Source organism: Oncorhynchus mykiss, chromosome 5, assembly GCF_057628025.1.
Source record: "Oncorhynchus mykiss isolate SJ-2025 chromosome 5, ASM5762802v1, whole genome shotgun sequence".
Lineage (NCBI taxonomy): Eukaryota > Metazoa > Chordata > Actinopteri > Salmoniformes > Salmonidae > Oncorhynchus > Oncorhynchus mykiss.
The window spans coordinates 32,920,888-32,981,244 of record NC_143026.1 but is presented as its reverse complement, the minus strand read 5'-3'; the positions used below and the strand labels follow the sequence as shown (position 1 = coordinate 32,981,244).

Sequence of the window (60,357 nt, the reverse complement as noted above, 5' to 3'; positions counted from 1 at the left end):
GCACCTTCTTCCACATGTTTGGTGTGTCTCCCAGGTGGCTTGTGGCAAACTTTAAACAACACTTTTTATGGATATCTTTAAGAAATGGCTTTCTTCTTGCCACTCTTCCATAAAGGCCAGATTTGTGCAATATACGACTGATTGTTGTCCTATGGACAGAGTCTCCCACCTCAGCTGTAGATCTCTGCAGTTCATCCAGAGTGATCATGGGCCTCTTGGCTGCATCTCTGATCAGTCTTCTCCTTGTATGAGCTGAAAGTTTAGAGGGACGGCCAGGTCTTGGTAGATTTGCAGTGGTCTGATACTCCTTCCATTTCAATATTATCGCTTGCACAGTGCTCCTTGGGATGTTTAAAGCTTGGGAAATCTTTTTGTATCCAAATCCGGCTTTAAACTTCTTCACAACAGTATCTCGGACCTGCCTGGTGTGTTCCTTGTTCTTCATGATGCTCTCTGCGCTTTTAACGGACCTCTGAGACTATCACAGTGCAGGTGCATTTATATGGAGACTTGATTACACACAGGTGGATTGTATTTATCATCATTAGTAATTTAGGTCAACATTGGATCATTCAGAGATCCTCACTGAACTTCTGGAGAGAGTTTGCTGCACTGAAAGTAAAGGGGCTGAATAATTTTGCACGCCCAATTTTTCAGTTTTTGAATTGTTAAAAAAGTTTGAAATATCCAATAAATGTCGTTCCACTTCATGATTGTGTCCCACTTGTTGTTGATTCTTCACAAAAAAATACAGTTTTATATCTTTATGTTTGAAGCCGGAAATGTGGCAAAAGGTCGCAAAGTTCAAGGGGGCCGAATACTTTCGCAAGGCACTGTATTTATATATTCATTCATTCCCCACACAAGCCAATACTTTGCTCATCCAATTGACAGACTTGAATACAAATTTAACAAGGACAAGGGTTTTGAAAAAGCACAACTGCTTTATTTTTTCTCTCAATAAGGAAAGGGCGATTATGATCACATATCTGAAAGGATAAACAACAGGTAGGATAAATAGATAGTATGATCAGTTCCAGAGTGAACAGGTCCTCTGACAAATTAAATATGTCTCCTAAAAGTACCAACAAAAAGCATCAGGACGATATCTTGGTGTAGGTACAGTAATGAGTGAAGACGAGAGCAGGCAGAAACCAAATTAAGTTTCTCATGTGTGTATAAGACGTTTCAGTGTACACCTTCCAGTCGGTCCAAAAAGCACAGTAGAGATGGGCAATAAGCCAATCTGCAAGTGAAAGCAGTCCACCCTGTGAGAACATCATAGTGACCTTTGAAACACTTACCCTTTTATTAGTGATACAATATATGACTCAAACATATGATTTTAGACTCCCACCCTCCCCGACTGACCGTAACTCTGAATATAGTTGAACAGGTATGCATCATGTACAGACGTCAGTGAAACACTGCCATAAAATACGAGTCTGAACATTTTGTAGTGTCATGGAGCATTAATACGCAGAAACATTTATAACCAGTTATGACATTGGAATAGTAAGTTTCAAAATGAGTGCCCCCCCCCTTTCTTTTATCACAGATGCCAACATATTATTTTTCTAACAAAAATGCTTTAATATTTCCTTCTTCAGAGAGCCCAAAACAACTGCAGCGTTCACCAAAAAACCTACGCGAAGAAAGTACATCAATTCATCAAGCAATTCTAAACACCCTCTTTTGTCGTGAAATTGTAACATAAAAATAGATATTTGGACCCTGATTGAGAGTTAGGCTGCGTTTATTGCTAGCGCCACCCCAGAGGCCTTACATGGTGCTGAATGTTCACTAGAGGTGTGCCTACTCATTCCTTCACTAACCCCTCCACCTTTCCATCGAGTTGTGTTCAAAAAGAAAAATAGAGAAGTGTTTAATAGCTCTAGGAGCAAAAGCAAAAACACTATAGGAGAGGGAATATAAAAGCACTTGACATGTATCAGATGTGAATTCAGATTTCAGCAACTCATTACAACCAAAAGGATAGCAATAAAAAGCAACATTTCAATCAGCTGTTGAGATCGTACAGTAAGTCAATGAAGCCCGTCGTCACTCCCAAACACTATAGATACTCCCTAACACTATAGAATAAACCACATGTTTTGCCAGCTCGGTTGATCAAAACCTCACACTACGGCAGCAGTGTCTGCTGTCTTTTGAAATGTTGCGATAGGGTCCTGAATTAGGCTCTACGATTAACACACATTCAGCACATCACATGCACACACTGCATCAACGCTAGGATAGCTTCAAATGAGGCAAGATGATGATTTCTCTAAAAAGTCCTAGTTTTTGCTTCTGTTTACAAAACACATAGGAGAGAGAGAGAGACAAAACAAAAGCAGAAAAAAACAGCCTTCAAAAAAAAATAACAGAAACATTTTCTAAAAATCGAAGCAGTTTTGTCACAGTTCACGAGCTGTGTGAAGTACCCCAGGGGTCTCTGAGGGCGACACGCCCCAATTCACACCTTTCCATGTTTACACACAATGATGTCCTTAAAATCTGTCTTTGAAGTCCTTTAATAATAGAGCAAACAGGCGATGATTACTTTAAAAAACAATATTAAAACTACCAGCAAAAATCTTCAAAAAGTGAAGGAAAAGGACACGTTTGTTTTTTACGCTTACAGATTTGCTTTCTTGTGGTGACATGTCAAGTGTCTGCCTCCTCTACTGGGCTATAGTCCAAAAAAGTAGTGTGGCAAAAACGGGGTGAACTAGGAGTGAACTATCTGCAGGAGCTGTTCGTTTCCTTTTTTGGATGCAGAGCAACACAGAAAACGTGCATTTATTTCAGATTTTTTTGTTACCGTTCTTCTCTCGAAAAAGGACAATGTTAATAAATAAGGAGAACCTTGAGTCTGCTTATACACACACACACACACACGCGCGCACACGCACACACACGGTGTTTAATAATAATAATAAGTGTCCGGTTCTGATAGTTCGGGGAGTTGGTACAGTATGCCTGCTTGCTCCTTAGTTTGGCGCCCGATCTGGGGGTTGGCAATAGAGGCTGGTAGGTGGGTCGAAAGAGGGTGCACAGGGTTGTGTCTTCCAGGGGCAGGTTGGGTGGAGGTTGAAGGTCTGTTGCCATGCCTTGCCCTCCACTTTGACAGCCTGGGGTTTGATGGCTCAGGTGCATGGTGCTGGTTTGCCCTGCCAGCCGGGAAGGGACTCCTGGAGTGTGCTGGTCATCAGGCCCCACGACAGTGCCTTCCCCTCACCCACCAGCTGGCGCTCATTTCGCAGGGCTTTACTCTAACACACACATGAGAAATGCAAGGATAACATTTCATATCTTTTTCAAGTGGACAACAAAACAATAACACTAATGTCACCAAGGAGGGAAATAGTTAAAACAATCTAATTTCAAAACGGTCTAATAGCGAGAATTAGACACCATTAGAAAAAAAGCTATTATCAAGCATCATTTTTGTTTTGCTACAAGTATTATGCACGGGAGAAGATGAATACAGTATTTGTGTAACATTTCAACACATTCAAAAGAAACACCAGAGCATTCATGTAAGAACTGCTTGCTGTGTGTAAAGAACATGACCCTGTTACATCCAAGTTGTAAATATTAGAGGTAAATATGTATGATATTTGATTTACAGCATTTATTTATCGCCCATGACATTTTCTTTGTGCATTTAATTGTGTTCATGTAATGATATGGGATTGTATGTGTAATTTGTTTTGTGCATATAATTGTGATAATGTACTGATATGTGATTTTGTATTTCTTTCCTTTTGTTTCCATAAATGCCCATCTAGAGACGGGTGTTAAATTAGCATAAACTAGAAACACCCCTGCAATGCATCGGACGATTGTTTGTTCAATGTCTTTGTACTTGTCCCTATCCAAATATACCAGTAAATGATACTACGTGCCTACAAGATTAGGCTACCTATGTCTATGAGCACCATTTGATTAAATGCAGTTCCCTAGGTAAATTTAAAGACAAGTTAATCTTGTGATGAGAATTTTATACCTCAAGTACCATATTACTGGTTATGACGCAATATGTTCATTATTAATTACAATAGTTCATTAGCAGTGCATCCAGTTGAGTTCATTCAGAGCCATATATAGTCTGTTCAGGGCAACTTTGACAACTAGACACTAGTTGCTTCTTAACAGACATGGAGAGTTGAGGTGCTGACAGTGGTAATTGACGTCAGGACACATTTTAACCAATCAAAATGAATTGAGGTCAAAATCGATGGAAACGGCAACTACCAAACTTTCTTCATATATGGCTTTGATTTCATACATTGGCACATTGGATTGAAGAAAAACAAAAAACGAAATGGATAAAAATCTAATTACCTATATTTACAGTGGGTGGCTCACCTTCATGCCATCCTCCGGCCCCTTTACAGTGGGCTCAGGGGCCGAGGGGGGGCTGGAGTGGGGTGGCTCGCGCCCGGGATTGGGGTAAGGGGGGGAGCGGATGATGACTGTCTTGTTGACCTGCATGACAGGTCTCTGGATGGGGGTGGGAAAGGGGCCGGTGGTAGGGGGACGCATGTGCATAACCATGCTGCCCTGGGGAGGGGGGACCTGGTGGAACACACACACACACTGTTAGCATGGCAACACGTCTCAGTATATATGCATGGGTATTTTTCTTTATGCAAATATTAAGGGGGTTGCGGAGATGTGTGCAAAGCTACAAATATTTTCCAGACTGAATTCTAAAATGACATTTCATCAAATTGCTTTATGCTCGTGACATAAACGTACACTAAGGTCTTGAGAGGCCATTGTGCCAGAGCAGTTCAGGGAAGCTGCATGTCAAAACTGATTAGTCATTCAAGTGGTGCAACATCACAGTGATTTGAACAAGCAGAATGATTGAGTTGAGGTTTCTATAACCTTGCCGTGTAGGGGGCACAGCAGGGCCTCATACCAGCCGGTGGCCGGGTCTCTGTAGCAGCAACTACAGGTCAGGCCAGGGCCACTGCAAGCCCAGCCTCGCCGCTGAACGGCCTGCATGGATGAGGTCTTCTGTTTCCAATGAAATGGGAGGGGGAGGCTATATGAGTGTGTATGGGCATCTGGGATTATGTGTCAGGACCGTTTGTGTGTGGTGGGATGGGGTGGGGGGTACCTACTACTGTAAGAGCCTGTAAAAGTGCCTGTAAAATTGTGTTTGTGTGTCTGAGAGTGTGTGAAGTGCACTGGAGGACCTTGATTGTCAGTTGACCTAGTTGTTGATTGTAGAATGTGAACAGTAACTAGTACTACCAAGGTGCGTGTGTGTACCTAATGTGTGTATGACTGTGTTGGGTCATACCTGCTGGTTGTAATGCCCAGGCAGAGGGCCCACGGGGCCAGACTGCTTCCCACTGGGGCTGGCAGACCCTGGTCTGATGGGAGAGAGAGGGAAAAATATAGGTTTACCATTGGCTTGCAATTACATCTATATCATCACTTTAATGCCATTATATGATCACTAAATGTTTTATTAAATATTGGACAAACTAGAAGTAAACGGAGCTGTGCTGTCAGTTTCTTGACAAGTCTAAACATTTTACTGGCAGCGAACCATGTAGAATCCTTTGGCATGTTACAATAAAATTAACACGTTTATAAGGATATGAACTAAGAGAAGTCGTTTTGTGATTTGACATAAGTTTCAAGGTGACACTCAGCTGTTCCAGCTCACCTGTTGTATCCTCCAGGCATGCCCTGGGAGTGATTGGGCTTGTCAGAGAACTGGAAGCCTATCTTTTCCATCTGGGAGGTCTGGAGAAGGACAACAAACAAACACCCCATTAAATATACAAGTAAGAACATCTCAATGCCATCTATGAAATGTTGTGGCATTAAAGTGATAGTTCACCCAAATGACAAATTCACTACAGTTGTTCCTTACCTTGTAAGTAGTATACGGACCAGTAGACATTGGGAAATTCTGCAAAAAAAATCAAGTAATTTTGTAATTTAGGTGAACTATCCCTTCTATTTCAAAGGGATGGGTTTCACTACATTCAATGTGCATTTTTGTTTGTTTATACATGAAATGTTTCCAAATCCAACCTAAAGCTAACATTTATCAATCATTAGGGTAGTTAAGCTGTAACATTGTTGGAAGGGACACTTGGTGGGTCTGTAGAGCTCACCTCTCTACTGCCGGTCATGACAGGGGGCTGGGAGCCAGGGGGGAGCATCCTGCGGGCAGCTCCGACGGAGAGGTTCTGGCCCTGCTGGAGCTGGATGGATTGGGGCAGGATGAGGTGCTGCTGGGCAGAGCCATAACGCAGCTGGGAGCCCGGCAAGGGCATGGTCACCTGGAGCGAGAGAGAGAGAGGAAGGATCATTGTTCGGGCCTTTTAAACATTGAATGAAGAGAGTATAATGTTTCCATTAGAAGCCAAGCAAACTGTTCCTTCAAACTAAGTGTGCCACTGACAGAGTTGTTCCCCTTACCTGGATGAGCTGGGAGTCCATGAGCTGGGAGGAGCTCATGCCAGGGCCCTGGTTCATCTGGCCGTCGTAGACCATGGCCTGGCTACCGTTCATGGGCTGGTAGTGGGAGCCCGACTGGGGCTTGACCATGTCCGATGGCTGCATGCCCGGGAAGGCCGAATAGGGCCCCTTCAGGGGGCCACCGCCTGACAGCACCATGGGGTTAGGCTGAGACAGATTGGGATGCATGTACACCTGGGACCTGAAGGAGGGAATGGAGTTGAACATCTCCTGGGACTGGGAGACGGGAAGGCCTCCCCGGAGACCGAGCTGGGCCTGCAGAGAGGTGTGTAGGGAGATGGGGATCTGCTGGGCAGCCGCGGCCGCCTGCGTACACACACAAGAAGGAGTGAATTATAATATTACATTTTACCCTCCCCCCACCAGTGCATTTATGACAAATTAGACATATCACAAATTGCCATGCAAAATGTCATTTTTGACCCAGCAAAAATCAAGCACTTTTGGCATGTATCACAAAAAAAATTGAAATCCAGGAAGCACCGATTATTGCCCAAAATAAATATAATACAATATGAAGGCTATTCCATGTGAGAAATTGCCAAGAAACTGAAGATCTCATACACTGCTGTGTACTACTCCCTTCACAGAACAGCACAAACTGTCTCTAACCAGAATAGACAGGAGTGGGAGCACAACTGAGCAAGAGGACAAGTACATTAGTGTCTAGTTTGAGAAACAGACACCTCACAAGTCCTCAACTGGTAGATTCATTAAATAGTACCCGGAAACCACCGGTCTCAACGTCAACAGTGAAGAGGCGACTCCAGGATGCTGGCCTTCTAGGCAGAGTTGCAAAGAAAAAGCCATATCTCAGACTGGCCAAATTTTTTTTTAAAGATTAAGATGGGCAAAAGAACACAGACACTGGACAGAGGAACTCTGCCTAGAAGGCCAGCATCCAGGAGTCGCCTCTTCGCTGTTGACGTTGAGACCGGTGGTTTCCGGGTACTATTTAATGAATCTACCAGTTGAGGACTTGTGAGGTGTCTGTTTCTCAAACTAGACACGAATGTACTTGTCCTCTTGCTCAGTTGTGCACCGGGGCCTCCCACTCCTCTTTAGAGACAGTTTGTGCTGTTCTGTGAAGGGAGTAGTACACAGCAGTGTACGAGATCTTCAGTTTCTTGGCAATTTCTTGCATGGAATAACCTTCATTTCTCAGAAGAAGAATAGAAGTTATTTGTTTCTGGTCATTTTAAGCCTGTAATCAAACCCACAAATGCTGATGCTCCAGATACTCAACTAGTCTAAAGGAGGACCGTTTTATTGCTTCTTTAAAATCAGGACAACAGTTTTCAGCTGTGCTAACATAATTGCAAAAGGGTTTTCTCTAATGATCAATTAGCCTTTTAAAATTCTAAACTTGGATTAGCTAAAACAACATGCCATTGGAACACAGGAGTGATGGTTGCTTATAATGAGTCTGTACGCACATGTAGATATTCCATTAAAAATCAGCCGTTTCCAGCAACAATTGTCATTTAACAATGTCTACACTGTATTTCTGATCAATTTGATGTTATTTTAAATGGACAAAAAAAAGTGTATTTCTTTTAAAAACAAGGACATTTCTAAGTGACCCCAAACTTTTGAACGGTAGTGTATATAAAGAAGAAAAATAATTGGAATTGGACCTGTTGGTAGCTCTGCTGCTGGGTCATGGTTGGGGGCACCAGACGAGGCTGGCTGGGAAAGACATGGCCGTCCAGATACAGCGGGGGGACATGGTTACCTACAGAGACGGAAATACAATTGTTATTTCAAATGTATAATAATAATGCACAGATTTACATTTCATACAACGCATAGTCTTTTGGCAAATATAGCAATAATGTCAATGTTTAATGTGCGAGTGTCCTCTTACCCTGCATGGACATGGAAGGCGCCACGGAGGCAATGGGCATGGGGGGCATGGACACCCCTCCGAAAGAGCTGTAGCTCACCCCGCTGGAGGAGCCCACGCTGCAAGGGGGCTGGGCGCCAGAGGCACCCCCACCAGGAGAGCCCTGCTCGGGGAGAGACTGGGAGTTCTCCCACGCCTTACGGGCCGACTCCATCTGAGAAAAAGGGGGCGAAGGGATAGAAATGGTCGGTGAAATTACACAAAATCTTTTGTGTTTACTAACGTTTATTTGATCTAACCTTTACTTAGCCAGGTAGGTAACTGAGAATTACATTTATTTAAGACTAGTGTTTAGAGATGTCTGGAGTGTGGAGAGTGTGAGGCAGTGGGGTGTGTACCTTGAGTGTGAGGTCAGCACTGGGGAAAGAGATGGGGTTGAGGTTGATGCCAGGCTGCAGGTGGTCTCTACGCAGCATGGGAATGGCCTGGGTCAGGGCCGGCTACACACACACAAAGGTTATACACATCAACAACTAGCCAATGACATCCTTTGTCCATTTTACATCTCATTTATGATATTTATTTTATCAAGCCACTTCAAGTGTAGCACTTGAAGGATTCCTTTTAATAGCCCACCTTATAATCATGAGGTGACAATGGGAATCCAGTTGAACTCAGTATATTTGTACTCACATTGCTGACGAGGGCGTCCTGCAGCTTGGTGACAGGGTTGGAAACGGGCACTGGGGTGGAACCGGGTGGCAGACTAAAGTCAGAGTCCTTGGCACTGACACCAAACTCGATGGGTGGCACAGGCAGCACTGTGTCCACATGGAGGTCCACGCCGTTGACGGGAGTGATGGGCCTCCCCTCCAGACGCTCCACACCCTCCGAGCCCTTGCGGTGCTTGAGTGAACGTTCGTTGCCGATGGGACCGGGCTTGTGCTGCTCCTTGCTCTGCTCAGGGCCCGCGTCAGAATCCTCAGAGTTGGGCTCACTGCCTGTGAAGGAGACCTGCTTGGTCCACGAATCTCCTCCAGATGACTGGATTGAGAGAGCTGAGGGAAGGAATAGAACCATAGAACCAATGTATTATGTTATACAGTTGACAGCACAAGAATGTTCCTATGTAGTTTGGAGGGAAAAGCTGAGTATGGGAAACAGTTATCAGATGGGGTGGAAGATGAGGTGTGTGAAGGCTGGAGTGTTGCCCCTACTCCTACCTGAGCTGTTAGTCTCCCAGATTTCTGTGCCCAGGTTGTTGGCAGAAAGTCCCTCTTCTGGCTGATCAATGGTCATGCCACCCTGCTTCTTGGCAAACCGCGGGGGCATCTTGGAGGTGATCGGTCTGTTTTTTACTGGAACCTGCAGTGTGGCAAAGAAATGCTTTTTTTTCCATAGATTAAGTACAACACAGCACCTCAAGTCATGTACAACTATACTTAACATAACATATGATTGAGATATTTAGGAAAAAACAGTATGTTGTTAAAGAAGTATCGTTGCTTGCATGAATCCATTAGCAATTATGTCCCCGATTGAGTCTGTAATACCAACATGTTTCAAACAGACCACCATAGTCCCTGTGCCCAAGAACACAAAGGCAACCTGCCTAAATGACTATAAACCCGTAGCACTCACGTCCATACCCATGAAGTGCTTTGAAAGGTTGGTAACGACTCACATCAACACCATTATCCCAGAAACCCTAGACCCACTCCAATTTGCATACCGCCCAAACAGATCCACAGATGATGCCCTCTCTATTGCACTCCACACTGCCCTTTCCCACCTGGACAAAAGGAACACTTATGTGAGAATGCTATTCAATGACTACAGCTCAGCGTTCAACACCATAGTACCCGCAAAGCTCATCGCTAAGCTAAGGATCCTGGACTTCCTGGCTAAGGATCCTAAACACCTCCCTCTGCAACTGGATCCTGGACTTCCTGACGAGCCACCCCCAGGTGGTGAGGGTAGGTAGCAACACATCTGCCACGCTGATCCTCAACACTGGAGCTCCCCAGGGGTGCGTGCTCAGTCCCCTCCTGTACTCCTTGTTCACCCATGACTGCAGGGCCAGGCACGACTCTAACACCATCTCTTTCTTTCTCTCTCTCGGAGGACCTGAGCCCTAGGACCATGCCCCAGGAATACCTGACATGATGACTCCTTGCTGTCCCCAGTCCACCTGACTGTGCTGCTGCTCCAGTTTCAACTATTCTGCCTTATTATTATTCGACCATGCTGGTCATTTATGAACATTTGAACATCTTGACCATGTTTTGTTATAATCTCCACCCGGCACAGCCAGAAGAGGACTGGCCACCCCACATAGCCTGGTTCCTCTCTAGGTTTCTTCCTAGGTTTTGGCCTTTCTAGGGAGTTTTTCCTAGCCACCGTGCTTCTTCACCTGCATTGCTTGCTGTTTGGGGTTTTAGGCTGGGTTTCTGTACAGCACTTTGAGATATCAGCTGATGTACGAAGGGCTATATAAAATCAATTTGATTGATTTGATTGATTGATTGATCATTAAGTTTGCAGACGACACAACAGTGGGCCTGATCACCGACGAGACAGCCTATAGGGAGGACCTGGCCGGGTGGTGCCAGAATAACAACCTATCCCTCAACGTAACCAAGACTAAGGAGATGATTGTGGACGACAGGAAAAGGAGGATCGAGCTCGCCCCCATTCTCATCGACGGAACTGTAGTGGAGCAGGTTGAGAGCTTCAAGTTCCTTGGTGTCCACATCAACAACAAACTAGGATGGTTCAAACACACCAAGACAGTCATGAAGAGGGCACAACAAAGCCTATTCCCCTTCAGGAAACTAAAAATATTTGGCATGGGTCCTGAGATCCTCAAAAGGTTCTACAGCTGCAACATCGAGAGCATTGGTTGCATCACTGCCTGGTACGGCAATTGTTCGGCCTCTGACCGCAAGGCACTAGAGGGTAGTGTGTACGGCCCAGTACATCACTGGGGTTAAGCTACCTGCCATCCAGGACCTCTATACCAGGCGTTGTTAGAAGACGACCCAAAAATGGTCAAAGACCCCAGCCTCCCCAGTCATAGACTGTTCTCTCTACTGCCACATGGCAAGCGGTACCGGAGTGCAAAGTCTAGGACAAAAAGGCTTCTCAACAGTTTTTACCCCCAAGCCATAAGATTTCTGAACAGGTAATTAAATGGCTACCCAGACTACTTGCATTGTGTGCCCCGCAACCCTCTTTTACACTGCTGCTACTCTCTGTTTATCATATATGCAAAGTCACTTAACTATACATTCATGTACATACTACCTCAATTGGGCCGACCAACCAGTGCTCCCGCACATTGGTTAACAGGGCTATCTGCATTGTGTCAAGCCACCCACCAACCCCTCTTTTACGCTACTGCTACTCTGTTCATCATATATGCATAGTCACTTTAACCATATGTACATACTACCTCAATCAGCCTGACTAACAGGTGCCTGTATGTAGCCTCGCTACTTTTATAGCCTCTACTGTATATAACCGGTCTTTTTACTGTCGCTTTATTTAATTAACTTACCTATTGTTCACCTAATACCTTTTTTTGCACTATTGGTTAGAGCCTGTAAGGTTGCATTTCACTGTTGTTTTCGGCGCACGTGACAAATAAACTTTGATTTGAAATTATTTAGATTTTACTCAAAACTGGGTCTATACTCTAGACACCGAAAGCTCTTTTGCCGATTGTTAGTTTTATTTAAATGTCTCAGGCTTATTTGAATGTTCTGTCAACTTACAGGAGCTCCTTGTTCCTTTCTCCTTCTATCGTCTTCCTGTGGGCGCCGCAGCTGTTTCTTGGACAGGTCTTGGAACCCATCTGGACTAGGACCCCCAGAATCCCCCTCAACTGGAAGACACACGTGTGCCACATTAAATCAGTCATCTGGCCCACCAGGTTGAGACCCCTGGTTTAGATTTAATTTGAGCCTTGCTTAATTGACTCAAGTAGGTGTTATTATGAAGTTGGTGCCTAGCATACTCACTGGGGTAGCTGTTGAGGTCGTACTGAGACAGTGGTTTGGCCAGGTCTCCCTTCACAGACCTGGGCTTCATCTCCTTGTCCAGCTTCTTCCCCGAGGGTTCGTTTGCCTGGTGGCCCTCCTCAGACTGCTCAACATTGTAGACTGGGCCTGACTCCTCTGGGCTCCTGCTGGAATCAGGGAGAGACATTCCATGAGTCAGGTGTTACCACTTAAAACATATTATTGTGCGAAAGTGTTGCTAAGGTTTGTTTTTAGAAGCTCCAGTATATTGATGTCTTGAGAATGTTTTGAAACAATTAAGTCAAGACAAAACAATATCAATAGTTTTGTTGAACGTTCTCACACCAAGTTCGCATAAGCCAAAGTTAGCACAGTACTCACCTCTTATGGTTGGAGGACCCTCCATTCTGCCAGCCGTCGTTCCTGTTACAGGAGGGCAGAGCGTTAGGTTTCTCTGAAGAGCGTGTCATCTTGTTCCCATCCACCTCACCCTTCCTGTTCTGCCGGTCCACCAGGGGGCGCTGGCTGGAGAAACTCCTCTTGGCCAGCTCCCTCTTCTCTCCAGACCCAGGATCCCCGTGGCCTGAGTCTGAGTGCACATCTCCCCCGTGTGCCTGCTGCTGCTGCCCTCCCCCACGCTTCTCCCTCCAGTCACTGAAGTCGCTGTTCTCTGAGCCAGTCTCCCAGTCCTCCGCCTGGCCGTGCTGACCACCGGACCTACCCCCCCCTCCGGAGTAGTGGCCACTGGACCAGCCGTCCTCTTTACCTCCCTCCTTGGAGCGGCTCGGCCAGGGGTTCGCGAATCCTTCTGATCCATTGATGTACTCATCGCTGGTCCACTGGCCACTGCCGGGCTCCCTCTCTTGACGTAGTCGGCGGAAACGCGGGGGCTTGTCCTGGCGCGGCGGCCTCCGTCTTCTCAACGGCTGTTGTCCAGGGTTGTCGCTGTCTATGTAGTACTCACCCTCCCCGCTGCGGTCCTCAGCGCCGTTCTCCATGAAGGAACCAGTAGAGCCAGTAAACTTGGGGGTGTATTTGAGGGGCTCACGCTCTGCAGGTGGTCTCCTGGGATAGGTCTCGGTGCCCAAGACGTAGCCGTTCTCCTGCATGGGCCCACCGCCACTGCCAAACTGAGTCCCCCGTCCTCTCCAGGTGGAGATGTCTCTGGAGCCGTTGTTGAACCCTCGGCTGGTGTTGTAACCCCTGCCAGTATCGAGTCTGGGAGGCAGGGAGCGGCCGAAGCCTCCGAACCCCCTGCTGCTGGCTTTGGCCTTGTCGCGGGCATCACTGGCCGCCTGTTCTTCCGTGTACACCTTGTTGGACCTCCAAGAGTCTCGGTCGGCCTTCCTGGTCTCTCCCTGCTCTGGGTAGCTGCCACCCTCTCCGTTTTCAGAGCCCTTCTGGCGTCGCCGCTTGGGCAGCTCCTCATACTCTGAGGTCTCGCTCAGAGTCTCGCTGACGTTGCGCCTCCTCGGCTTCCCCCTCTGCAGGTCCTCCACCTTGACAAAGTCCCTGGGCAGTCCTCTGCCTCTGCCTGGTCTCTGGGTTCCAGCAGCGTCCTTGCTGTTGATATTGTTGTTGTAGCCTCCTCTGGGGTTCTCTCGGCCTCCCCGGCCACCACGGTCTCCTCTTGAACTGAACTCCTTGAAGCCGCCACGGCTCCGACCTCTACCCGTTCCCCTGGCTCCGGCAAAGGCCTGCTCCTCATCGATGAAGATCCAGTTGTTGCGTCGTGGTGCACCAGGCTCCCTGCTCTCCTGGCTGTCTCTGGAGGACTGGCTCTTTCCGCTGTCCCAGCTGTTTTCCTTCGGCAAATCCTCACTGTTGGTACTGGCTGGCCGCTCTATTTTAGCAGGAGCTGGTGGTTGTTGCTTCTCTTCTGGCTGCTTCTCAATAGCAGGCGAGGCCGAGCGTCTGTTACTTACTAGGGGCTGGTTATCTTTCTTCAGGTCATATACGTTGGTGAGCACCTCCTTTTCCAGGCGGTAAGGGACTACCTTCTCCTCCGGCTCCACTTTGGGCTTCTCGTTCTCCTTGTCCTCCACTTTGAGGGCCTTTAGCACAGGCTTCTTGATGGGACCGGTCCTGCGGGTCAGGGTCCTACCGCCAGTCTCAGAGGGCTGGCTTACACTGCTGGCAGGGGTGCTGGAGCCAGGATCAGACCACTGGTTCTGACCACCAACACCAACTTCCTTCTTCTGGCCTCCATCTCGCCTATGGAAGTCTGAGTCAAAAACCTTTTCCTTGGAGGTGTCGAAGACTTCGTCACAGGGTTCAGTGCCGTCCTTCAGGTACCTGTCTTTGGGCTCCTGTTTGGGGTAGCCGCTGTCTGCATGCTGCTGCTGGGGCCGGCTCGGGGCTGAGGAGAGCAGGCCTTGGTCGTGCGGGTGGTGATCCCTGTCGGGACCTTTGCTCTGGTGGTAGGCCTGATGGGAGAGGTCACCAGATGGGTTGTCTAGGCACTCGTTACCACTCTCTTCGTACAAGTCCTGCTGGGAGCATGTCCTGTCACTCCGGTCGTCTGGCTGGCTCCTGTCTGAGCTCTCGTGCTGTCTCTGGTAGGGTGGGGTGAAACTGCGAGGGGGGTAGCCATCTTGGTTCCACAAGGGGTAGGGCTCGGTGGAGGGGGCCCTCCGCTCCTGATGCATGCTTGGATGGCAGCCATCGTCAGAGGGGGACCCTGGGCTGTTCAGGTGGTCTGGCTGCATCCTCGATTTCATAATTCCTACGCAAACACAGAGGAGGTAATCTACAGTTAGAGATGATACAGATGCAGGATTATTTGGAGATCCCATATCAATCTAAATCAGGAAATTCATCATTCCCTTTAGTAAAACAATACTATTTTCTCAGGTCTCACCTGAAGAGTGGACAGCATTGGGGTAGTAGTCCACGGGGGAGCGGCCCTGGGCCATGCGGGGGTCCAAGAAAGGGGGCATCATCATCCAGCGGGGGTCAAAGCCCAGCATGTGTGGGGGGTAGTACCCCCTCGGGGGGTGGCTGGAGCCCGAGGGGGCGGGGTGGCCAGACTGCTGCTGCCAGTGCTGCATTTTATACACTTGGTCCTGAGAGGGGAGGGACGACAGCGCATGAACCCATTATGTTCACACTGGTATAATTATTCACCTCACATAAAAAAGTGACTAGATGCATTTAAAGAAGTGTACTATATGCAGCGAGTGGTTATTTCCTGTTTTGTCAATTGCCTATTGCTGTGCATCCACCACATAACTCATTAAAACACTACACAACAGAACAAAACAAACACACCCGTTGGCCCCCTTCATAATACCCGACGGAAAAGACCTGCTCCTGTGAACTGACGGGCCTTTCTCAAGCTGCTAATCCCACCAGGAATTAGGGAAGGGATAAGGATTTTTGGGGCTGGAGGGAAGGGACTGCTGGGAAAGCATCAGATGACGTTGGCCCGGGCGGCTCACCTGCTGCTGCTTTTGGAAGCGGGGCGGGACGGGCTTGGAGGCCTGGTGGTTTGTGTAGTCGGGCAGGGGAGAAGTGGGCTCAGCCCCGCCATCGTCCTCATTGCGGTAGGGGACGAAGCCCAAGGTGCCCTCTTCCCTGTAGTCCTGCTGGCCGGGGGAGTGCTCCAAGGGACACTCAGTGTCTGGGACAGGAGAGGGAGCGTGTTATAATCCTACTTTTACATAGCTACCCAAGTTTCCAGTGTTGCCATGTTTGCAGTTTTCCAGCCAAATTGGACTACTTTGAAAACGGTGTCGCGGGTGAAAATGTATTTGTCACGGGTGGCAGGTTTTTGGGCTACTTCTAAATTGTACAGCGGCCACCATGGCATTTCTCTTAAAAAAAATATATACATTTCACTGTGACCTGCTGCTGCTGACTATCAGGCAGTGAGCAAGCTGTTATTGAGTGAGTGAACGGTGGAGAGGGGGAGGGCCGAAGGGGTGTGTGTGTGTTGAGAGCACAGGCTGAGAGAGTGCTGCAGCAGAAGCAGTTGAGTCACGGAGACAGCAGCACGCGTACACGTCATGACAACTTTTTACCAGTTGTAGATTGGTCATTACGGAGACGACCTCTAACGCGCTAAAACTGATATAACAGCGACAAAGCATTAGAAAACTACTTCATGAGCACTAGAGCTCTTTGGATAAATTCGCTCAGGAGGTGATTTAGTAGACTAGTAGACTGCATTCTAATGTCAACTTTTCTTATGTCCTAAGAACAGCCTTTAGCCTTGGTATATTGGTCATATACCACACCTCCTCTGGCCTTATTGCTTAATCATAGCAGTCAAAACAAGTTAAATCGACATCCATTGATAGAAAATGATCTGGAGAGATTAAGGTCAATTCATTTTTCCCTTGCAATATATTCTTAAATTCGCAATAATTATTTTGACGGAAAACCAAATTTAGCTTCTTAACCTACATCATTAAAAATGACATCGATATTCCTTCTTAATTCGCTCAATAACGTTATGGGAAAAGGGTTTATTGGATAAATTTGGCAACTCTCGGGGCAAACATTTTTGGGGGCCTAGTTTTCAAGCCTTGTGGGCAGTTTCAGAGGTCATTGGGCTAGAGATTTTAGTTAGTCCTGGCAACCCTGTATGTTTCCTACATTCAGTAATAGCCATACCGTTGAAATTGAGCATTTTACTGAAAGTGCACACTATGACTGAGAATTGCAAGTTAGTATTTTCAACTGATCAATCTGAATAAATAAATGTTTACTAAACAAACACTAATGGCGGTTTGGTGTTACCTTTCGTGCCATATTGCCAGCTCTCCTGGTGGTTTTTGCTCTCTCTCCCAGGGGACAGTGCTGCCTCCTTGCTCTCTGCATCCTTCGCTCCCTCCTCAGACCTTGACAACTGTCTCTCAGTCTTCCCAAACCTCTCGTCTAGCCTCTTGAGCTTCTCGGCGCAGGCGGCAAGTCTCTCCTCACGGGCGCGTCTCTCCTCCTCCTCCCTGCGCCGGCGAGCTCTCTCCACTGCCTCAGAGAGTTCTGGTGATACAAACTTGGCCCGGGCTGGGCCCTGGCGCTCCTCCTGGTCGTCCAGGGGTTCACCCGGGTGGGCCATGCCAGGCCCGGAGCTCTTCTGCTGGGCCTAGAGACGCCACAGAGGAGGGTTCGGGTGTTAATGTGGGGACTACATGGTTTCTGTGTACAATGGACTTAAGACACACGCATATAAATGTGACTCAAGTGTTCTCTTCCTACAGGTGTAAGTACTCTTTATGCTTTAACCTCTTTGGGGTAGGTGGGATGGTAGTGTGCCAACATTCTGTGAAATTGTAGAGCGCGAAATTCATAATAATATTAAACATTCATGAAAATACAGGTGTCTTACATCATTTCAAAGCTTAACTTCTTGTTAACCTCACTAGGGTACGTGGGAAGCTAGCGTCCCACCTTGCCAACATCCAGTGAAATTGCAGAGCGCCAAATTCAAAAATTGAAATACTCATTATACAAATTAATAAAAAACATACAACATACAAGTGTTATACATCGGTTTAAAGATGAACTTCTTGTTAATCCAACCACGGTTTTCAAAAAGGCTTTACGGCGAAAGCATACCATGCGATTATCTGAGAACAGCGCCAAGCAGACAAATCATTACAAACAGTTACCAGCTAAGTAGAGTTACACAAGTCAGAAATAGCGATAAAATTGATCACTTACCTTTGATGATCTTCATATGGTTGCACTCACAAGACTCCCATTTACTCAATAAAATGTTTGTTTTGTTCGATAAAGTCCCTGTTTATATCCAAAAACCTCAGTTTTGTTCGAGTGTTTTGTTCAGTAATCCACAGGCTCAAAAGCAGTCACAACAGGCAGACAAAAAATGTCAAACGATGTCTATAATCAATTCTCAGGTTGTTTTTAGCCTAAATAATCAATAATATTTCAACCGGATAATATCGTCGTCAATATAAAAGGTAAACAAGAAAGGCGTTCTCTCTGTCACGCTCATGAAAAACCTCTGGGACACTGTAGGGTCCACTCATTCAGAGTGGTCTTACGCTCTCATTTTTCAGAATACAAGCCTGAAATCTGTTGACATCTAGTGGAAGCCATAGGAAGTCCAATTTGAGTCCTAAATCAATGGATACTGTAATGGCATTCAATAGAAAACTACAAACATAAAACAATCTCACTCCCTGGATGGATTTTTCTCAGGTTTTCGCCTGCCAAATCAGTTCTGTTATACTCACAGACATTATTTAAAGTTTTGGAAACTGTAGAGTGTTTTCTATCCAAATCTTATATTATATGCATCTCCTAGCTTCTGTGCCTGAGTAGCAGGCAGTTTAGTTTGGGCGCACTTTTAATCCGGAAGTGAAAATAGTGCCCCCTACCCTAGTGAAGTTAATCCAGCCGCTTTGTCAGATTTCAAAAAGGCATTACCGCGAAAGCACACCATGCGATTATCTGAGGACAGCACCCAACGTACAAAAGCATTACAAACATTTTCCAACCAATCAGAGGCGTCACGAAAGTCAGAAATAGCAATAAAATAAATCACTTACCTTTGAAGATCTTCCTCTGTTTGCAATCCAAATGTTCCCAGCTACATCACAAACGGTCCTTTTGTTTTATAAAGTCCTTCTTTATATCCCAAAAAAGTCAGTTTAGTTGGTGGGCTTGACTCAGTAATCCACCGGTTTCCCTCGTTCAAATTACATACAAATAAATCCCAAAAGTTACCAATAAACTTCATCCAAACAAGTCAAACAACGTTTATAATCAATCCTCAGGTACCCTAATATGTAAATAAACAATCAAATTTAAGACCGAGAATAGTATGTTCATTACCGGAGATAAATAACAAAGTGCGGGCCCTCATCCATGTGCAACACTACAGACAAAATGGGAGCCACTTACAAAAACTACGAATTCTAGCAAATTTTTAAAAAAAACAAGCCTGAAACTCTTTCTAAAGACTGTTGACATCTGCTGGAAGCCCTAGTAACTGCAATCTGGGAGGTATTTATTTTATATTCCCATAGACAGCCATTATAATGAGTGGTAAGCTCAAAAAAAATATTTCTGGATGGATTCTCCTCAAGTTTTCGCCTGCCATATCAGTTATGTTATACTTACAGACATTATTTTAACTGTTTTAGAAACTTTATATCCAATACTACCAATTAAATTCATATCCTAGCTTCTGGGCCTGAGTAACAGGCAGTTTACTTTGGGCACCTCAAGTCATCCAAACTTCCAAATACTGCCCCCTACCCCGAAAAAGTTAATGCCTAAACATTAGTTAATCTTACAGTGACCAGTGTGTGTATCTCCATATAAGCTTTTGCATTTATACCCTGGAAGTTGTAATTAAACATTCACTTTTTAATCCCTACAAGGCAATTTGTTGAGTCTTATTTCAATCAAGGGTTATTGATAATAGTCATGTGCATTGTCTGAAGACTTCATGACCACTGATAGGTGAAATGACTGGACAGGCTTCTGCCATACTTCTTTAAACTCAAAACTTCAGAGATCAGTGGTATTGAAGGCTAGGGGACGAGGCAAGGGTAGCAGTCTGAGGCACAGTGGACTCAGGTATGACCTTACCTGTGGTTCTCCAGAGGGGAACCTGCTGTTGGTCTTCCTGTGGGCTATCTGCTCCTGGAAGGCCAGGTAAGCCTCCTCCTCAGGGCCCTCCTGGGGGTACGCCCCCTCTCCTGTGCTCAGCAACAACTGGTGCTCGCGACGCTGGTTCTCCCATTCAGCCCTGGGTCAGAGATAGAGCTCACAATCAGTCACTGCTACAAGGTCACTGCTCTTAAAGCTACAGAAATAACACCAACAATATTCTATTCAGTCACAAACACAAAGGGGGTGGGGGTAATTTCACCACATCTTGTTCTTTTCGGCGTGCTCCTCCTCATCGTCACTGAACTTGAGTTTCTCGCCATAATCCACTTCTTCATGGATACCTGGAATGGTAAGAGAACAACATTTTTATCAAGGTCAATCTAGTTCTGCTACGGCACATCCACAGAAATGTTGTTTCAGTCTTTGTATGATGCAATAACAGAAAGCCCCCCCACCTGCCCAGCCGTCTTCACAGTCGTTGTCCAGCTCATCCAGATCCTTCAGGTCCTCTGGGTTGATGATGGCCGGACGAGGGGGTCTGTCACCGGGCCGACGGATGGGTCTGGAGGAGAGGTTGCGGGAGGGCCCACGGATGAAGCGGTTTTCTTCTCTCCTAACCTCACCGCTATAAGGAGATTATGAACATGGGGAGGTGAGAGACCTGTGATTATTTTTGCAAAGAAAACAAAAGAATTCACAGAATCTTCAATTGTATTATCCTTTTTAATCTTTCATTATTTTAACTGAGCATCGCTTCCAGACAGTAGGCATATGCAGGTGACAACTTACTTGACAGGCTCTTGGTTGATGTTGGGGTAGGGCTGTCTGAAGGTGGGCCGGTTGTCAAAGCGAACTGGGGCGACCACAGTGACAGGGCCAGTGTGTTCAGCAGTGCCGGGAGCATCACGAGTCTCTTTGGGGCACATCTGAAAACCAATAGACAAAAAGTATACAGTCAGAACAGAACCTTGCATTAAGGTGTCATGAAGTGAAAATAAATTAAGAGTATTATTGTGCTACTTACGAAGGCAGGCAGCATGTCGTGGTAGGTGGTGGTGGTGGTAGGGTGGTGGAGCTGGTGATGGTTCAGGGCAGGGGGGGTGGGCCTGCGGAGGGGCTGGGCAGGGCGCAGACAGGGCTCCTTGGGCTCTAGGACTGAAGGGGCGCTGACAACGGTGGCAGGGGTGGGACTGACCATGGAGGCAGAGAGGGCGGCAGAGGGGGGAAGAGGTGGAGGGGGGCTTCCAGTCTCAGCTACGCCGCTGGCCTTGCCCTCGGAATCTGAGGGCAGGCCTGCTGGCAGGAAGGAGGGCACAAGGTTCCTCCCACCACCCTCCCTCCAACTTGTCACATCTGGAAAGACAAGAGGAAAACAAATTTGAGAAAACAAGCCTGTGTCTAAGGAGTTAGAAGGTGAAATTGCAGTGTATTCAGTTTTTTTAAGTATGTCCACAATATTTTCCCACAGCACTTATTAGCAACTATGCTGTGAGGCTGCTCCACTATTCATAATTTAAAGGCATGTGGATTCCTTTTGAACTGGAGTACATGTTTGTGCCACCACAGCTATGTCCACTGGACTCACTCTGGGGGCGGAGGCTTGGTCCGGGCCCATACGACGGATCGAAGGCGCTTCTTTCCTTGCCAGCCTTGTCCTGTTCCCCAGCAGCCTTCAGCGTTGGAAATTCCTCGTGAGAGAAGGGCTGCAGTCGGTTTGAGGCCCTTAAACCTGCTGTCGCCATGGAAACAAGAGGCACAGCTGTCAGTCACAGCAGAGTCAAAAGAAACGGAGGCTGATGGAAAATCATGAGGTGGAGGCATGCAGTAAATTGACACGTCTGATAGCACCTCCATCAATGTTGACCAAAGAGAAAGTAATTTTGAACAGTCAAGTTTTCCATTCCAACTCACCATCTAGTTCTACGGCCTTTCCATTTAGCTGGGCCCATTGCTTTGGTCCACCTGTGTTTGTGCTCTGTGGAAACAACAGAGGAAATTGTATTAAAGAGATTTCAGTCTTGGAGGTGTGTTTCCTGACCAATTTTGCATTCGGGTTGGAAGCCTATTTCACTTCCTTAAAATACCCAGAATGGATTGAAGATTACTCGAGTTACAGTGCCTTGCGAAAGTATTCGGCCCCCTTGAACTTTGCGACCTTTTGCCACGTTTCAGGCTTCAAACATAAAGATATAAAACTGTATTTTTTTGTGAAGAATCAACAACAAGTGGGACACAATCATGAAGTGGAACGACATTTATTGGATATTTCAAACTTTTTTAACAAATCAAAAACTGAAAAATTGGGCGTGCAAAATTGTTCCGCCCCCTTAAGTTAATACTTTGTAGCGCCACCTTTTGCTGCGATTACAGCTAGCTGTAAGTCGCTTGGGGTATGTCTCTATCAGTTTTGCACATCGAGAGACTGAATTTTTTCCCCATTCCTTCTTGCAAAACAGCTCGAGCTCAGTGAGGTTGGATGGAGAGCATTTGTGAACAGCAGTTTTCAGTTCTTTCCACAGATTCTCGATTGGATTCAGGTCTGGACTTTGACTTGGCCATTCTAACACCTGGATATGTTTATTTTTGAACCATTCCATTGTAGATTTTGCTTTATGTTTTCTCAGGTCTTTTGCAGACTATCAGGTTTTCTTCCAGAATGGTCCTGTATTTGGCTCCATCCATCTTCCCATCAATTTTAACCATCTTCCCTGTCCCTGCTGAAGAAAAGCAGGCCCAAACCATGATGCTGCCACCACCATGTTTGACTGTGGGGATGGTGTGTCCAGGGTGATGAGCTGTGTTGCTTTTACACCAAACATAACATTTTGCATTGTTGCCAAAAAGTTCAATTTTGGTTTCATCTGACCAGAGCACCTTCTTCCACATGTTTGGTGTGTCTCCCAGGTGGCTTGTGGCAAACTTTAAACGACACTTTTTATGGATATCTTTAAGAAATGGCTTTCTTCTTGCCACTCTTCCATAAAGGCCAGATTTGTGCAATATACGACTGATTGTTGTCCTATGGACAGAGTCTCCCACCTCAGCTCTAGATCTCTGCAGTTCATCCAGAGTGATCATGGGCCTCTTGGCTGCATCTCTGATCAGTCTTCTCCTTGTATGAGCTGAAAGTTTAGAGGAACGGACAGGTCTTGGTAGATTTGCAGTGGTCTGATACTCCTTCCATTTCAATATTATCGCTTGCACAGTGCTCCTTGGGATGTTTAAAGCTTGGGAAATATTTTTTTATCCAAATCCGGCTTTAAACTTCTTCACAACAGTATCTCGGACCTGCCTGGTGTGTTCCTTGTTCTTCATGATGCTCTCTGCGCTTTTAACGGACCTCTGAGACTATCACAGTGCAGGTGCATTTATACGGAGACTTGATTACACACAGGTGGATTGTATTTATCATCATTAGTCATTTAGGTCAACATTGGATCATTCAGAAATCCTCACTGAACTTCTGGAGAGAGTTTGCTGCACTGAAAGTAAAGGGGCTGAATAATTTTGCACACACAATTTTTCAGTTTTTGATTTGTTAAAAAAGTTTGAAATATCCAATAAATGTCGTTCCACTTCATGATTGTGTCCCACTTGTTGATTCTTCACAAAAAAATACAGTTTTATATCTTTATGTTTGAAGCCTTAAATGTGGCAAAAGGTCGCAAAGTTCAAGGGGGCCGAATACTTTCGCAAGGCACTGTATCTGTAATGAATTTTGACTGAGTAGGTTTTAGTTGCTCAATTTTACATCTAAGGTATTTCGCAAGTAAAAGAAATGCGCAACGTGTGTAAACAGTCGGAGCTGCTAGTCTAACCATCTATGCTATTGATTAGTGAGCAATCACCGCAGCTCTTCACCCCATGTTAGGGGGCAAATAGACATCAAAACCCAACCTTCATTTACCTAGTATGACGACCGGATGTTCCAAACATTTTAGAAAAGATTGACTTTATGCCTAAAATTATCCTATTTACACTTTGTAGTCAATTTTGACACGAGAATAACTTTCAGACTCATATCGATGCCAAATAGGCCATTTTCAAAGGGATTCATTGCTTCTTAAAGGCAGTCACTCTTAAGAAAAAAAAATCACAATTCAAAGTGAAACCGAAAGATGTAGATGACAAAAATTTAGAGGCCAAGCCCACCTCCTGACTGGCTACCGGTGTGGGCTTCTGGAGATTGGAGACAGATTTCTGCAAAGCCAGCTGTGGCTGCAACTCCAGCAGCTGTGCTGTTGATGCAATGGAACTGAGGGAGGGGAGAGAGAGAGAGAGGGAACAGTCACTCCAGAGATAGACTAGATAGATATACATCTTGATACAGACATGCCATACTGCGCAGTTTCACTTTTACACGTTACAGAACTTGGACACTTGTAACCCAGCTATAAACTCTTGATGAATTTACCCCAGCCAAATAGTGAAGAATTAGAAATAAATAGTACTCCCACTCTGTTCTTTCTCACTTGCCAGGCAACATAACACAAACCGACTCACTTTTCTGTTATCAAATGACTACATTTTAGTCATTGAGCCAAAGGCTCTTATCCAGAGCGACTTACAGTAGTGAGTGCACGCACACATTTTTCTTACTTTTCATACAGGTGCCTCATGGAAATCGAACCACAACCCTGGCATTGCAAGCGCCATGCTCTATCAACTGAGCCACATGGGACCAGTGTGAAAAATGTCATGCCTGCTATGCAAATAACACTAAAAAGTAGCAACATGAACGCTGGTTTTATAAATGCCATATGTTTGGTGTTCAATCAACATTGCCATATACTCACTGTATCCTCAGTCTTCCTGCGCCCACTCCTCCAGCCACCCACAGACTCACACACCAAACAGAGTGGTCACTTCCCACCAATCAACTCCCACACACAGACAGCTCTACAGCCTGCATTTGAGCTAACCTTGAGGTAGCAAACACGAACGCCTCTCAAGTCTGACACAAGGCTATCTTTCCTGCAGCTGTACATGGGGCTAATGCCTTGATCACACCTAGTGTCATTGCGTAAAATTCAACTTCTGCTCAAAATTCAACTTCTGCTACCATTTCTGTCAAGCCGTTTACACATACAGTTTGGCACCACACAGAACGCACTGCAACTGCAACGCTGCAAGTCAAACGCAGCCTTCCATTGGAAATTAATGTACTTCTGGTGTACCAAAATGCAATGACGCTGTCTGTGTGATCGAGACGTACACTACCTTTCAAAGGTTTGGGGTCACTGAGAAATATCCTTGTTTTTGAAAGAAAAGCACATTTTTTGTCCATTAAAATAACATAAAATTTATCAGAAATACAGTGTAGACATTGTTAACGTTGTAAATGACTATTATAGCTGGAATTGGCTGATTTTTAATGGAATATCTACATAGGCGTACAAAGGCCCATTATCAGCAACCATCACTCCTGTGTTCCAATGGCATGTTGTTTTAGCTAATCCAAGTTTAGCATTTTAAAAAGGCTAAATGATCATTAGAAAACCCTTTTGCAATTATGTTAGCACAGCTGAAAACTGTTGTCCAGATTAAAGAAGCAATAAAACTGGCCTTCTTTAGACTAGTTGAGTATCTGGAGCATCAGCATTTGCGGGTTTGATTGCAGGCTCAAAATGACCAGTAACAAATATTCTCGTTCTGTTCTGAGAAATGAAGGATATTCCATTCGAGAAATTGCCAAGAAACTGAAGATCTCGTACACTGCTGTGTACTACTCCCTTCACAGAACAGCGCAAACTGTCTCCCACTCCTGATACTCAACTAGTCTAAAGGAAGGCTAGTTTTATTGCTTCTTTAAAATCAGGACAACAGTTTTCAGCTGTGCTAACATAATTGCAAAAGGGTTTTCTAATGATCAATTAGCCTTTTAAAATTCTAAACTTGGATTAGCTAACACAACGTGCCATTGGAACACAGGAGTGATGGTTGCAGATAATGGGCCTCTGTACGCCTAAATAGATATTCCATAAAAATTCAAATCAGCTGTTTCCACCTACAATTGTCATTTACAACATTAATAATGTCTACACTGTATTTCTGATCAATTTTATGTTATTTTAAAACTGACATTTTTTTTTGCTTTTCTTAAAAAATAAGGACATTCCTAAGTGACCCCAACCGTTTGAACAGTAGTGTGTGTACGTGTTTGAACGCATCCCTAAAGAAGTGCACACAGACAGCACTGTCTGTACAGAAACACAAACCTCAGCAAAGTGTGTACCAGGTGAACAAATACCCTTTTCTTTGCTCACCAACGCCTCCATCACTCATTCTTGCATCATCCAATGTTACACTTTGGTTGTGTAAAAGATGACTCGTTCCCTCAGAAAACAAAACCTATTGAATTAATTTAACATATTGCATCATAGCAAAACATTAATCCAAGAGTGCATCTCAATAGTCTATAGCGGCATTCTTTCCTCATCTCCAATAATTAATCTGGAATAACCTGTAAAAAATGATTACATCACAGAATTTAATGCACATCACTTGTCAGTTTTCAGATCAGTGAGACGACACAGTCATTTTAAACTACTGAGACTATAAATCATTAGGCCGCTGTTAGCCTACTTCTATTTCTCCCTGGAACTTAATTGAATATATAGCACTGATTGACCAGTGTTCACTCAATTGGTTTCTTCAATGTACATCAGCTGCTGATTGAAATGGCAAGATTGAAAATCCGTAGACACAGCAATCTTCAAGAAACTGAGTTGGGTATAAATGCATTCATCTGCTATCCAGACCACCTTTCCCAGGGTCTGTTCCGGGCTCTCTCACCTACCTCTTTTGATCGGTTTGTTCCTGTGTGTTTGCCCATCCTGTTCCGTCTTTGGGCACGATAATCACGTTTGGATCGTTTCCTTTGTTCTCTGACTTCAGGCTCGGCAGGTGAGCAGGTGGGGGCATGCGCCGGGCTGCGGCCACTTTGCCAAGACTCTGTAAGCCATGTCGCGGAACTGCTGGGAGGAAGAGGGGGAGTGAGCGGACACAAACGGAGGGAAGGAGAGAGGTGTGAATAAAGCTCTTCGCAAACTTTATGTATTGGTCAAGCTTCATGGGCCATTCAAATCCTTAAAGCCATACACATAGGAGTTGAACACAGAAGTACTTGAGAAAGAATGGACAATGACTTACCTGCGGTTTTCTGAGTTTCTATAGACTTTCCCTTGTACTTATCAAATAGGCTGAGTGAGGAGTACTTGCTTTTCCCATCCTTGGACTTGGTTATTTGCCCCAAACGATCGGACATTGCGATGAAATGTCATCGAGTATGAAAATGTTTCTATGCGCCTCTTCTTGTGCCTTCTTTTTCTGCAGAGAGAATAGAGGACACAATGTTATCTAACAAACTACAGCAGCTTAGAATTGGAAAGGAATATCCTATCTATTCTACAGCGTGACAGAAAAGTAATTCAATTTCCCAAATGCAACGTTTAAAGGATCCCCAAACTCATTGCTAAACAAAAAAACAAGGCCTACCAGCTAACTACACATTCCACAGCAAAGACTAAATGCAGCTCTGGCAAGGGAAAAGACTGAGAACAGTCATTGATTAAAAACAACATTGGGGGGGCTAAATATTCACATAAAACATTTTTGATTAAATGGTCAGTCAGGCACATCCAAATACACATGACCAGTTCTGCGTAGTTTTAAGTACATAATATCAAGGGTGGTCTGGAAAGCATCACTCTTCACAATCACGCAGCAAGGCACACACAAATATTTAAAGGGGGTTTATAGCCATAACAACAGGGCAGTAGAGGATGCAGTCTACCACTGACGGTTCAAAGCAACAACGTTCAGAGACAGCAAAGATGAGGGCCACTAGCAGTATGGAAGACTGCCAGACAGTCTTCTAGTGGTGAGCAGTGGTAAAACTGAACAAATGCAGATGGTTCCACATAGAACAGGCATGGAAAATATGTTCAAATAACACTTCTGAAATCCTCCTTTCCTTCAAGACAACTGGTGTGAGAGAAGTGGAAAATGAAATAGGAATGCCAGTGCCATAATCCTGCTTAGAATAGGGGTGTTAAGGGAAAGGAGATAAGGATAGGAAACCAGTTGTAACCACAGACACTTCCAGGATCACAGTGGACTTCAGAGAGACTACTGCTCTAGAGAGCTGCTCCTGGGCTTTCAGGGTATAGAGTAAACAACTATTCATAGATGGCATGACACGGCCAAGTGATGGAGGAGCAATTGTTATGAACGTTCTATAACTGCCCTCCTTCGGCAGCGCCATAGTGGTGCCCTAAAGTGGTGATAAGCCCAGTCATTCTGGATGGATGCTAACTACAGTTTAGTCTAAATTGCACTATAAAATCTAAATATTTGTCACATGCTCCAAATACAACAGGAGTAGGTAGACCTTACCGTGAATTGATTTCTTACAAGCCCTTAACCAACAAAGCAGTTCAAGAAAGAGCGAAGAAAATATATTTTACAAATAAAAAAAGTATCAAAATAATAACGAGGCTATATACACTTTAGTCGAGGTAATTTGTACATGCAGGTATGGGTAACATATAGCTAGTGCGTAGCAGCATTGTAAAAACAAATGGAAGGGGGGTGTCAATGTAAATAGTCCGGGTGGCCATTTGATTAATTGTTCAGCAGTCTTATGGCTTGGGGGTAAAAGCTGTTAAGGAGCCTTTTGGTCCTGGACTTGGTGCTCCGGTACTGCTTGCCGTGCGGGAGCAGAAAGAACAGTCTATTACTTGGGTGACATGGGTCTGACAATCTGATGGGCCTTCCTCTGACACTATAATTTCTGGAAATACGATGACATTGTTAAAAGTAGTCAAATATTTAGTAGGAAACAACTTTGCCCGCATTATCATGTCGTCAAACTTACAGATGGCAATGCTGTCAACAGCAAAAATAGCAAGCAATGCTAATGCTAGCTAGCTAAAACCCAGTGGCCTCCAATCTTAGCTAGCTAGCTAACATTATATACTGCATATTAAGTAAATCTGGTGACATCAAAATGACAAAGGGTTTTCCTACAAATTATTTGCCTCCTTTCGAATGTCACTCATTTCCAAGTAAATGTAATGTCAATTTAATGATCAAATCTTCATCAGCGCTCATCAATGATGCATTGAGTAGAATGCTCAGTCGGGCAAGTCCAAAACAAACTTTCAAAATAATATTGTGACAAAACATGCAATCCATGAATAGAATTGGGCAGCCACGCAATCTAGGCCTACTCCTTAACCGACTTTGAATTACTGGAGCTACTTTAACAAAACCCTACTGTGATGAGGGCTATTGCAATTTGTGATCTAGAAATAGTGTTCTCTGATGTGAAAGAAAAAATGGATTACAAAAATGGATACCGGTTAACCTGCTGATACTGATCTGACTGAAGAACCAGACATTGATGCCACCACTTAGAAATTTGAATAGAGTACGCCTACATTCAAGCCGCATCAGGTTCCAGCCTTCAAATTGAAAGGTTGCCTGGGGTACCTCCACTGAGTATTGAGTTTATTATTAGTAACGATACTAGAATTGGTAGAATGGATGTGCCAATTCAAAGTGATAAATCAGCCAATGGATGCATATTGCATGATCTCTCAGAAAGTTAATACAGTGCTCAGAGCACTACATTTCTGCTGATACTGTCCTTGCATTCAATGACCTTGCGGGAAATATACACTGCTCAAAAAAATTAAGGGAACACTTAAACAACACAATGTAACTCCAAGTCAATCACACTTCTGTGAAATCAAACTGTCCACTTAGGAAGCAACACTGATTGACAATAAATTTCACATGCTGTTGTGCAAATGGAATAGACAATAGGTGGAAATGATAGGCAATTAGCAAGACACTCCCAATAAAGGAGTGGTTCTGCAGGTGGTGACCACAGACCACTTCTCAGTTCCTATGCTTCCTGGCTGATGTTTTCGTCAATTTTGAATGCTGGCGGTGCTTTCACTCTAGTGGTAGCATGAGACGGAGTCTACAACCCACACAAGTGGCTCAGGTAGTGCAGCTCATCCAGGATGGCACATCAATGCGAGCTGAGGCAAGAAGGTTTGCTGTGTCTGTCAGCGTAGTGTCCAGAGCATGGAGGCGCTACCAGGAGACAGGCCAAGTACATCAGGAAACGTGGAGGAGGGCAACAACCCAGCAGCAAGACCGCTACCTCCACCTTTGTGCAAGGAGGAGCACTGCCAGAGCCCTGCAAAATGACCTCCAGCAGGCCACAAATGTGCATGTGTCTGCTCAAACGGTCAGAAACAGACTCCATGAGGGTGGTATGAGGGCCCGACGTCCACAGGTGGGGGTTGTGCTTACAGCCCAACACCGTGCAGGACGTTTGGCATTTGCCAGAGAACACCAAGATTGGCAAATTCGCCACTGGCGCCCTGTGCTCTTCACAGATGAAAGCAGGTTCACACTGAGCACATGTGACAGACGTGAGAGTCTGGAGACGCCATGGAGAACGTTCTGCTGCCTGCAACATCCTCCAGCATGACCGGTTTGGCGGTGGGTCAGTCGTGGGGTGGCCTCCATGTGCTCGCCAGAGGTAGCCTGACTGCCATTAGGTACCGAGATGAGATCCTCAGACCCCTTGTGAGACAATATGCTGGCCCTGGGTTCCTCCTAATGCAAGACAATGCTAGACCTCATGTGGCTGGAGTGTGTCAGCAGTTCCAGCAAGAGGAAGGCATTGATGCTATGGACTGGCCCGTCCGTTCCCCAGACCTGAATCCAATTGAGCACATCTGGGACATCATGTCTCGCTCCATCCACCAATGCCACGTTGCACCACAGACTGTCCAGGAGTTGGCGGATGCTTTAGTCCAGGTCTGGGAGGAGATCCCTCAGGAGACCATCCGCCACCTCATCAGGAGCATGCCCAGGCGTCGTAGGGAGGTCATACAGGCACGTGGAGGCCACACATACTACTGAGCCTCATTTTGACTTGTTTTAAGGACATTACATCAAAGTTGGATCAGCCTGTAGTGTGGTTTTCCACTTTAATTTTGAGTGTGACTCCAAATCCAAACCTCCATGGGTTGATAAATTTGATTTCCATTGATCATTTTTGTGTGATTTTATTGTCAGCACATTCAACTATGTAAAGAAAAAAGTATTTAATAAGAATATATATATAGTGCCTTGCGAAAGTATTTGGCCCCCTAGAACTTTGCGACCTTTTGCCACATTTCAGGCTTCAAACATAAAGATATAAAACTGTATTTTTTTGTGAAGAATCAACAACAAGTGGGACACAATCATGAAGTGGAACGACATTTATTGGATATTTCAAACTTTTTTAACAAATCAAAAACTGAAAAATTGGGCGTGCAAAATTATTCAGCCCCCTTAAGTTAATATTTTGTAGCGCCACCTTTTGCTGCGATTACAGCTGTAAGTCGCTTGGGGTATGTCTCTATCAGTTTTGCACATCGAGAGACTGAAATTTTTTCCCATTCCTCCTTGCAAAACAGCTCGAGCTCAGTGAGGTTGGATGGAGAGCATTTGTGAACAGCAGTTTTCAGTTCTTTCCACAGATTCTCGATTGGATTCAGGTCTGGACTTTGACTTGGCCATTCTAACACCTGGATATGTTTATTTTTGAACCATTCCATTGTAGATTTTGCTTTATGTTTTGGATCATTGTCTTGTTGGAAGACAAATCTCCGTCCCAGTCTCAGGTCTTTTGCAGACTCCATCAGGTTTTCTTCCAGAACGGTCCTGTATTTGGCTCCATCCATCTTCCCATCAATTTTAACCATCTTCCCTGTCCCTGCTGAAGAAAAACAGGCCCAAACCATGATGCTGCCACCACCATGTTTGACAGTGGGGATGGTGTGTTCAGCTGTGTTGCTTTTACGCTAAACATAACGTTTTGCATTGTTGCCAAAAAGTTAAATTTTGGTTTCATCTGACCAGAGCACCTTCTTCCACATGTTTGGTGTGTCTCCCAGGTGGCTTGTGGCAAACTTTAAACAACACTTTTTATGGATATCTTTAAGAAATGGCTTTCTTCTTGCCACTCTTCCATAAAGGTCAGATTTGTGCAATATACGACTGATTGTTGTCCTATGGACAGAGTCTCCCACCTCAGCTGTAGATCTCTGCAGTTCATCCAGAGTGATCATGGGCCTCTTGGCTGCATCTCTGATCAGTCTTCTCCTTGTATGAGCTGAAAGTTTAGAGGGACGGCCAGGTCTTGGTAGATTTGCAGTGGTCTGATACTCCTTCCATTTCAATATTATCGCTTGCACAGTGCTCCTTGGGATGTTTAAAGCTTGGGAAATCTTTTTGTATCCAAATCCGGCTTTAAACTTCTTCACAATAGTATCTCGGACCTGCCTGGTGTGTTCCTTGTTCTTCATGATGCTCTCTGCGCTTTTAACGGACCTCTGAGACTATCACAGTGCAGGTGCATTTATACGGAGACTTGATTACACACAGGTGGATTGTATTTATCATCATTAGTCATTTAGGTCAACATTGGATCATTCAGAGATCCTCACTGAACTTCTGGAGAGAGTTTGCTGCACTGAAAGTAAAGGGGCTGAATAATTTTGCACGCCCAATTTTTCAGTTTTTGATTTGTTACAAAAGTTTGAAATATCCAATAAATGTCATTCCACTTCATGATTGTGTCCCACTTGTTGTTGATTCTTCACAAAAAAAATACAGTTATATATCTTTATGTTTGAAGCCTGAAATGTGGCAAAAGGTCACAAAGTTCAAGGGGGCCGAATACTTTCGCAAGGCACTACTACTACAACAACAACACACACACATATATATATACACACACATATATATACATATATACACACACATATATATATATATATACACACACTCTACCCTCTGCTTTTCTACATAAAAACCCTTGTGATGACCCCAATATCCCTTCCTAGTCCATTGATGCAGATTCCAAAATGAACATGACATCAACCAGACATATTTCAGTTTCTCCTGAGACTGCATTTGAAATAGTAGCAATCTAGATAAAGCGTTCATGTGTTAAACTGAAAACTCGTTAATGTCATTCAATTGAATGACACGAATAGTGCATCTGACTATTGCTAGAAGACTTTGAAATGCTAGACAGTTTGACAGACATCCATCAACCAAATTGAGTCAACCATGCCAGTGATCCTTTCAAATCTCAGCCAGTGTAAATTTCAAGAGTCACATCAATGTAGGATCGCTAGCCTACATCAGAGATAGTGTATATAATGACTATGTTCTTGTCGCCGGCATAACAACGGGAGTCATTGTCCCAAAGGCAGGTGGGTCTGCTTATTGGGTACAGATTGACGGGAGTGAACCCTATCTCTTCACCTCTTCCTCTCTGCCTACATGCAGCCAGACACTTCAATAGCCACTAGCTGTTGTTTGTACCATGATGTTCTAGCTAGCTACAGGGTCTTCAGAAAGTATTCACACCCCTGGTCTTTTTCAACATTTTGTTGCGTTAGTCAATTTAAAATTGATTAAATTGAGATTGTGTCACTGGACTACACACAATACCCCATAATGTCAAAATGGCATTATGTTGTTAATAAGTTGCATAGTGTTAAACACCACTATTGCACACTATTGTTGAATGACTACATCATATCTGTACCCCACATAGAAGGTCCCTCAGTCGAGCAGTGATTTTCAAAAAAAATTCAAAGATTCAACTACAAAAATCAGGGAGGTTTTCCAATGCCTCCCAAATAAGGCATTTTTGCAGGTTTTCCTACTTACAAAGCATGTAGAGGTCTGTAATTTGTATCATAGGTACACTTCAACTGTGAGAGACAGAATCTAAAACAAAAATCCCAAAAATCACATTGTATGATTTTTAAGTAATTAATTAGTATTTTATTGCATGACATAAGTATTTGATACATCAGAAAAGCAGAACTTAATATTTGGTACAGAAACCTTTGTTTACAATTACAGAGATCATACGTTTCCTGTAGTTCTTGACCAGGTTTGCACACACTGCAGCAGGGATTTTGGCCCACTCCTCCATACAGACAGTCTCCAGATCCTTCAGGTTTCGGGGCTGTCGCTGGGCAATACAGACTTTCAGCTCCCTCCAAAGATGTTCTATTGGGTTCAGGTCTGGAGACTGGCTAGGCTACTCCAGGACCTTGAGATGCTTCTTACGGAGCCACTCCTTAGTTGCCCTGGCTGTGTGTTTTGGGACATTGTCATGCTGGAAGACCTAGCCACAACCCATCTTTAATGCTCTTACTGAGGGAAGGAGGTTGTTGGCCAAGATCTCGCGATACATGGCCCCATCCATCCTCCTCTCAATACGGTGCAGTCCTGTCCCCTTTGCAGAAAAGCATCCCCAAAGAATGATGTTTCCACCTCCATGCTTCACGGTTGGGATGGTGTTCTTGGGGTTGTACTCATCCTTCTTCCTCCAAACATGGCGAGTGGAGTTCAGACCACATGACCTTCTCCCATTCCTCCTCTGGATCATCCAGATGGTCATTGGCAAACTTCAGACGGGCCTGGACATGCGCTGGCTAGAGCAGGGGGACCTTGCGTGTGCTGTAGGATTTTAATCCATGACGGCGTAGTGTGTTACTAATGGTTTTCTCTGAGACTGTGGTCCCAGCTCTCTTCAGGTCATTGACCAGATCCTGCCGTGTAGTTCTGGGCTGATCCCTCACCTTCCTCATGATCATTGATGCCCCACGAGGTGAGATCTTGCATGGAGTCCCAGACCGAGGGTGATTGACCGTCATCTTGAACTTCTTCCATTTTCTAATAATTGTGCCAACAGTTGTTGCCTTCTCACCAAGCTGCTTGCCTATTGTCCTGTAGCCCATCCCAGCCTTGTGCAGGTCTACAATTTTATCCCGGATGTCCTTATACAGCTCTCTGGTCTTGGCCATTGTGGAGAGGTTGGAGTCTGTTTGATTAAGTGTGTGGACAGGTGTCTTTTATACAGGTAACGAGTTCAAACAGGTGCAGTTAATACAGGTAATGAGTGGAGAACAGGAGGGCTTCTTAAAGAAAAACTACCAGGTCTGTGAGAGACGGAATTCTTACTGGTTGGTAGGTGATCAAATACTTATGTCATGCAATAAAATGCTAATTAATTGCTTAAAAATCATACGTGATTTTCTGGATTTTTGTTTTAGATTCCGTCTCTCAGTTGAAGTGTACTACTACCTATGATAAAAATTAAGTAGGAAAAACTGCAAAATCGGCAGTGTATCAAATACTTGTTCTCCCCACTGTGTGCGTGTGTGTGTGTGTATATATATATTTATTTATTGCTTTAATTCATTGCACAAAGTCAAAGAACAACAAATCCTATATTGCCTATTCTTAGTTATTTACATTGTTTTGTTCACAAGCTAGGTTGTTTTTCAAATGTTTGAGTTTCAACTGCTAGGGAAGAGAATACAACAGCATGACTCAAGACGCGTTACCACCGGAACCTCCAGCCGTAAACATTTTTGTCTCATCTGTGAGACAAACACAAAAAAATGAAAATGAAACAATGCCACATTACCTCTTACTAGTAATACATTATTGTTTTAGAAACATTACAAAAATGCTCATCCATTTTTTGGTGTAAGCTTGGCAGGGAAAAATATTTCTACCTGACAGTAGCTGGTGGACCAAAAAGTCAAGCTGGCGTACAAAACCTAAAGTAAAACAGGCAAAAACAAAATTTAAGAACGGTAAGCATAGAAACAACACACATAGAACAGATCTACAGCTTCTTAGACTTGCTTTAAAACAAGAATGACAGATCGATAACTCCATTTCTATGTGAATTTTGGTTGGGTCACAGAAAATGTACATATTGCAGGTTTTTAAACAGTGTAAATTCATAAATAAGCATATGCAGATTAAAACACCTGCTTTTATGATAAATCTTTTAAAATATTAGGACATGTAACAAGGATGCAAACTGCGGAGGGGGACACTTTTTTGCCACTGAAATATGCAAAAATCCCTGCAAGGGAGAAAGGCAGTTTTTAACAAAGAATATGATCTACATGATCAGTCTCTGTGTGTAAAATAAAAAGTGCTTCATGTGAACCTAACTCACAGCTAAAATATGTAAAGAAAGCAATCTAATGTTATTTGTTGCCTAGACTTTACTGCAAATGATACTCAAGTCTTGAGGGGAAAAAAACAATACACAAATATTGCAGTTAGCCATGACAGCCTTTATAATAGAATGCTTGTGACCACACACATAATTATTGCACTTGGGAAAAAAACCTCTTAAAGTAGAAATAGAATGAAACAAACTGGCATTCTATTTTTGCTCTATTATAGTGGCCACTATAGACGTCGATCAAGTGCGTACATGTGTAGGGACGTGCTGCTGTAAATGGCAAGCTGACTTTCCAGAGCGCACGTTGATGCTCTTGACAGCTCTTTGGTCTTGACCATAGTGGAGTTTGGAGTGTGACTGTTTGAGGTTGTGGACAGGTGTCTTCTTTTTTTTTTACCCCTTTTTCTCCCCAATTTCGTGGTATCCAATTGTTGTAGTAGCTACTATCTTGTCTCATCGCTACAACTCCCGTACGGGCGAGACGAAGGTTGAAAGTCATGCGTCCTCCGATACACAACCCAACCAAGCCGCACTGGTTAACACAGCACGCATCCAACCCGGAAGCCAGCCGCATCAATGTGTCGGAGGAAACACTGTGTACCTTGGTTAGCGCACACTGCGCCCGGCCCGCCACAGGAGTCGCTGGTGCGCGATGAGACAAGGACACCCCTATCGACCAAGCCCTTCCTAACCCGGACGACGCTAGGCCAATTGTGCGTCGCCCCACGGACCTCCCGTGTCGCGGCCGGTTACGACAGAGCCTGGGCGCGAACCCAGGGACTCTGATGGCACATCTGGCGCTGCAGTACAGCGCCCTTAACCACTGCGCCACCCGGGAGGCCTGGACAGGTGTCTTTTATACTGATAACAAGTTCAAACAGTTGAAACGAGTGGAGGAGAGGAGCCTCTTAAAGAAGAAGTTACAGGTCTGTGAGAGCCAGAAATCTTGCTTGTTTGTAGGTGACAAAATACTTATTTTCCACCATAATTTGCAAATAAATTCATTAAAAAATCCTACAATGTGATTTTCTGGATTTTTTTTTCTCATTTTGTCGGTCATAGTTGAAGTGTACCTATGATGAAAATTACAGGCCTCTCATCTTTTTATGTGGGAGAACTGACTAAATACTTTTTTGCCCCACTGTATAGGGCAGCAGCCTATAAGATGCAGGGTTGCATAACCGGGTGGAAGCCGGCTAGTGATGGCTATTTAACAGTCTGATGGCCTTGAGATAAACAGCTTCTATCAGTCCCTCAATCCTAGCTTTGATGCACCTGTACTTACCTCGCCTTCTGGGTGATAGCGGGGTGAACAGGCTGTGACTTGGGTGGTTGATGTACTTGATGCTTTTTGGCCTTCCTGTGACATCGGGTGCTGTAGGTGTCTTGGAGGGCAGACCGCAAAACCCTCTGGAGAGCCCTGCGGTTGCGGGCGGTGCAGTTGTCGTACCAGTGTACGCCAAGGAACTTGAAGCTTTCCACCTTCTCCACCGCAGTCCCGTCTAAGTGGATAGGGGTGTGCTCCCATCGCATTTAACTACGTCAAGGTGACTGGGAATATGGGCGAATACAAACAGTGTAGTCATTCCCTCCGTAAGTCAAACCGGCAAAATGTCAGTGGAGTCCAAAGTGGAGTCACAATTCAATGGCTCAGACAAGACCCCTGTGGCAGGGTCTACAGACAATCATGGATTACAAAGGGAAAACTACCCACGTCGCGGACACCAACGTCTTACTCCCGGACAAGCTAAACACCTTTGCCCGCATTGAGGATAACATAGTGCCACCGACGTGGCCCGCTCCCAAGGACTGCGAGCTCTTGTTCCCTGTGGTTGACGCAAGTAAGACTTTTAAGCGTGTTAACCCTTGCAAGGCTGCAGGCCAAGATGGCGTCACTAGCCGCAGCCAGAGCATGTGCCGACCAGTTGGATGGAGTGTTTACGGACATATTCAATCTCTCCCTATCCCAGTCTGCTGTCCTTACTTGCTTCAAGATGTCCACCATTATTCCTGTACCCAAGAAAGCAAAGGTAACTCAAATAAATGACTACCGCCCTGTTGCACTCACTTCTGTCATCATGAAGTGCTTTGAGAGGCAAGTTAAACCTCTTGGGGATAGTGAGACGCTAGCGTCCCAAGTGGCCAATAGCTTCGGGAAATGCAGAGCGCCAAATTCAAATAAACGTGTTAAAACTCAAACTTTCATTAAAATCACACATGCAGGGTACTCAATTAAAGTTACACTCGTTGTGAATCCGATCAGATTTTAAAAATGCTTTTCGGCGAAAGCATGAGAAGCTATTATCTGATAGCATGCACCCAGCTGAACCAGTTGTAAACAAAATAATTAGCGTAGCAGGCGCTACACAAAACGCTGAAATAAAATATACATTACCTTTGATGAGCTTCTTTGTTGGCACTCCAATATGTCCCATAAACATCACAATTGGTCCTTTTTTTAAAATTAATTCCGTCCATGTATACCCAAAATGTCCATTTATAAAGCAGGTTTGAGCCGGAAAAAAACAGCTTTCCAAAACACAACGTCACTACAAAACACTACTTTTGTAATACACCTTTAGGTATTTTTAAACAGTAATAATCGATCAAATTGTAGACGGGGCAATCTGTATTCAATACAGCAAGTAAACAAAACATGCACCATTTTCCCTCTTGCGTAACTATCAACAGTGTAATGTTGTTCCAGGATGTGCCTCTTCTTCATTTCACCAATTATTAACGTCAACCTAATTCCAAAGACTGGTGACATCCTGTGGAAGTCGTAGGAACTGTAAAATGGTCGCTATCTAATTTCCCTTGGCAAAGACAACTGAGGGAACGGTCAGAACAGTTTTTCCTTGGGGTTTTGCCTGCTACATAAGTTCTGTTATAGTCACAGACATGATTGAACCAGTTTTAGAAACTTCAGAGTGCTTTCTATCCACACCTACTAATCATATGCATATAATATATTCCTGGCATGAGTAGCAGGAAGTTGAAATTGTGCACTCTATTTATCCAAAAGTGGAAATGCTGCCCCCTATCTCTAAGAAGTTTTAAGGATCATATCACCTCTACCTTACCGGAGACCCACTTCAATTTGCTTACCGCCCCAATAGATCCAGACGATGCAATCGCCATCGCACTACACACTGTCCTATCCCATCTGGACAAGAAGAATACCTACGTAAGAATGCTGCTCATTGACTACAGCTCAGCCTTCAACACCATAGTACCCTCCAAGCTCATCATTAAGCTTGGGGCCCTGGGTCTGAACCCTACCCTGTGCAATTGGTTCCTGAACTTCCTGACAGGCCACCCCCAGGTGGTGAAGGTAGGAAACAACACCTCCACTTTGCTGATCCTCAACACAGGGGCCCAACAAGGGTGCGTGCTCAGCCCCCTCCTGTACTCCCTGTTCACTCATGCCTCCAACGCAATCATCGAGTTTACAGACGACAACAGTGGTAGACCTGATTACCAACTATGACAAGACAGCCTACAGGGAGGAGGTGAGGGCCCTGGTAGAGTGGTGCCAGGAAAATAACCTCTCCCTCAACAAAACGAAGGAGCTGATCGTGGACTTCAGGAAACAGTAGAGGGAGCACGCCCCTATCCAGATCGATGGGACCACAGTGGAGAAGGCTGAAAGCTTCAAGTTCCTCTGTGTTCACGTCACTGAAGATCTGAAATGGTCCATCCACACAGATAGTGTGGTGAAGAAGGCGCTCTTCAACCTCAGGAGGCTGAAGAAATTCAGCCTGGCCCTGATTACCCTCACAAACTTTTTACAGATGCACATTTGAGTGGATCCTGTCAGGCTGTATCACCACCGCCTGGTACAGCAATTGCACCACCCATAACCACAGGGCTCTCCAGAGGGTGGTGCTGTCTGCTCAACGCGTCACTGGGGGCACAGCACCTGCCCTCCATGACACCTACAGCACCCAATGTCACAAGAAGGCCAAAAAGATCATCAAGGACATCAACCATCCTAGCCACGGCCTGTTCACCCCACTATCATCCAGTACAGGTGCATCAAAGTAGGGACTGAGAGACTGAAAAACATATTCTATCGCAACGCCAGCAGACTGTTAAATGGCCATCACTAGCCAGCTTCTACCTAGTTCCTCAACCATGCACCTTAGAGGCTGATGCCCTATGTACATATTATCACTGGCCACTTTAATAATGGAACACTAGTTACTTTAAAAATGTTTACATAGTTCTTTACTCATCTCATATGTATATACTATATTATATACTACTGTATTTTAGTCAATGCCACTCCTACATTGCTCAGCTAATATTTATACATTTCATTATTTAACTTTTAGATTTGTGTATATTGTTGTGAATTGTTAGATACTACTGCACTGTTGGAGCTAGGAACAAAAGCATTTCGCTACACCCGCAATAATATCTGATAAATGTGTGTATGTGACCAATAAAATTTGATTTGATGAGCATCAGGCCATGCAAAACGTGCTAAAGCCTTCAAAACAACTGGGAACATGGAAAAATACGAGGCCAAGTCATGACGTCAGTGATCTTCAGGTCGGATAGTCAGAGCTCTAGAAAGACGCCAGAGTTCCCAGTTGGATGACCATTCAAAACAATTTTCCCAGTCGGAGCTCGTTTTCACCCACGAGTTCCCAGTTGTTTTGAACGCTGCATCACTCCTGTACTCTTCCCTTGACGTCACTTTTCCAACATGACTTCGGTCAAATTCATATAATATACATTTATCCCAAAATACAAATGCAAAGTGATATGTCGTATTGGGACTTTTAGTTGGATGGATGAAACAAATCAGAATGTTTAACAGCAACCTAATTCTGTAATCTTTCGTTTAAAGTTCATTTAAAGTTTTCCAGTGTGTTGTCGCCGTTATTTCTTGACGCGCATCGGTTCTAGCGGGTTAATATTTATGGTAAAAAAGACATTCAGAATAGCTAGTTCAATTATTCCGGGTTAACACTAAATTATTTTAAAGATGGATCCAAATAATCATAATCATCAGCAAACAGACGGTTCAAAGGCAACAAACCTCCAAATAAAACGTAACGCAGCTTTCTAGCTAACACCAAGGCATAATTAAAATGGCAGTTTGCAGTGATGTTAGCCAGCTATTTTAAACGGATGCTAGCTAGTTAACGTTAGCTAATATACTTGCAAAACATGGTTGATGCTGGCTACACAATACATATTGGCTTATGTCTATCAATTACAATATTAGTAACAGAGGGAATTAGGCCACGGATGAATCCATGTTGATAGTCAAATCATAACGTACTGTCGCTAATCAAACGTAGTGGCAGGCAGGGGCGAGCCAACTAGTTAGCCATCCGAACTGAATTGCTAACAAGCTACACGCTTGGTCTGCACAGCATCACAGTATGTAAACATTGCGTTGTTTATGTCTGCGAGTTCGTGAAAAAAAGAGGTGACACACTGCCATTAATCCTTAATCAAAACAATAATGTATTAGGTATTGATATAACTCAGTTTAAAATAACATTGACACTAAAGTTATTTAGCTAGATGTCAAATTAGCTAGCCTAACAACTAACGTTACTAGCTAGCGAAGATTGTGAGACGGCAAATCAGCTGAAGTTCCTGTCTTGTATTCCAAAAACAAATCCCCAGAAAACGCACAAATTTGGCATTTGAGACTAGAACACGTAGCTATAATGAAACCCTTGCCTTTTAGCTGAGAACAAAGTATATAAGCAATTTTCCAGATTTCAGGACCACGGAAGGCAGCGATAAATACATAGGACAAGATTATTAAAAATGGCTGCTGCCCAGAACAAAGCAACAATAAAACTGGGCAGTCGGAGAAGTCAATGCAAAAACATACACATAACCCCAAAACACATTAATAACTCACCGATTTTACTTGTTAGTATTTCCTGTGATCAATAACGGCGATTTAACTCCTAAATATTACGTTTCTTCAAAGGATGGCTGATGATTGTGCTGCCGACTCTTAATCTATTTGACCGTTTACTTGAGTTGTTGGTGGGCAACCTACCCGGCCTGAAAAAGAAAGTCCTTGCTCTCGTCGACTGGTGTGGCTGTATACGGATATGATGAACAAAATGGAGCAGTGACCCCTGGTGTCCTTTTTAGAACATTACATTTCAGTTACAGAGATTTATGAACTTGAATTTGCTTATATTCAATGTACACTGATATCACATTGGTGATATGTTTCCCCTTGAGTTCTTCTCCCTGTCTTATTTATTTTGTATGATTTAGTGATGAATGGGATGAGAGCTTCTTGCATCAAAACATGTCATGTTTCTTGTGGAAAACATATATTATTTTATGTCATTGCAAAAAAAACTGTGCACTAGTTAATGCCTTGGGCAAAAACAAGTAATTCTCATTAAAAGCAATGAGTCAGTACCAATGCTGTGCTTGACATCGGCCTCTTCGAAATTGCAGTGATCTTATGGTTGCTATGGCTCCAATATCAAGTTCAGTGGTTGAGGAGACAAACTGCAGCCATCAGCACTGTATCGCATGCTTTTTAATCACTGTCTTGGTCAGTAATGGCAAACTCGATGCCAACAGTCCACCTCCAGTGAGCAGAAAACATGTATTTACAATGGCGTCAGTGAGTGACGGGAGGGTAGGAAGAGCAAAGTAGACAATGATCTGGGTAATCACATTAACCTAATGGGAATCTCCACTACATCCCAAAGGCAGCTGGGATGGGTGGATGCTGCTGTCTGGGTTCACTTTCTATTTGTGTGTGTTCATGCGTGTGTGAGTTTGGTTTGTGTGTGTGTGACTGTAGCTTATGTGTCTTGTGATGTTGTAGTTGCTGATGTTCTTTCAGATTATGATTTAGAGCAGAATCACATCATTGTCTACTAATCCCATCTGACCTCTACTGAAACCTTGTGATTATGAGTATGGGACTAATGAAAGGTTAATTCAATTTTATGTCACTCAAACCAGTGTATGTGTGTTTGTGTGTGTATCTGTGTTTGCCCACATATGTATGCTTGTTTATTCCATGTGTAACTCTGTGTTGTTGTTTGTGTCGCACTGCTTTGCTTTATCTTGGCCAGGTCACAGTTGTAAATGAGAACTTGTTCTCAACTAGCTTACCTGGTTAAATAAAGGTGAAATTTAAAAAATATATAATTATAAATCTGTGTGTGCATGTTTTTGTGTTGTGTGCCTGTGTGACTGCGTGTCTGTCTTTAAGTGCGTCTGTGCGTATGTCTGTGTCATGGTGCTATGAGGACGGTGCCTGGTGTTTAGAATCCACGGACCCATCTAGTTAAGTAGACAGAAGCCTTGGCCAAACTACTATCAATGTGTGGCACGTACCGCGACAATAGTCTCACATAGCCTTTATTGAGACAGCATACAGACACTAACTATTGATTAATACTTTTAGTGAGACACATAGGTGCACAGTACCTACACATTCAATTTAAAAGACCAACACAGTGATATTTCAGAGCAATAACAGAGTCATTTGCGAGTATTGTACCCTCACAAAATATGGATTGAGAATCAGTCAAAGTAGAGTAAGAGCTTAAAATGACCTCTTGAGGGCGCACTTGTCAAGCTATTTGAATGACTAGACTGGTGCATTGGAATGACAAACCTTGTTCAAATCAAAGCACATTTTATTAGTCACATACACATATTTAGCAGATGTTATTGCGGGTGTAGCGAAATGCTTGTGTTCCTAGCTCCAACAGTTCAGTAATATCTAACAATTTACAACAGTGCACACACATCTAAAGTAAAATAATGGAGTTAAGAAGTATTAGGACGAGCAATGTCGGAGTGGCATTGACTAAAATACAGTAGAATAGAATACAGTATATACATATGAAATGAGTAAAGCGGGATGTAAACATTATTTAAGTGACTTGTGTTCCATTTTTAAAGTGACCAGTGATCCCATGTCTATGTATATAGGGCAGTTTTAACATTCATAGGCTTTGGCATTTGCACACAATGTACTCGTCAATGGTTTGTCAGTAATGTGTGAAGAAGGTGTTAATTACTTTCCCTGCTCTGAGGGGTAAATTGATGGATTGGTCTATAAGGGAGTGATAAGAGTTGCAGATAGAAACTATTGTAGCTTTAGGGAGGGGATACTATTGAAATAGAGAAATGCACATAATATAAAAAGCTATTGCATCATTAAAATCACATGAAAATAACCATAACTGTCTAATTTTACACAATGACACTTCACTTATTATTGTCCCTGTACAAATGAATACTGGACTAAATATTATGATTTGTGCAATGCACAGTATCTGTTCTACATCCTGCTTAAATATGTCAGAAATGCTCTGAAAAAAATTGTATCGTGGCAGAGGAAAACAGCTACGGTCTCTCTCAGAGTTGCTCCAGGCAAGATTGGCTATTGCCTGGCTGCATAAACATGTATGAGGATGAGTCAGAGGGAGGTTCAAGTCCTTTCACTTTTAGATGCAGTTAGTATGCCTACAGATATGAAGCTATAGGCGAGATAAATAAAGAAAGATTCTTTGGGTTGTATTTTTCAACAATGTGACTTGTGGAATTTCTGTCTATAAACAGCCTTTTATGAATTAAATTAACAATGAAATTAAATCAATGAATCGCTCATTTTTAACCATTAAAATACTGACACAATGATTGGGTTAATCAAGACTGTCATTATTACTCTAGGTTTTTATCCGTAACACTGACAGTAACACTGCTTTATGCTTCTGTGTGTGTGTGTGTGTGTGTGTGTGTGTGTGTGTGTGTGTGTGTGTGTGTGTGTGTGTGTGTGTGCGTGCGTGCGTGCGTGTGTGTGTGTATTTTGATGCAGTTAGTTTTGGGGTATAGGATCTGACAAAGTTGTATTGCATTCTATATTTGGCACTTAGTGACAAAGGGAAAATCTCAATTGCATACTCCTTGCGTCCTCCCTCCTTTCTTCTCATCTCCTTCTCAAAACCCATTGGATGAGAAAGCCAGAAGTCCCTCCCCTCTGTTCTCCTCCAATTGGTTTTGAGAAGGAGATAATGGGGGTGCCACAGGGTTCAATTCTTGGACCGACTCTCTTCTCTGTATGCATCAATGATGTCGCTCTTGCTGCTGGTGAGTCTCTGATCCACCTCTACGCAGACGACACCATTCTGTATACTTCTGACCCTTCTTTGGACACTGTGTTAACAACCCTCCAGGCAAGCTTCAATGCCATACAACTCTCCTTCCGTGGCCTCCAATTGCTCTTAAATACAAGTAAAACTAAATGCATGCTCTTCAACCGATCGCTGCCTGCACCTGCCCGCCTGTCCAATATCACTACTCTGGACGGCTCTGACTTAGAATACGTGGACAACTACAAATACCTAGGTGTCTGGTTAGACTGTAAACTCTCCTTCCAGACTCACATCAAACATTTCCAATCCAAAGTTAAATCTAGAATTGGCTTCCTATTTCGCAACAAAGCATCCTTCACTCATGCTGCCAAACACACCCTCGTAAAACTGACCATCCTACTGATCCTCGACTTCGGCGATGTCATTTACAAAATAGCCTCCAATACCCTACTCAACAAATTGGATGCAGTCTATCACAGTGCCATCCGTTTTGTCACCAAAGCCCCATATACTACCCACCATTGCGACCTGTACACTCTCGTTGGCTGGCCCTCGCTTCATACTCGTCGCCAAACCCACTGGCTCCATGTCATCTACAAGACCCTGCTAGGTAAAGTCCCCCCTTATCTCAGCTCGCTGGTCACCATAGCATCACCCACCTGTAGCACGCGCTCCAGCAGGTATACCAGGTCTCTGGTCACCCCCAAAACCAATTCTTTCTTTGGCCGCCTCTCCTTCCAGTTCTCTGCTGCCAATGACAGGAACGAACTACAAACATCTCTGAAACTGGAAACACTTATCAGAGCAGCTCACAGATAACTGCACCTGTACATAGCCCACCTATAATTTAGCCCAAACAACTACCTCTTTCCCTACTGTATTTATTTTATTTTATTTATTTATTTATTTAGCTCCTTTGCACCCCATTATTTTTATTTCTACTTTGCACATTCTTCCACTGCAAATCTACCATTCCAGTGTTTTACTTGCTATATTGTATTTACTTTGCCACCATGGCCTTTTTTTTTTGCCTTTACCTCCCTTATCTCACCTCATTTGCTCACATCGTATATAGACTTATTTTTCTACTGTATTATTGACTGTATGTTTGTTTTACTCCATGTGCAACACTGTGTTGTTGTATGTGTCGAACTGCTTCGCTTTATCTTGGCCAGGTCGCAATTGTAAATGAGAACTTGTTCTCAACTTGCCTACCTGGTTAAATAAAGGTGAAATAAATACAAAATAAAAAATAAGGAGAGAAGAGCGAGGACACAATAATTATGCAATTGAGATCTTCCTAAGGACTTGAGGACTCTGTCTAGAGGACTATGTAATGTCTTAATAAGATGTGAGCATAAACAGCCCACTGTGCCATTATGACAGCCCGATCATAGACTACTCCAGACTTCCAATAGTTGCTTTAAAATGAGACTTGGAAGCTGTCTTCTTAACAATATGGTTCAGGTGGCTATTGTATGGTTAGAGTTGAAATATTTTGTATTCGTTCAGGAGGAAGAAATAGATTGCATTTATTTGGATAAAAAACATACCACAAGATGTACAATGTATTTCTAGAGGATAGTATTAACTATTAAGTATTTATTGAACACTTATTTAATCATAGAACAAGTAAAAATGTGTGACACTAGCACCCCTGTATATTGATCCATTTTGTTAGATTTCGATTAAAAATGTAGTATTTTTTTACATATCAGACCCTTTCAAGGTCAAGTTCAAGTTTCAACTTTATTTGTCCCAGAAGGCAATTGGTTTTGCAGCAGAGGAGCATATGAGACATAAGAAACATGTAAAAATCCACATACACAATGATACTGAATAACAATGGACTAGCACATCGTCCATGGGCTGACAGCCATCGATGTAAATATGTACAATACTAATGTTTAACATTAGCAGCAGCACACAAGTATAGCAATAGTACAAAGTTACATAACAAGTAGAGTGCACTGTGCACATCTTTGAATCATCACGTCAATATCATCAAAACTATGCTGACCAAAATCATCATCATCATCAGAGTCATCAACCTCACTATCACATTACCATCATCATCATCATGTTATGACAACCAATGATAATGATGCCAGTTCAAGTTTGGACAGACTACAAAGGGCAATAGAGTACCACAGTAGGAGTCATAATACCCATAAAACCTAGCGGTCAAACATGGAAATGGTTCCAATCATTTTTACACCATTAATTCTGCCCATAGGGGATTTAAGAAACACTTAAAACAAGGGCTGTGTTTCATGTAGGCCTACCCTCACGTGACGTTTTGATAACTTTGTAAATCTCTCTAGGATAAGGTGACTTTTATCAATATAAAAGCTGTTAATGTGGCTATTATAAAGAACTACAAATGCCATGAAGATATGGATGAGACTGACAAATCGAGGCAAAGGTAAGAATCTCTGGATTAACTCTCTAATGTTAGCTAAATGTAGTAATAAATAAATTGGCTTAATTTCTTTTAATGGACAATTCTGTGAACTGTCTTGTACTAGTTTTAAATTGACACAATACCTGTTCTCAAAAGCTAGAGATGCCATGTAGGAACTTGTACATATTTGTAGTTTTGTATGATGTCTACTTTGATGCTTATTACCATTTTTCATCTGAGAGTAAATAGAGCCTACACTAAACACTAAAATCCCCAATGTGAAAAATGAATGGTAGAAAAATGATTGGAACCATTTCCCTGTTTGACCACTAGGTTTTATGGGTATTATGACACCTCCACTGTGGAGCTCTATCGGATCTGGCAGGCAGCCAGGCAGTATTAAAAGTTCAATGCAGCCATTTTTATCTCAGAATAAAATCCTTTCTGGGTAACAATTAAGTACCTTACTGTGTTTGTAGCACATTGTAGCAATTTCTCAAGTCACAATTTTGCTAGAACTGGTAGTGGTCTGAGTGGGGAGGGGAGGGAAAACTGAAAACTAGCTGTTATTGGCAGCGAGGTTTGGAACTCTCTTTCACCAGGCATGCCAAAACTCCATCCAACCCAAACTGGCTGAAATTTCAGGTTTTTTCAAACAGCTCTTACACTAAAAGGGAATTATCATAATCTTCACAATATCACAGTATTATTCAAACCTCGTAGTTTGGAAATATATATAAAACATAGGAAATCACTTTTTTGACTGCAATGGGCCTTTAGTAGAGCGCTGAGTCAGAGCTGGCCCACAGACTGAGCAGAGGATTTATTTATTTTATTTAACCTAGGCAAGTCAGTTAAGAACAAATTCTTATTTACAATGACGGCCTATCCCAGCCAAACCCGAACGACTATTGTGATCAGGGACGGAGAAAGAGAGGGAGTTATAGTTAACAGCTTTTAGAATCCTAGCATAAGACAAAGAAGGACATGCCAATGACAACGTTATGAAGGATACGTGAAGCTACTCACTGGAGCCAAAGTTTCTAAGATGATCTGGTCCATTTTCTACCATTCTCCCCACCACCATATACACTGTGTATATGGTGGTGTACAAAACATTAGGAACACCTTCCTAATATTGAGTTGCACCCCCAACTTCTGCCCTCAGAACAGCCTCAATTCGTCAGGGCAAGAATTCCACAAGCTGCCAAAGCATTCCACAGGTATGCTGGCTCATGTTGACTTCAATGCTTCCCACAGTTGTGTCATACACAATCCATGTCTCAATTCTCTAAAGGCTTAAAAATCCTTCTTTAATTAATCTGTATGCTCCCCTTCATCTACACTGATTGAAGTGGATTTAGCAAGTGACATCAATAAGGGAGCATTGCTTTAACCTGGATTCACCTGGTCAGTCTATGTCATGGAAAGAGCTTAATGTTTTGAATACTCACTGTATTTCCTAGATCATATATAGTGTAGAGATTGATATAATTGTCCAATTCCCCTTCATTTGATCCTGGTCTGTATCTGGGTGCATTACACGTTGGCACTGGTTGGGCACAATGACAGGGGTTTTCAGTATGGGATCCACATCTTAGTTCTTGGCCCTCCTCCACCTCCCTCTATCTCTCTCTGTCTCCCCTCTCTCTCTCTCTCTCTCTCTCTCTTTCCCTCTCTCTCTCTTGCTCTCTCTCTCTCTCTCTCTCTCAGATTCAGACTCAGATAAGCTTTATTAGCATGAATGACAAGGACAACGCTAAAGCGAAGTGAGATACATTTATAATTCTCTCTCTCTCTCTCTCTCTCTCTCTCTCGCTCTCTACGGCCGTCAGAATCATCCGCCTCTAGTCAGCAGCTACTGGCAGGCAGCGACAGAACCCACTGAAGGACACTCATATCTCTCTCTCTCTCTCTCTCTCTCTCTCTCTCTCTCTCTCTCTCTCTCTCAGAATCATCCGCCTCTAGTCAGAAGCTACTGTGAGAAAGAAACAGAATCCCCCGAATGACGCTCATCTCTCTCTCTCCTCTTTTCTTACTCTCTACCTACTGCCTATCACTCTTCTCAGCCTGCTGCGTTTCACTGGACATGTTTCAAGTGAATATGTAGGAAATCATTTACATGTTATCAGTGGTGTAATTGCGTTGGCTCATTGTTGAATGATGCATTAGGAAAATGATGAGTAAGAGACTTGGAGGTGATGTATAATGGTGCTATATGGTCTAGGCTAGCAGATGTACTAAGAACGGGCTGAAAGGACCTGTCAGTAAAGGATGGCCTTCCATAATGAACATGACACAAATACATGTGCTTATTATTCATAGAAACTCTATAACAGACGCGAAGAGAGAGAAGCAAGGTTACCATGCCGATAGAGAAGAAGAAAGTGAAAGATGGGTCGAGAAGTAAATAGAATACGACATTGAATGAGGAAGTCTGAGAAAAAGAAACAATCTTTTTCAATTTCTCTTTCTCTTTCTCTTTCCCTGTTATTGATATTTTTATATGAATATACGCCCCTCAGTGCAACAGAGTTGTCTGTCCCAAAATGTCTTGCTATATAAAGGGTGGCAAGGAGGTTATGACACATTTGGCAAAGCACCAAGTGTAAATACCTTTTATTTCACCCTTTATGTGGTATGATTTTGCTTATAAATTAGTTGTAAAGCATCTATATAGCGCTTATGAAGACTCCATTAATGCTTTATAAGTTGTTACTTTAAAGTGTGACAGAGTTGTGGGACAGAGTTATCACCAGTCGTTTCAGAACACAAACTCAGGCATGAGGCATAGCCACTACTTCCTGTGTCGGTCAGCTTTCTATTGTAAAAACAACTGATGACAAGAAGCTACAGTCTCAGTGATACCAAAATCAAATCATCTCTCTGTGATAATGCTAGACAACTGTAACATAGGTATGTGAGAATGAGAAATGTGAGTGAAAAAAAGCCTAAAATAATGGACACCTCTTTGTTTCTATCCTCAAGATCAGACAGCATTGAGACATGATACGGTCTACAGCCATCTGCCTTGCAATTTAACCATGAATGAAAGCAGAAGAGTTAAATATATACTTAGTGAGCACAGTGAAGCTCAGGGCTAAACTATCCAGGTCTTGTACTGCATCAGTTTTGAGGGAGAACTGTACAGGGATGTTAGTTCACCTCAGCCATTATGACACAGATACAGAGATGTTATGTCTATCTAAGTCTATGGTCCTGGCCCATCACCTTATACAATATCATTGCACCCTAGTGTCAAAACAATCTATAGGCCTACAACACATACTGTAAATGGCTCCTAGCCTTCTACGCATACGGCTACTTTCTGTCCCTAACACCAAAAGGGAAAATGAAATAAATATAAAAACTAAATATAAATGTTTTTATCAAACTGACACTAAATAAAAACTAGGGAAAAAATTGGAATAGAATTAAACACACCTGATTTCTGTGTTGTGATGCAGTAAATCAGACATTGTGTTTCTACAGTTTCCTGATTTCTGTGTTGTGTAGGGAGGGGGGAAATAGATCAGACTACATGTAGCACTCTGAATGCTTACAAACATTCCATGTTCCACTATAGCAATTCTCATCTTCTCGCTCGTCATGAATGCTTTAGACACTGCACATTCTAGGCAAAATGTTCTCTTAAATGTGACTGAACAGAAGGATACACAAACACGAAACAAACACGCAACACTAGATTTCCTACTCGCAAAAAGTCATGATTAGTAGTACGCCCTTAGAGTACCCCAGGAAGAGTAGCTGGTTCCTTAGCAACAGCTAATGGGGATCCATAAATACAAATACAGTTGAAGTCGGAAGTTTCCATACACCTTAGCCAAATACATTTAAACTCAGTTTTTCACAATTCAATTTTTGTTTCATCAGACCAGAGAACATTTCTCCCAAAAATACAATCTTTGTCCCCATGTGCATTTGCAAACCGTAGTCTGGCTTTTAATGGTGGTTTTGGAGCAGTGGCTTCTTCCTTGCTGATGTAACGGATGTGAAACGGCTAGCTTAGTTAGCGTGGGCGCTAAATAGCGTTTCAATCAGTGACGTCACTTGCTCTGAGACCTTGAAGTAGTAGTTCCCCTTGCTCTGCGAGGGCCGCGGCTTTTGTGGCGCGATGGGTAACGATGCTTCGAGGGTGACTGTTGATGTGTGCAGAAGGTCCCTAGTTCGCGCCCGGGTATGGGCGAGGGGACGGTTTAAATTTGTACTGTTACACTGAGCGGCCTTTCAGGTTATGTCGATATAGGACTTGTTTTACTGTGGATATAGATACTTTTGTATCTGTTTCCTCCAGCATCTTCACAAGGTCCTTTGCTGTTGTTCTGATTGATTTGCACTTTTCGCACCAAAGTACGTTCATCTCTAGGAAAGAGGACACTTCTCTTTCCTGAGCGGTATGACGGCTGCGTGGTCCCATGGTGTTTATACTTGCGTACTATTTTTTGTACAGATGAACGTGGTACTTTCAGGCGTTTCGAAATTGCTCCCAAGGATGAACCAGACTTGTGGAGGTCTACAATTCCTTTTTTGAGGTTTTGGCTGATTTATTTAGATTTTCCCATGATGTTAAGCAAAAAGGCACTGAGTTTGAAGGTAGGCCTTAAAACACATCCACAGGTACACCTCCAATTGACTCAAATTATGTCAACTAGCCTATCAGAAGCTTCTACAGCCATGACATCATTTTCTGGAATTTTCCAAGCTGTTTAAAGGCACAGTCAATTTAGTGTATGTAAACTTCTGACCCACTGAAATTGTGATACAGTGAATTATAAGTGAAATAATCTGTTTGTAAACAATGTTGAAAAAATCACTTGTGTCATGCACAAAGTAGATGTCCTAACCGACTTGCCAAAACTATAGTTTGTTAACAAGACTTGTGTGGAGTGGTTGAAAAATGAGTTTTTTAAATAATTTTTTTCCCCAATTTCGTGGTAGTTACTATCTTGTCTTATCACTACAACTCCCGTACGGGCTCGGGAGAGACGAAGGTCGAAAGCCATGCGTCCTCCGAAACACAACCCAACCAAGCCGCACTGCTTCTTAACACAGCACGCATCCAACCCGGAAGCCAGCCGCTCCAATGTGTCGGAGGAAACATTGTGCACCTGGCAACCTGGTTAACGTGCACTGCGCCCGGCCCGCTACAGGAGTCGCTAGTGCGCGATGAGAAAAACCCTCCCTAACCCAGATGACGCTAGGTCAATTGTGTGTCGCCCCACGGACCTCCCGGTCGCGGCCGGCTGCAACAGAGCCTGGGCGCGAACCCAGAGTCTCTGGTGGCACAGCTAGCACTGCGACGCAGTGCCTTAGACCACTGCGCCACCCAGGAGGCCCGAAAAATGAGTTTTAATGACTCCAACCTAAGTGTATGTAAACTTCTGACTTCAACTGTATCTGTTTTTCTTCTCCCTACGTACCTTGTAGTGTATGAATGTCTGCTATCTCTCGATTTTCAAGTCTCTCGGGAGACTTTTTAGCTCTCCTCTCCTCCCCTTTCTTGGGTTCGCGCCCAGGCTCTGTTCAGGGAAGTCAGGAACCAATACACACAGTCAGTCAGGAAAGCAAAGGCCAGCTTCTTCAGGCAGAAATTTGCATCCTGTAGCTCTAACTCCAAAAAGTTCTGGGACACTGTAAAGTCCATGGAGAACAAGAGCATCTCCTCCCAGCTGCCCACTGCACTGAGGCTAGGTAACACGGTCACCACCGATAAATCCATGATTATCAAAAACTTCAACAAGCATTTCTCAACGGCTGGCCATGCCTTCCTCCTGGCTACTCCAACCTCGGCCAACAGCCCCCCCCCCTCCCCCCTCCCCCTCCCCCCCCCCGCAGCTACTCGCCCAAGCCTCTCCAGGTTCTCCTTTATCCAAATCTAGATAACAGATGTTCTGAAAGAGCTGCAAAACCTGGACCCGTACAAATCAGCTGGGCTTGACAATCTGGACCCTCTATTTCTGAAACTATCCGCCGCCATTGTCGCAACCCCTATTACCAGCCTGTTCAACCTCTCTTTCATATCATCTGAGATCCCCAAGGATTGGAAAGCTGCCGCAGTCATCCCCCTCTTCAAACGGGGAGACACCCTGGACCCAAACTGTTACAGACCTATATCCATCCTGCCCTGCCTATCTAAGGTCTTCGAAAGCCAAGTCAACAAACAGGTCACTGACCATCTCGAATCCCACCGTACCTTCTCCGCTGTGCAATCTGGTTTCCGAGCCGGTCACGGGTGCACCTCAGCCACGCTCAAGGTACTAAACGATATCATAACAGCCATCGATAAAAGACAGTACTGTGCAGCCATCTTCATCGACCTTGCCAAGGCTTTCGACTCTGTCAATCACCATATTCTTATCGGCAGACTCAGTAGCCTCGGTTTTTCTAATGACTGCCATGCCTGGTTCACCAACTACTTTGCAGACAGAGTTCAGTGTGTCAAATCGGAGGGCATGCTGTCCGGTCCTCTGGCAGTCTCTATGGGGGTGCCACAGGGTTCAATTCTCGGGCTGACTCTTTTCTCTGTATATATCAATGATGTTGCTCTTGCTGCGGGCGATTCCCTGATCCACCTCTACGCAGACGACACCATTCTGTATACTTCCGGCCCGTCCTTGGACACTGTGCTATCTAACCTCCAAATGAGCTTCAATGCCATACAACACTCCTTCCGTGGCCTCCAACTGCTCTTAAACGCTAGTAAAACTAAATGCATGCTTTTCAACCGTTCGCTGCCTGCACCCGCACGCCCGACTAGCATCACCACCCTGGATGGTTCCAACCTAGAATATGTGGACATCTAAAAGTACCTAGGTGTCTGGCTAGACTGCAAACTCTCCTTCCAGACTCATATCAAACATCTCCAATCTAAAATCAAATCTAGACTCGGCTTTCTATTCCGCAACAAAGCCTCCATCACTCACGCCGCCAAACTTACCCTAGTAAAACTGACTATCCTACTTCGGCGATGTCATCTACAAAATAGCTTCCAATACTCTACTCAGCACACTGGATGCAGTTTATCACAGTGCCATCCATTTTGTTACTAAAGCACCTTATACCACTCACCACTGCGACCTGTATGCTCTAGTCGGCTGGCCCTCGCTACATATTCATCGCCAGACCCACTGGCTCCAGGTCATCTACAAGTCCATGCTAGTTAAAGCTCCGCCTTATCTCAGTTCACTGGCCACGATGGCAACACCCACCCGTAGCACGCGCTCCAGCAGGTGTATCTCAGTGATCATCCCTAAAGCCAACACCTCATTTGGCCGCCTTTCGTTCCAGTTCTCTGCTGCCTGTGACTGGAACGAATTGCAAAAATCGCTGAAGTTGGAGACTTTTATCTCCCTCACCAACTTCAAACATCTGCTATCTGAGCAGCTAACTGATCGCTGCAGCTGTACATAGTCTATCGGTGAATAGCCTACCCAATTCTACCTACCTCATCCCCATACTGTTTATATTTATTTACTTTTCTGCTCTTTTGCACACCAATATCTCTACCTGTACATGACCATCTGATCATTTATCACTCCAGTGTTAATCTGCAAAATTGTAATTATTTGCATACCTCCTCATGCCTTTTGCACACAATGTATATAGACTCTCTTTTTTTTCGACTGTGTTATTGACTTGTTAATTGTTTACTCCATGTGTAACTCTGTGTTGTCTGTTCACACTGCTATGCTTTATCTTGGCCAGGTCGCAGTTGCAAATGAGAACTTGTTCTCAACAAGCCTACCTGGTTAAATAAAGGTGAAATAAAAATAAAAACAATCCTCTCCTTCCCTTCCCACAAAACTATAATAACCTTGTTGCACACATGTTGTTACACATCATTAAATATATTGATGCACAAATTACAGGCAGTAGCCTACAATTAGCAACATGGAACTAAATTTATTGAACATGAAATGTGTATCACATAATTGAAATATATTGGTCTATGTAAGCTTGATTATGAGTTGATTATTTGAATCAGCTGTGTAGTTGTGCTGGGGCAAAACGCCAACATGTCCACTCCTTGGGGTCCCCAGGACCGTGTTTGGGAAACGCTGCTATTGGTCCTTGAACGAGTCAGCTGTCCAATCAATCAACTCAGGAAGAACCTGAAAGAAACGGTAGCTGGACAAGTGGGGAGTTGCAGTAGGGTCTAAAAGCAGTTGGTCAGTGGTAGAACAGGACAAGTGGGGTCATGGTTCTAGGTTGACTCAGAATGGACAGCTCTGTGGGAACAGTAGGAATATAATACAAATATGGAGTTATATGTCAACTGGGCAGCACACACCATTTGTTACACAGAAAGCCAAGCCAATAGCACATGGTTGCTGTTCCTGATGACTCGCTAACTTCTTCCCTGTGTGTGAATAGATTGACAGGGTGTGTCAATGTGTGTGAATCAGTGAATGTATTGTTGGGCACTTCAATATGCCATCATTATGTTGTTTTACATATTCATAAGCATGATCAAGTTGTCTCAGATTAACTTTTAATTAGTAATTTCATACTTCACATTTTCTTTACATAACAACTACAAGATTATCTTGACCCATCATCATAACAACTGTGCATTTTTACACAATTAAAAAATGGTAGACGTTTTACGTGCCCCCAGCCAATTGTGTTTTATTGTTTACTTATTTGCGTTGTTTGTAACTTATTATTTTACTTATTTTTGTACATTACTTATTTTTGTCCATAATGGCGCTACCGTCTCTTATGACCGAAAATAACTTATAGACTCAGGAATGCAATTACTCACCATGGACTAGCAGAATCCTCTTTTTCCTTTCACGACTGACAAGCCTGATGCGAAGGATATGCTGATTCCTCGGGAAAAGACCCCAATCCCTGTGATATGCGTGAAGAGGAGGCGGAGAAAGAGTGGCCGAAGGTCCAGCTGCTTTCTGAGAGTTTGCAGGCGATCGAATAAACCCCCACTTTTCTCCATTCTGCTAGCAAACATGTAATCTTTGGATAATAAAATTGACGAGTTACACGGAAGATTAAACTACCAACGGGACATTAAAAACTTCCACATTTTATGCCTCACAGAGTCGACAACATCAACATACAGGTGGCTGGTTATACGATGTACCGGCAGGAGAGAACAGCGGCGTCTGGTAAGACAAGGGGCGGTGGTCTATGTATTTTTGTAAACAACAGCTGGTGCACGATATCTAAGGAAGTCTCGAGCTATTGCTTGCCTGAGGTAGAGTTTCTCATGATGAACTGTGGACCACACTACCTACTGAGAGAGTTTCATTTGTATTCTTGGTAGCTGTTTTACATACCACCACAGTCAGAGGCTAGCACTAAGACAGCATTTAATTAGGTGTATTCCGTCATAAGCAAACAAGAAAACGCTCACCCAGAGGAGGCGCTACTAGTAGCCGGGGACTTTAAAATTAATGCAGGGAAACTTAAATCATTTTTTACCAAACTTCTATCAGCATGTTAAATGTGCAACCAGAGGAAAAATAACTCTGGACCACCTATACTCCACACACAGAGACACATACAAAGCTCTCCCTTGCCCTCCATTTGACAGACCTGACCATAATTATATCTTCCTGATTCCTGCTTACAAGAAAAATGAAAGCTGGAAGCACCAGTGACTAGATCAATAAAAAAGTGGTCAGATGAAACAGATGCTAAGCTACAGGACTGTTTTGTTATCACAGACTGGAATATGTTCCGGGTTTCCTCAGATGGCATTGAGGAGTACACCACATCAGTCATTGGCTTCATCAATAAGTGCATCGATGATGTCGTCCCCACAGTGACCGTATGTACATACCCCAACCAGAAGCCATGGATTACAGGCAGCATCCGCACTGAGCTAAAGGCTAGAGCTGCCGCTTTCAAGGAGTGGGACTATAACCCGGGAAGCTTATAAGAAATCCCGCTATGCCCTCTGACGAACCATCAAACAGGCAAAATGTCAATACAGGACTGAGATTGAATCGTACTTTGACGCTCATCGGATGCGGCAGGGCTTGCAAACCATTACAGACTACAAGGGGAAGCACAGCCAAGAGCTGCCCAGTGACACAAGCCTACCAGAGGAGCTAAACTACTTCTATGCTCGCTTCGAGGCAAATAACACTGAAACATGCATGAGAGCACCAGCTGTTCCGGGAAGACTGTGTTATCACGCTCTCCGCAGCCGATGTAAGATCTTTAAACTAGTCAACATTCTCATGGCCGCAGGGACAGATGGATTACCAGGATGTGTACTGCGAGCATGCGCAGAGCAACTGGCAAGTGTCTCCACTGACATTTTCAACCTCTCCCTGTCCGAGTCTGTAATACCAACATGTTTTAAGCAGACCACCATAGTCCCTGTGCCCAAGAACACGAAGGTAACCTGCCTAAACTACTACCGACCCATAGCACTCATGTCTGTAGCCATGAAGTGCCTTGAAAGGCTGGCCATGGCTCACATCAACACCATCATTCCAGAAACCCTAGACCCACTCCAATTTGCATACCGCCCCAACAGATCCACAGATGATGCAATCTCCATTGCACTCCACACTGCCCTTTCCCACCTGGACAAAAAGAACACCTATGTGAGAATGCTATTCATTGACTACAGCTCAGCGTTCAACACCATAGTGCCCTCAAAGCTCATCAATAAGCTAAGAACCCTGGGACTAAACACCTCCCTCTGCAACTGGATCCTGTACTTCCTGACACGCCGCCCCTAGGTGGTAAGGGTAGGTATCAACACATCCACCACGCTGATCCTCAACACAGGGGCCCCTCAGGGGTGCGTGCTCAGGTCCCTCCCTGTTCACTCATGACTGCAAGGTCAGGCACGACTCCAACACCATCATTAAATTTGATGACACAACAGCAGTAGGCCTGATCACCGACAACGACGAGACAGCCTATAGGGAGGAGGTCAGAGACCTGGCCATGTGGTGCCAGGACAACAACCTCCCTCAACGTGATCAAGACAAAGGAGATTGGAGACTACAGGAAAAAGAGGACCGAGTGCACCACCATTCTCATCGACAGGGCTGCAATGGAACTGTTTGAGACCTTCAAGTTCCTTGGTGTCCACATCACCAACAAACTAACATGGTCCAAGCACACCAAAACAGTTGTGAAGAAGGCATAACAAAACCTATTCAGGAGACTGAAAATATTTGGCATGGGTCCTGAGATCCTCAAAAGGTTCTACAGCTGCACCATCGAAAGCATCCTGACTGGTTGCATCGCTGCCTGGTATGGCAACTGCTCGTCCTCCAACCACAAGGCACTACAGAGGGTAGTACATCACGGCCCAGTACATCATAGGGCCAAGCTTCCTGCCATCCAGGCCCTATACCAGGCGGTGTCAGAGGAAGGCCCTAAAAATTGTCAAAGACTACAGACACACTAGTCATAGACTGTTCTTCTCTCTCCAGACCAAATTCACGTAGACTTGTTAGATAAATAACACACATTTCTAAGAAGTGGAAGATATGTTCTATGTGTACAGTTTCTATGCTTCCCTTTCTTAAGTTTTGGCTTTGTACACCAGCTTCAAACAGCTGAAAATACAATATTTTTGGTTATGGAAAAGATATTTAGATGGACAATTCTCTACACTTATATGTGCTTGTTTTGTCACATAAACTGAAATTAGGCAAACTCTTTGAATTTTATTCACCAGTTAATGGAGGAGTGATTTCAGCATAGTGCATCATTAGCTGGTAACATAGCCCCTACATCCAATAGTGCAACACAATACAGAGAGGTTGTTGAATTGATAGTAATCAGACACGGAATGCATGTATTGACTAGGAAAAAACATGTTAAGGATGTACAACAAATTACTTGGCTAGCTAGCAAGTAAGCCTTCATGGAGCAGAAAACAGCTATCTGAATCTATAATGTTTTAACATTTGATATTTGCTAGGTTTCCATCCAATTTGCGACAGATTTTCATGCAAATATTCTAACATCTGCATGAAATAATATGCGCATTTTCCCACCAAGAAATGTGTTTCCACCGAACTGACTTATAGCAAATAAAAGTCTGTGCGTGATGATGTCGTGTTTAATGGAAGTTAATGGAAGTCCTCGGATGGGGCCACAGTGTCTCCTGACCACTCCTGTCTCAGCCTCCAGTATTTATGCTGCAGTAGTTTATGTGTCGGGGGGCTAGGGTCAGTTTGTTATATCTGGAGTACTTCTCCTGTCCTATTCGGTGTCCTGTGTGAATCTAAGTGTGCGTTCTCTAATTCTCTCCTTTTCTCTTTCTTTCTCTCTCTCGGAGGACCTGAGCCCTAGGACCATGCCCCAGGACTACCTGACATGATGACTCCTTTCTGTCCCCAGTCCACCTGGCCGTGCTGCTGCTCCAGTTTCAACTGTTCTGCCTTATTATTATTCGACCATGCTGGTTATTTATGAACATTTGAACATCTTGGCCATGTTCTGTTATAATCTCCACCCGGCACAGCCAGAAGAGGACTGGCCACCCCACATATGCTCTCTCTAAAATTCTCTCTTTCTTTCTCTCTCTCGGAGGACCTGAGCCCTAGGACCATGCCCCAGGACTACCTGACATGATGACTCCTTGCTGTCCCCAGTTCACCTGACCGTGCTGCTGCTCCAGTTTCAACTGTTCTGCCTTATTATTATTCGACCATGCTGGTCATTTATGAACATTTGAACATCTTGGCCATGTTCTGTTATAATCTCCACCCGGCACAGCCAGAAGAGGACTGGCCACCCCACATAGCCTGGTT

General features: G+C 43.9%; 1 protein-coding gene across 22 annotated transcripts; it reads right to left on the bottom strand.

Moving 5' to 3' along the window:
• Window positions 1-924: 924 nt before the first annotated feature.
• Window positions 925-42,169, bottom strand: prrc2b (proline-rich coiled-coil 2B). 22 transcript variants are annotated; one of them, XM_021602484.3, is made up of 30 exons: window positions 41,958-42,169; window positions 27,127-27,303; window positions 26,774-26,951; window positions 24,127-24,229; window positions 21,886-21,949; window positions 21,560-21,706; window positions 20,999-21,327; window positions 20,764-20,900; window positions 20,430-20,599; window positions 20,234-20,315; window positions 19,951-20,110; window positions 17,128-17,473; window positions 15,825-16,006; window positions 15,245-15,449; window positions 12,766-15,109; window positions 12,385-12,551; window positions 12,139-12,248; window positions 9,586-9,727; window positions 9,056-9,420; window positions 8,761-8,862; window positions 8,384-8,576; window positions 8,154-8,251; window positions 6,457-6,822; window positions 6,150-6,317; window positions 5,903-5,941; window positions 5,693-5,772; window positions 5,321-5,393; window positions 4,900-5,031; window positions 4,351-4,584; window positions 925-3,275 (listed from the first exon to the last, which is right to left on the bottom strand). In XM_021602484.3, the coding sequence occupies exons 2-29, from the start codon at window positions 27,239-27,241 to the stop codon at window positions 4,357-4,359; spliced, it is 6,825 nt and encodes a 2,274-aa protein (XP_021458159.3). In that variant the 5' UTR covers window positions 27,242-27,303; window positions 41,958-42,169; the 3' UTR covers window positions 925-3,275; window positions 4,351-4,356. The 22 variants fall into 22 exon arrangements, with proteins under 22 accessions (XP_021458159.3, XP_021458153.3, XP_090090643.1 ...); XM_021602478.3 differs by having other exon boundaries at window positions 4,375-4,584; XM_090234517.1 differs by having other exon boundaries at window positions 12,385-12,548.
• Window positions 42,170-60,357: the final 18,188 nt, after the last annotated feature.

Excerpts from the sequence above, each read along its gene's own strand:
- prrc2b (XM_021602478.3), bottom strand. The coding sequence starts at position 27,241 with ATGTCCGATCGTTTGGGGCAAATAACCAAGTCCAAGGATGGGAAAAGC. Across the intron at positions 24,230-26,773 it reads GAACAAACCGATCAAAAGAG|TTCCATTGCATCAACAGCAC; the intron begins GTAGGTGAGAGA and ends CCCCTCCCTCAG. Across the intron at positions 5,942-6,149 it reads TCATGACCGGCAGTAGAGAG|AATTTCCCAATGTCTACTGG; the intron begins GTGAGCTCTACA and ends TTTTTTTTGCAG.